The sequence below is a fragment of the Dendropsophus ebraccatus genome, chromosome 11 (genome assembly GCF_027789765.1).
Source record: "Dendropsophus ebraccatus isolate aDenEbr1 chromosome 11, aDenEbr1.pat, whole genome shotgun sequence".
NCBI classification, from domain to species: Eukaryota; Metazoa; Chordata; class Amphibia; order Anura; family Hylidae; genus Dendropsophus; species Dendropsophus ebraccatus.
Window position 1 is genome coordinate 6,341,645 of NC_091464.1, and position 72,089 is coordinate 6,413,733.

General features: G+C 46.2%; 1 protein-coding gene across 2 annotated transcripts; it reads right to left on the reverse strand.

The window, feature by feature from the left end:
- Nucleotides 1-17,631: 17,631 nt before the first annotated feature.
- On the reverse strand, nucleotides 17,632-49,303 carry FRS3 (fibroblast growth factor receptor substrate 3). Of its 2 annotated transcripts, none has more exons than XM_069945164.1 (7): nucleotides 49,188-49,303; nucleotides 39,698-39,822; nucleotides 38,822-38,904; nucleotides 36,856-37,042; nucleotides 27,912-28,073; nucleotides 19,829-19,980; nucleotides 17,632-19,047 (listed from the first exon to the last, which is right to left on the reverse strand). In XM_069945164.1, exons 3-7 carry the CDS (start codon nucleotides 38,879-38,881, stop codon nucleotides 18,061-18,063), a joined length of 1,548 nt encoding a protein of 515 aa, XP_069801265.1. In that variant the 5' UTR covers nucleotides 38,882-38,904; nucleotides 39,698-39,822; nucleotides 49,188-49,303; the 3' UTR covers nucleotides 17,632-18,060. The 2 variants fall into 2 exon arrangements, with proteins under 2 accessions (XP_069801265.1, XP_069801264.1); XM_069945163.1 differs by having other exon boundaries at nucleotides 49,007-49,303.
- Nucleotides 49,304-72,089: the final 22,786 nt, after the last annotated feature.

Here is a 72,089-nt window from a genome sequence, read left to right on the forward strand (position 1 = left end):
ACCTATTCTAATAACAGATCGCTCTTTGGACTGCATGCAAACCCAGAGAGTCTCCAGCTCTTTATATGTATTTTGGATGATTGTCGATTTAAGACTATCCCTAACATAAATGGCTCCCCCGCCTCCCCTTCTCTCTGCTCTGTCTTTCCTGTACAAAATATATCCCGGTATAACTATGTCCCAATCATTAGACTCTTTGAACCAGGTCTCTGTTACAGCAACAAGGTCCAAATCATCTCTAGACATCATGGCCGTCAGCTCACAGATCTTGTTTCTTAAGCTGCGAGCATTCGTACACATTGCCCGAAGATTACTAAACTTCATAATACCTTTATTCCCAAATTCATCTACCGCACCAACAGCACCTTCCTTACCAACAATAACCGCACCAACCATTGCATCTACAGCACCAACAACTGCACCAACCACTTTGTCTACAGCACCAACCATTGCGCTTTCGCAAATCCGAATACACTTATTTGTCTTTACTGGCCGGGGACAGAAATCCTCCTCCTCTATTATACTTCTGTCCCCTGTTTGTATGAGTGTTGTCATGTACTACAATTAATGGTGAGACCTAGACATCACTATATTCTGGCTAATATATACATTTACAGTTTTGTTTTGTTTTTTTAGCTGCCATTGCAGTTTTTGTGCCGAAGCCAGAAGAGGATCCAACAGCAAAGACAAGTACAAATCCAGCATTATTTTTTCCGTCCCATTTGTTTTTTACTCCCCATCTGGTTATGGCACAAAAACTGCTGTGTGTGTTTCTAGCCTCATAGGCATTAAAGGAATGCTAGAGAATATATTCCAAACTGCTTAATGGCTGCTCAGCTATGCAAGCAATGAGACTCTCCATACTGTTACATGATAACCCTGAGGCCTTTGACTCTATGCAGCTGTCTTGTCCACAGTTCCCAATAGCGCGTATGGCTGCAGCCTCTTCTGATACACTACATGGAAGATCAGGCAGACTTCTAGCACACACCCTCCGAGATACTCAAACTATCAAACAGCCGACTGTCACAGATCAAAGCCACTCCCGACGCTAGACCCCAGACACCCTATCTGACCTAGAGTCACAATTCATCCCCTGTTCACATGGCCGATAGCAATGTATTTTGCTAAAGTACAAAAGATGCGATCAGTCGAGGATCAGACATTTTCCAGCTCCTTAGCTGATCACTGTCACTTTTACATAATAACATAGTTAATAAGGTTGACAGAAGACGAGAGTCCATCAGGTTCAACCTAGTGAAACCCTACAGTGTTGATCCAGGGAAAGGCAAAAACCCCTATAAGGCAGACGACATCATGTGGCAAAGAGTCCACAATCTCACTGCTCGTACAGTAAAGAATATAGAGAGCTCCATAGGGTCACTGCTCTTACAGTAAAGAATCCACGTCGATGTTAAGGGTGAAATCTTCTTTTCTCTAGACGTAGAGGATGCCCCCTTTTCATGGTTACAGACCTAGGAGTAAAGGCCCTATTCCACGGAACGATTATCGTCCGTATTCGGCCGATATCGGCCGCTACGAACGATAATCGTCCGGTGGAATAGAGTGCACTGATCAGCCTACATCGTTCATGTCGGCTGATCGTTGCAGTCGCTTTTTTTTCAACATGTTGAAAAACAAGTGAATGATATAGCAGCGATCTGCTGCCGTCGCTCCATTGAATAGGAGCGTCGGCAGCAGACGCTGCTATATCCTATGGGCTGCCCGGACAATCTAGCAATGTCCCGGGCAGCCCCCCCCCCACAGCTCCCCGCTGCCCCTCCCGCACTCACCCGCTCGCTGCTGCCGTGTTGAATAGCGTCGGCAGCGAGCGGGGAACGAGGAGCAAACGAGCGCTGAGAGCACTCATTTGCTCCTCTGACGACCCGTGGAATAGGGGCACAAGGAGATCACTACAAAGATCTCTGTACTGTCCATTCATATATTTGTACATTGTGATCAGATCGCCCGGCATCTTTTTTTTTTAGCGTAAATAACCCCAAGCTTGATAACCTGTCCTGGTACTGTAACCCACCCATTCCCTTAATGACCTTTGTGGCCCTCCTCTGCACCCGCTCCAGTTCAGCTGTGTCCTTCTTATATACTGGTGCTCAAAACTGTACACAGTATTTCATGTGTGGTCTGACTAGTGATTTATAAAGAGCCAAAACTATGTTCTTATCTTTAGCATCTCGGCCTCTTTTGATGCATTGGGATTAGCAGCCATGGAGCGGACCCAGCGCTTCTGGATATGAAGGACCCCGTATCGCATCAGGGGAACATTTTCCAGGTGACGTCCCGCACACTGGAAAACAGGAGACCCCAGAAGAAGTGCAGAGTGTGGCGTAACAGGGGGATCAGGAAGGACACCATTTTCCAGTGTGACACCTGTCCTGATCACCCCGGCGTCTGCATACAGGATCACTTCAAGGCGTACTACACATCATCGGAGTTCCACATTTTCTAAATTCTTCCCCTTAGTCCTATTTCAGGGGTCACGCCAATCCAGGGATTATTCTGATCACCATTTTGGAGTCCGGAATGATTTTTTTCCCTGTGATGAGGCTACTATGTTCTGCCTCACAAGGTTTTTTTTGCCTTCCTCTGGATCAACACAGGTTGAATTTGCTGGATTCCTTTTCAACCTTATAAACTAATAATTAGCATAATACCCACAAATAAATAAAAAATTGTCCCTTTTCCCCAGCTAACTAGATATGGCTTGCTTTTCCATTAGAGGCTTGCAATGTTGCATTTACAAAGCTCCTGTACTGCCAGTACAGTGGAAACCCCAAACAATTTACCGGATTCTGGAAACTACACCCTATAAGGAATCTAACAAGGGGTGCAGCGGGGAGATGGGCACATTTGTGCCGTAAAAATGAAAAAAAAAAAGGTATTTTTTATTTTCACAGCACATGTTCTACATATGTGAGCGTCACCAGTGGGGTCCATATCCTCACGAAACCCCTTTTTAGATTTCTTGAGGGGTGTAGTTTCCAGAATGGGGTCACTTGTGTGTGTGGGGGGGTTGTTTGGAATGGATTTTGAGGACCACGTTGCATTTAAAAGGCCTATGTGTTGCCAAGTTGATACTCCCCACAAGTGGCCCCATTATGGAAACTACACCCCTCAAGGAATGTAAAAAGGGGTACAGTGAGCATATGGACCCCACTGGGGATGGGCACAAATGTGGAACAATGTGGCGTGAAAATGAAATATTACATTTTTTACACTGTAATGTTGGTCTAGCCTTGAATTTTTCATTTTCAAAAGGGGTTAAGAGAGAAAAAAACACACAAAATGTTTAGCACAGATTCCGCAAAGTCCGTAAATATCCCACATGTGGACATAAAGAGCCATGTGGGTGCAGGGCAAGTCTCCTAAGGGAAGGAGCGCCATTTGGATTTTGGAGGCTGGATTTGGCTAGAATTTATGATGAATGCCCTTGTGCTGCCAAAACAGTGTAAACCCCCCACAAGTTACCATATTCTGGAAACTACACCCTCAAGGAATCTAACAAGGGGTGCAATGAGGATATGGACCCCTGGATGACGGGCACCTTTGTGCCGTGAAAGTGAAAAAATGAAATTTTTCACTTTTACTTCACATTGTTCCACATTTGTGCCCGTCACCAGTGGGGTCCATATGCTCACTGCCCCCCTTGTTAGATTCCTTGAGGGGTGTAGTTTCCAGAATGGGGTCACTTGTGGAAAGTTTCCACTGTCTTGGCAGTATGGAGGCTTTGTAAATGTGACATAGCTCTTGAAATCCATTTCGGTGAAATCCACCTTCCAAACACCAATTGGCGCTCCGTCCCTTTGGAGACTCGTCCTGCGCCCAATTGGTACTTTATTTGGGGTGTTTCCGTACTCGGGAGAAGCTGCGCTACACGTTGTGTTTTTTTTTTAATTTTATCCCTTTTAAAAAATAAAAAATTGAAAGCTAGAAAAACGTAAAAAATTTTATTTTTCCTTTTTCACGCCACATTGTAGGGGTCCAGATGCAAACCGCACCCCTTGTTACATTCCTCAAGGGGTGTAGTTTTCTAAATGGTGTCCCTTTAGGGGTGTTTTTATGTTTTGGCACCCCAGAGCCTCTGCCGAACTGAAGTGGTACAGTCAGAAATTACCAAATATAACGGAGGCGTTGACATTCACTAGGCGCTCCTTTGTATCTGAGGCTTGTGGTTGCATCAAATTGCGCAATAAAGCCACATATGGGGTATTTCTATAAACTGCAGAAACGGGGCAATAAATATTGGGGTGCATTTCTCTGGTATTAGGTTTATAATTATGAAAAATATTGGATTACAATAAAATCTCTGCACAGAAAATTAAAATTTTCAATTTTCTTACACACTTAGCTTTTATTTCAGTTTGGGGGGGTGCAGTTTCTGAAATGGGGTGCTTTGTGGGGCTTTCTAACATACAGTCCCCTCAAATACACTTTAAACCTGAACAGGTCCCTAAAAAAAAAAAATCTGATTTTGAAATTTTAGTGAAAATATGGAAAATTGCTGCTAAAGTTTTAAGCTTCCTAATGTCTAAATTAAATTGAAAGAAAGTTTAATATATGCTGCCAACATAAATTAGACATATTGCTAATGCTATTTAATATATAATTTATGTGGCAAAACCATTTTCTGTACGAGAAGAAAAGTTTCAAAGTTAGGAAAAATGCTATGTTTTAAGTTATTTGTTTTTTTTTTCCATAAAGATTCGTTATGAGTATTGACTCCAATTTACCAGAAATGTAAAGTACAATATGTCACGAGAAAACAATCTCAGAATCAGCCGGATAGGTAAAAGCATCCCGAAGTTATTAATGGATAAAGGGACACAGGTCATATTCATAAAATTTGCCTCGGTCCTTAAGGCCATTTCAGGCCCGGTCCTTAAGGGGTTAATGGGTTAAAAATATATATTCTAATAAGTGCTAGAGATAAACCGTCCGAATATACGTAAACCATTACTTATTGATAACAAAAAAAAATAAATCAACCAAAGCAAATAATTACCAAGTAACCACAATATAAAATATTATCTGACAATGACATTTCCATCGCCAATGACCATGACCCAACACCACAAGCTGCCAAGCATAACAAATAAGAGATGACCAAAGAAATATGACCTTGTAGAAAAATATATTTCTGCCAAATAATCATATATTGTATGGAAATGGTATTGTCATTGCTGAGAACAGAGGATGGTGGCGGATGAATGATTAAATGAGAAAGTATAAGCTCAAAGTAAAGGCAAATAAAAAATATCACAGGTCCTAAAAAACCGCTTACATGGATACATAAGACTATGGTTGCAATGACCTAAAAAATTGTTTTTGTCACATCAAAAAAGTGCAGATTTATAAAGGCTGCAGCAGATGTAGATCCAACTAGTGGCAATGTTTTTGTGCAAACGTGTTTGCATAAAGGTTTGGAGACTTTTTGCCACATTTGTGTCCCCCTGTGGGTAGGCAGGGGGTCACGGCATGGCCTCTACCAGTGCCAACTACATATAGTTAAAATATACACCAGCTTAGAGAAGGGTGCAACACTCTCAAGAAATCCAGCATGGGACAGAGAGGTGCACTTCAATAAGAACTGAAACTTTGCAAGTTTCTTTTATTCGCTTGTACTATTGATCCATACAGAGCACAAATGCTGTATACGTATACAAGATATAAAACAGTCAGATATAGTGCTCCTTCTCATGTACACGCACAGGTGAGCTTATGCCAACACTGGTGGAGTGACTACCAGCCATTTGGATGTGATCGCTCTTTGGACTTCTTAGAAACACAGTTCTTAGAAACACAGAAGATTGTCAGCAAGATCACTTGGTCCATCTAGTCTGTCCTTTTAGTGTTTCCCTTCTTGAGCTTTTCTCTCCACACTATACTTACTTTCCTCGTTCCTGACCTCCTTCCATGGATGAACATGTGGGATCAGAACAATACAGTGATAGGTGGGGCAGCTGACAGATTCCCTAAGGTGCTGACAGTGTGCCGTAGCTGGCAGTCCCCTGGTGAGCATGGTGCCTTTTGGCAAGTTGTCTGTGTGCGTAATCCACTCCAATCTCGCGCTTCCTACTGTAATGAGGAGTCAAAGAGGAGTTGTGGCTCAGCATTTGTGCCGTGCACTGGGACACCTCGCCACTGCTTCATCCTCCCTCTTCTTCATGGATAATCTCAGATGCCCGGCCTCCTGCTCTCTCACACTGTGAAACAGTGACTGAGTGTTTACCTTATAAACTGCCTACAGAGGACTGATCTGCAACCAGATATGGTTGAATCTCCTACATGAACGGTTCTGGAGCTGTGGTCTATCAGTAAATCACTTACCTAGAAGACAATAATTTGGTTTAGGTTCAATTCTCCTGATGGAAATGAAATAGAATCATTTTATTTTTCTCATTATGGTTTAAAAAAGCTGAATTTTAAAATTAATCAGCACCTGATTGGGAAAGATGCCAAAAACAAAAATGCCATGTGGGTGTGAGGGGTGGGTATAGTTGGCGGATGTGAGGGGTATGAATGTGGGTATGACATCGCATATTACTCGAGTTGACTCCCAGCTAATTTATAGCCACAGGGTTTTCGGCCAAAAAATACAGTAATGTTTTAAAACCAGAAGAAACATTAAAGTCATTTGTACAGTACATAGAACAGGGGTGTCAAACTCAAACACACAGTGGGCCAAAATTAAAACAATTTGACAAAGTCGCAGGCCAACCTTGATATTTAATAAAAAAAAAAAGTGAATGTGGCATTCCTGGCACTGCCTATCCTAAAGTAATTGTCCCCACATGGTAGTTACCCATTATATCCCTCAATGGTAATTCCATAATTGTGCCCCATATAGTAGCCCCCCCCTATAGTGCCCTACATCCTAGCCAGGCTTATTAGAGCCCCACATAGTAGCCAGCCCTCCCAATAGTGACCCATATAGTAGTCAGCACACCTATTAGTGCCCAATGTAGTAACCAGCCCCCGATATAGTAGCCCTCCTCCCAATAGTGTCTTACATAGTAGCCCCCTCCCAAGTGTCTTATATAGTAGCCAGCCCTCCCAATAGTGTCTTACATAGTAGCGAGCCCTCCCAGTTGTGCCTTATATAGTATCCAGTCCTCCCAATAGTGTCTTATATAGTAGCCAGCCCTCCCAATAGTGTCTTACATAGTAGCCAGCCCTCTCCCAATAGTGCCTTATATAGTTGCCAGCCCTCCAAATAGTGTTTTATAGTAGCTAGCCCTCCCCCATAGTATCTTATGTAGTAGCCAGCCCTCTCCCACAGTCTCTTATATAGTAGCCAGCCCTCCAATAGTTTTATATAGAGGCCAGTGCTCTCCAATAGTCTTATGAAGTAGCCAGCCCTCCCCAATAGTGTCTTATAGAAACCAGTCCCTAAAATAGTCTCATATATAGTAGCCAGCCCTCTCCAATAGTTTTATATAGTGACCAGCACTCTCCAATAGTCTTATGAAGTAGCCAACCCTCCCCAATAGAGACTTATATAGTAGCCAGTCCCTAAAAGAGTCTTATATAGTAGCTTATTGCCTACGAGATTATAATATGGGCGGTTTAAGCAGCTATCCGAACCACCCATATTATAATCTTCTGCAACGTCCGGAGGGCCAGATTTAACACAGCAATGGAAAAGCATGGCGGGCCAAATATAATGGCACCACGGGCCAGAGTTTGTCATGACTTACATAGAACATAAAATGATAATTTTGCAGGGTTCAGTGTGATGCTATGGGCTTGTTGTACAAGTGATCGCATTCACAAAAAGAACTACTAAAGAAATGTCATCATTTTACCCCAATAATATCTCATCCAAGCAGCCAGCACTGAAGGCTCCGAGTGTAATAGAGAAGATCGGAGCCGATCTTCTGAACCAGTCTTTTAAAGAAACTAGATCATAGTGATGAAATCCAAAATTGTGTAACATGATTGTGTAAAAAAGTTTTTGTTAAATGACTAGAAAAAATGCTTTTATACAATTTTGGATTTAATTAATAAAAACAATTAGTTTTCAATGTGTGCCTATTATTTGTAAAAACTTTCGACGTATCAGAGACATGTAAAAAGTTTTGATCGATCGGGGTCTGAGTGTTCACACCAGTACCGATCAGGAGAATGAGCCTGGAGAAGAACATTCCAAGTGCGATCCTCTCCCCGCGTGATCAGTCGGGCATTGTAAGTCTATGTAAGTTTAGGGTGCCTGACTTAACAGCGCTTAGCAAGGTCTTCTCCCGATCAGTATGGGTCTGAACACTCAGACCTGGACCGATCAAAACTTTTTACGTCTCTGACTAAAAAGTTTCTACAGATGACAGGTACACTATTAGGTGATGTTCACACAGCATCTTGCTCAGTATTTCAACCAAAACCAAGAGTGGATGGGAAAAAGAAAGGCTGTGTTCACATACTGTTGAAATTGAGTGGATGGCCGCCATTGAATGGCAAAACAATGGCCTTTGTTTTGAAATAACAGCCATTTTTTGCCATTAAATGTCAATCCACTCAATTTCAACAGTATGAACACAGACTTTGTTTACAATCCACTCCTGGTTTTGGTTGAAAAATACTGAGCAAGATGCGGTGTGTGACATCACCTAATGACTAAAGTGCTGGAAGACGTTTCTATATTTGGCCATCTGCCCCCAGGTGAGCTCCTTGTACGTTTCAGTGTTTCAAATCTACATGAAGGTAAAGTGACCAAACTTGTTGCATTATGGGCGTGAATGAGGCCTAAAAGTACATTCATAAAGTGCAGTTATAATGCAGTTTCATATGACAATCTTTTAAGAAATTGTGACAATAACCACAATCTGACTGTGTACATGTATATTCCCTATATTCATTAATCTGTCACATGACGCTGATAGGGAGCAGCTTCAGACCGCGGATCCAGAAAGCAGAGACCACGTACCCACATTTGCAGTCATCGACTGTGGCCAAAACCAACCTCCCATGTGTACACCAATACCCGTGCAACATCACACTGCTATTGGTGGGCAAAATGGGGATGTGGTTTCAGCCACACATGTTCTTTTACATCTGGGGGCGTAGCCTGATTGTGAGGGGTAGGCCTTTCATTGTAAATCCAGTTTTAGGCTATGTTCACACAGGGAATAGACAACGGCCGTTCTGGACATAAAAAATATGCTTTGTGAACATACGTGAAAGTGCATTTTGTTGTATTAAAGGGGTACTCTAAAGATTACATAATTCATGTTTAAAACACTAAAGAACAACAGTTACATCACTTTGTAATATAACTTTATTAATTTGTTTTTATTTACATATACTATTCCATTTAGTGACAGCAGTAAGGGGCGATGCAGCCCCCTCTGCTGCCACCAATGTTTGTGTCAGGAACTGCGGGGCTCGGAGCTCAGATCCCCTTGGTCTATTTTAGCACTGTTCAGTACATGGATGGGAGGCTCACTCTGCTTCGAGTTCTAAGCCTATTCAAACCACCGCTCGCTGTGCAATGTCCGCCCCTCCCCTCCCAACATTGTACTGTATATAAGAATATATAGTGCTCAGGAAGAATTGGACCCTGCTCTGAATATCGCTGTTCAGCGGTGCTAAAACTAAGCAGGGGATCGGGACCTGCAGGACTTTTTTGTTTATAGCAAGACAAAATACATTTCAGCTGAGATAGCAGGAAAGAGCGGGACTGTAATAAAAGCCAATGTACATGCAGCCACCTAATACTCCACGTGCAATATAAGACACTCATTCTTAGCAGCTTGGATTCACTTGTCAATTTTATTTGCATTAATAATTTCATAAATGGAATATAAAGAGGTATGGAATGAGAAAAAGAAAAGAAATTAAGTGTTCCATATTGAGCCAAAAATGGAATCGAAACAGGAAGAGCGAGAAGATATTTCTCCACCTGTAAAATACTTAATATTTAGAACACACAACCACGTAAGTACAACAGAGTCACAGAAGGGTTTCTTTTTTTTCTGGAAATGACCAGCTGGCCAATAATACACACACCTGACTTATTAGAATAGAAAAAAAAGAAAAAAAAAAGATCTACAATTCAGAGAAGGTGAATGTACAATATTGCATGAACGCAACAAATTCTTTAATTCAAATTCACAAGCCACAAACCGAAACGATTGGTGTTGGTGCACTGTCCTTGTGCTTGGTCGTCTGTTTCCCACAATTAGTCTGACAGCTATCCTTACATTTTCCAGTTGGCTAGGATCCCCCCCCCCTCCCTTAAAAAGCACAAATACTCCCAAGTTCCTGCAATATTTCTTCAGATTACAAACTGTCTGAAAACACTGGCTTTACAATCCCCCGGGAGTCAGGATTCTTACGCATGTGCTTGTGTAAAGGAAGGCTTCAAAAACACATTCAACATGGATGCACAGTACTTGGGTTGGCCTAAAAGCAGTTCTTTACCATGGTTTGTCTCTTACCTACCTCCTCGGTGCCGTTAGCAGTGAAATCCTAAGTCTGGAGAACCTTTAGAAGCACTGGTATTCACTCCATTGAATATCCTTAGAAGGAGCAGGCTAGAGCGGCACAATGGTTGCAGGACAGAGCTCCAGACCAAGAGTTACAGTGCTAACAGCATCGGAACCCCACAGAGGAGGGAGGTAACAGGCATACCTCCATCCTCGGCACCCCATGCGCAATAGCGGGATATCAGCAGGTTAGATTCATTTAACCTGCTGGTAGTTCCCCTTTAAAACCCTAACTATCCAGTTACCAAGTAAATGATTTTCTAAAAATAAATAAAGAAAATTATCTCCTTTTATTTGAAGACTTGACAAGCAAAAAACAATTGTACCATTTTTAATCAAATGATTTCTGCATTTAAAGAGTTACAAGCAACATCTACAGAACTGTATTCTATCCACCCTGCGTTCATAGAGGCCATCATAATCTGGGGTATGCAACCTTTGGCTGCTTAGTTAATAGCCCGATGGCCACAACTTGCCTGCCCCGAGCTTTACCGCGTTTGAAAGGCTCGGGCGGGCCGGCTGTAAAGTGCACAAGAAACCTCTGGCCTCTTTCCTCCTGCAGTGGAAACAATTACAATATGGAGGTTAATAACAGCTCACAGCACATAGTAAATGTTATGCCACAATAATGGAATGACATTATTAACTTTAATATTTATAAGAAACTTGCCAGACGAGTTCTTTACATACTCTGCCTTCCCTGGGTTCCAGCTCCAGTTAAAGTGCGCTAAATTTCCATGACGTCAGCAGAATCAATGGATTAACTTTATAATGGTAAATGAAAGTATTGTACATCAGGAAAATGACTATTTATAGATGATCACATTACTTTCGCTTGCACAATGAACCCGTTAAAGTATATATTATATCAAACAAACTGATGACTTAAAAGGGGTACTCCGTCAAAAATCTTTTTCTTTCAAATTAACTGGTTTCAGAAAGTTATATATATTTGTAATTTATTTTTTATTTCAAAATGTCCAGTATTCCAGTACTTATCAGCTACTGTATGTCCTGCCGGAAGTGGTGTATTCTCTTTAGTGTGACACAGTGCTCTCTGCTGCCACCTCTGTCCTTGTCAGGAACTGTCCAGAGCAGGAGAGGTTTTCTATAGGGATTTGCTGCTGCTCTAGACAGTTCCTGACATGGACAGAGGTGGCAGCAGGGAGCACAGTGTCAGACTGGAAAAATTACACCACTTCCAGAAGGACATACAGCAGCTGATAAGTACTGGGAAACTGGACATTTTTAAACAGAAATGAATTACAAATCTATAAAACTTTCTGAAACCAGTTGATTTTAAAGAAAGATTTTAGCTGTAGTTCCCCTTTAATAGAACAAAAAGGCTGTATGGAAATACGAGTACAGTAAAATGTAAGTGTAACAAGATAAAAATAGTCTTTTGACATCAGTGTAAACAGTCAGAAACCGACCATTGTATAGAACAAGTAAACAAAATGGTGATCTATTGCGATATGTGTGAGATAAGGCAGCACGACGAAACAGTCACAGACCACAGACATGATCGGGACAAACAAAGAAACATAGCAGCGATTGCTGGAACATTGCTGGATGCTACATATCTGAGCAAAAAGGGAACCGAAACAAAGCAGTACCAAGAAGACGCACGCAAAGAATAATGAACGCCCGGGCCTAGAGAAGTGTAAAATAGAAGCCGGTGTAAACTGCCCACAGCGGCCAATCACAGCTCAGTTTTCATGTTACTAGCTCTGAAAGCCGAGCTGCGACTGGTTGCAGTGAGCAGTTTGACACATATGGGCTTTAATTTAAAAAAATAGTAATAAATAATAATAATAATAATAATAATAATGCTGGGTTCTGCGTTTAACAGATCCTTTTTTTTTAAAGGGAAAACTTATACATAAAAAAGGGATCAAAAATTTTTGAAAAAAATGCATGCATTTTTATTCTGCTATTAAAAAACTGATTCAGTCAATACGTTTTCATCAGTTTTTTCTTTTTACATTAAAAACGGATACGTTTTTGGTTAGTATGTAGAATTTTAAGAGTGTTTGATCATTTAAACCCACAGAGTTTAATTTGCATATCAAATCAAATTATACCTCATCTATTAAAATAGGATAATTAAACCTGTATGACGTCCGTTTGGAGTTTCTGGCGCCTCTTTGGCTGTCTACAGCGTCTGTCGGGGGCCTCATTAAAGGTTACACCAGCTTTAATTTGGTGTCCGTTAACGGATGTAGAACAGGTGGCAATCTGTCACAATCCATTTCTCATAGACAGCAATGATATATAAAAAAAAAAAAAAATGTATCTCAGTGCATCAAAAATGTGGTCGACCACGTTTTTTATTTGGTGAAAAAACGGATTGCTGAGAAGCATTTGCAACTGAATGCAATATGTTGGTATCCGTTTCTCTATACTGTATAATGTAATCGTTATTATACGTTTTCCCTATAAAAAAAAAAAAAGGGGATGAGTTAAACGGATAGGAAAACGTAATGTGAACCCAGCCTTATAATGTGAGTCAAAATACAGCAAACCATCCTTCTTTATTGATCTTTTCTGTCTGTCCGCTTAGATAAATGGTGATGTCGGAGGAAGCTGTGCAAATAATCCAGGGTTCAGTGATTCTGTATTTATAGTGAGGTCTCTACGAATTAACCTGCATCTTATGGGACACCACCAAGTATAGGGCCCCCATGACCTGATGGGGAGATACACGCATACAATTCACTTTCTTTAAATTTGGCTCACAATAGTCGTAATTGCAGAAAGCGGCATGGTAAGAGCATGTCCAAGATCCGCAGCCAATGGAAGCGAAGCCTACAGGAATAGCTACAATCATTCTCACATATCTATAGAAAGTTATCTTGAGCCTCTAAACAGGGAAATTATTTTCCATTTTCCCCTTAAATGGTGCCTATCATTTAAACTTTCATGGGTCACCGATACGCAGGTTAAAACTTGATCCTGCATCACTAAGTGGTTAACTAGTATACGGTTTCAGCTAAATCCTGAGCAGAACCACATTTTCCCATATGGATTTCCTGATACAACCCAGATTCTAAAAAGAGATATGAAATGATTTCCAAATACATCTACATTTGCCAACTTCCTGATTTAAAGGCAGAAAGATATATGTTATTGGTCAATGGGGATATTTTGTTGGCAATAAATCGTGTGGCCATTGCTTACTGTACGGCACGGGGGGGCCATAACCCTTAAAGTGTACCTGTCATGAACTGCATCAAATACCTAAGTAATTCTTGCCTTGTGTATGCTGTCACTTTTTTTTTAAAATTTTGCAGCTCCAGTGGTCTGTTTAGTGCCCCATTTTGCTGCTTCTGTATTTTTCTCTGAGCCCTTAGTCATTTACTTTTCTCAGCTGGTGCAGTGCACAAGGGAGAGTGTACAGGGGTGTGCAAAGCCACTGGCCAACCAGCATTTAGCTTCCCTTCAGGGGGGCAGTCTGTGGTGAGTAGAGGGATAACTGACATCACTTCCTGCATTTATGCTCTTTTCTGCTTTTACTAAAGACCAAATGGCCTTAGTGATGGAGCCTCAACTGCAGTTTTCCAGCAAGTGAGACACCTAGTAGCCAATTTTATCTCATTGTTTTCCATAGAGAAAACAAGCTTAAAGAAAAAATTAAGTAGATTGTAAAGATGCAGTATATCAGCCCCTGTATATTTAACTATATTTATTGGTAACAAGAAAATTAAAAAAACTAGAACTTTTGATATGTTGGACTCCAATCGACACTTTTTATGTTTAAGTGTTTAGACTACAACTGATCGGGAGGCCAAGCTGGGAGAAGTCTGTTCTCTGCTGGCTCTGTGCCATGAGACCGAAGAAGCCGCATAATATCCATAGGACTGTCTCACTCACAGAAAGAGCGGGAAGAGAGGCATGCGGCAGAACACATGCCACCCCCCCCCCCCCCCCCCACTCACTCTCTCGATTGATTGCGGTCTGGAGATGCCTACTAATAAAAACAACTTTTGACATGTCTGTTTGGATGACAGGTGTGCTTTAAGGGCCGTCCACCTAATGGGGACACATTTTTTATACTACTATAATTTGTTCCAATACACATATACAAGTAAAAACATGTGCACGTCGTACGAGTAGAAGGCCAATCTGTAGACAGCTGTAGCTGTAAATGAGAACTGGGAACAAGAACACACCTAATGGCAGCAATATGAAGGCAATATTCTTACTGGTACGGAGCCTAACATCGGCCTATGCTGCTGGTATCTCAGAGACAGAAATAAAAGGCACGCTTGTAACAATCTGTAACACTGGTGCAGGAAGTCCGCAAGCCTTTTGCTAGATAACGGAATTAGATAATTCATCCAAGTTTAAACAGGTAAGCCTTTTCCTATAGATTTCCCAGCAAAATCCACCGCTTTGGTGTAAATGAGCTAAACAGATAAACAGTTTTTTTTTTTTTAGTAGTGTGAGAGCAGCCTAAAGGGGAACTATCAGCAGGTTAGACAAAACTAACCTGCTGATATGTCCCTATTGCGCATAGGGCGCCAAGGGGGAAGGAATGTCTGTTGCCTTCCTCCACTGCGCCGTTCCGATGCAGTTAGCAGTGTAATTCTCAGACTGGAGCACTGATCTGGCCCGCCCAGCCCGTTGATTATCAAGGCGCGGGCTGTGCTCCTAATGGTGCTCCGGACCGAGGATTACACTCCTAACAGCACAGGAGCAGAGGCGAGGAGGAAGGTGAGAGATATAACTTCCCCCTCTGTAAGGGTGGGTTCACACTGAGGAATTGTAGAGAAAAGTTTTCTGCTTGAAATTCCTCGCCTATTTAGCTCTGGCAGAATAGGAGCTGAATGCAAGCGAAATTCAAGCAGAATTTAAGCCCCTCATTGACTTCTATAGGATTCCTCTAGCAGAATCCGCCTAAAGAATTGACATGTCAATTCTTTCGGCAGAAAGCAGATCAGAGGCAGAAAATTCTTCTCAGAAATTCTGCAGTGTGAACAACAGAGCAGAACTCCCATTAAACACAATAGGACATTGCTCTGTACATATTTTACGGGAGAAATTTTAAGCGGAAATAAGAGCAGATTCCTCTTCAGTTCCTCGACTAATTCCTCACCTATTCCTCAGTGTGAACCCACCCTATCTCCGGTGCAATAGGGACATATCGAAAGGTTAGAGTTGTCTAACCTACTGATAGTTTCCCTTTAAAGATTTCTCAATGTCACCAACTTTCATGTTGCTTTGGTACGAAGGAATAACCAAACTATTCATGGCCTCTTTATTCTTACTTCTTTCCTGATGAAACGTTTGAACATTTTATAGCAGATTCACGCGATACCCATGGTTCTATTCAGCAGGTAGAATTTCATAGTTCCTCTACTACATCACCGCGTAAAACTAAAACATTGTACGTTAAACAATAGCTATTAGGAGTATTCTCAGATCCATATCCATTATGGATATTAAAGACCAAACCACGACTCCAGTGTGAACAGGGCCTTTTCTCTTTCTTCTCCTAGTAACAGTGATCTAGGAGCGTCGGACTTGCGTATTCCCTTTACCTTTAGTTTAGCTGAACAGAATAAACAAAACAAAAATCTAAATGTTAAAAAAAAAAGCCACCAAGATAGAAACCCTCACCATTCATATTCTTCCCCTTTGTCAATTATGGATCAATAATTAAATCTGGACTGTGTTTCCATTTATGAAACTTGATATATACAGAATGATTTGCTAAGAGTTTGCTTTTTGGTACCCAATACCTAAACCAAAGTGATCTTTCCTGTCACACAGAGACGTAATATTATCTACATTATTAGCCTGGAGAAGTCTGGTGTGGGGCAAAAAAAATTATTCTGGGCTGGGAGTGGGGGAGCATAAAGTTATAGTCACCTGTCCCAATGCCGTGCTGCACTGCGTCCCGCTCCTGGACCCCACAGTCTGTCTTTTTAGCCCCCTCCGGCTGCGTCATGACCCGACTGATGGATACACCGCTCAGCCAGTCAGTGACAGGGGCGGGACCCCACTGCAGTCACTGAATGGATGAGTGGGCTAAATCCCACCCGCTTGTGACATTCAACCCCAGTCGTGACGTACCCAGAAACCGGGAGAAGAGGACACCCAGCGGGATATGGGAGCCTGGTAATGCTGTGCAGCGCAGCCACAGGGAGGGGTAAGCATATTGTCTTTTTAGTTGCCCCTCACCCCCTGCCCATAATGATTTTTGTCACCCCCCCCCCACACACACACACACACACACACACACACACACACACACCTGTCGGACTTCTCCTTTAAAGTGAACCTGTCAGCTGTCAGTCAGGTAACTAAGGGGTGACGCTATTAGGTACCATGTTTGCCTTTGGCCTTACCACCATTTAGCATATATCCATTTGTGCCTCCAGGATGTAGAAAGATGCTTTTATTCTCCTGTGCTTCTGAAGTGTTGAGATCTCCTCACTGACTGTCAATCAAGCAGGGATTCAGGGATGGAGAAGCAATAAGGTGTTAGGAGGGAAAGCAATGAGGTATTCCAGCCCTCTACACTTCAGAACCTTGGAAAAAGACTCCGGAGTGGACTCTGCACTGGAGAATCAAAGCATTTTTCTATATCCTGGAAGCATAAATACATATATGAAAGGTACTAAGTGTCTCTATGTTCTAATAGCATCTAACAGTGTCAGCAGCTCAGAGCAAACTTGTTTCATACAAGGGTGCCGGATTAAAGGAAAGCGTGTGTTTTTGTATCTTCATTATGGCACAGGTAGAAACATTTGGCACTTTTCATTCAAGTAAATTCTTAAGATTTTGGGCTTTTTCATATTCCCTGTAAGTATCCTTCAGTCCCTTATATCTCTCTATAAATGTAATGTCTGTCTATATTAATATATTTCTATACATATTTTTCCATAAAGGCCCATCGTATCTCAAGGTTAGCACCTACACAGCTAGAATCTGCCAAAAAAAAAAAAAAATGCAATAGAGTGATATATACATTTTCTATTCTGTAACATGCTAAAGTTCTGGCATATCAGAAGAGGTATAAAGTTCAAAACCAATAATGCACATTGGTCAAAAAAGTGACCGTAAGTATCTGCTCCGAAGCAGGACTATAGAATTCCTTAGGGCACAATAAGGCATGGAATGTTTATAAAAATAAATAGAAAAAATAAGTTAAATAAATTAATTTGCAATGAAAAAATGTTATCTACAAAAGCAACAGTGATAAAAAAAAAAAAAAAAAATCACCGGAGAGCATTATCATCAAGATGTCAGCCCAGGCTCTGTGGTCGGTCATGTGGTAACCAAGCCAAAAAAAAAAAAACAGAAAGAAAAAAAACAAACAAAAAAAAAAACACAGTATTCTCTGTGGCAGCCACTAATGTTTTCTATCCCCTTTTGGAAAGCTACCTTTCACATTCTATGGAGTTAAGGAAGTTTGCCGTGCAGAGGGCAAAGAAGTTTAGGAGGAATAGATTACAAAGAGTCATCTAAGGTGGAAACCAAATAAAAGCCAAGGTGATCGCAGTGGAGATGGCTTTTAGAAAAGATCAGAAGATTGGGTCAGAATGAGCAGCTCTTACAGAGGAAGGTCCGTGCTGTTGTGTCGGGTTTTTCTAGAGGTGCCATCATCTCGAGGCATAGCTCTCTGTAGGCTGGACATGGCGGCTGTCTTTTTAAGGTCAATGACAGCGTAAGAGTCTGCACGGCGTGTTGGGTGATTCGGAGCGGGTGTACAGGTGATCTGAGGAATCGGCCTCCCTTTTCCTTCATTCTTCCCCTCCAGCTCCACCTGGATATAGTTGAGTTGCCTCTGCTCAGCATGGGGCCTTCTGAAGTCAAAGTTGAACACATTAGGCGGACAGCTCCTCCGTGGCTGGCAGTCTAGTCGATGATGATGATGCCCCCCACAAGCACTGATGCCCTCAGCATTCATGTAGTTTTGTACAGGGTCATCGTGGTAGCCATTAAGAGATGGTGTCATGGCATCGGTGGAGTCATCATCTTCATCCTCTTCCTCATCTTCGTCATGTTGTAGGGACTGACACTCCCAAACAGGAGGAAGGGGGGGTAGATTCTCGTAGTGTAACATTGCCGTCCTGCGGTGTGAACAATTGCCGTATGGCAGCCCCTCCGATGACAATTTGAGGTTTCTGCTCGCAGTACCCCGTCGCAGGGCAATACTTCCAGATGGCACCAAGCCATTGATATTTTCATAGGCACACTTGTGTGAACCCCACTGGTCCTTGCACTCATTATTGTTGTTATGGGGAGGCAAGTGCTCTCTTTCTCCAGCGCAGACATGCCCTTGACAGTCTCTATGGTGTCGGCAGAAGCTGTCTCCTCTCAGAGGCATTCGTCTGTAGGTCGGTGCTGGACCGAGTACAAATTTCACTTCGCTAGGCTGCAGATAGACTTGCGGATTCCGCTCTTCCATGGAACAGCCAGGGCCTAGCATATGCCTTGGTGGATCATGGTATGGGGCATGCACTTCAGGCAAGGAGTGCATGCAGTGCCGACCACCCATTTCTTCTTCCCCACTGTTCGTATTCACATAAGTATGAGACTGAAGAAAGACAAAAATGAAAAGGTTTAAGGAGAAGATTTGTAAAAGCTTATTTTCGTGTGTGTTCGTCTTTACGCTGTTCGCCCTGTGGTAAAACTGAAATGCTACATGCTGGTCCTCAAACCAGTAAATGTACAACAATATGCAATTTATAGAATGGCTGAGAGAAGCCAGGAGTGGAACGGTACAGAGGGGGGGGGGGGGGAAATCACATTGGGAGCCCTCTCCGTAACCCCCCCCTTAAGTGGCACCACGATGTACATGGACATCATTGGTGGTGAAAGGGTTAAGCGAGCATTGTCTATGTACCTTTATCTTCATTGTCTGATCCAGCGTGTTTGTTAAAAAAAAATAAAATGAAATAAAAAGTAAAATAAATAACCTTCATTATGTGGCGACACAGTTAGCATCCCCTGGCTAATCTTTGGCTGCAGGGGATAACAACATGGCCGAAGATGAGCCAGCTGTCATCAGTCTTAAAAGAGGCGGGAGCAGCCGTTGTCCAAGAGTGAGGCGACCACAAACTGTGTTATAGGTCCGTTTTTTTTACAAAACCGCTGGATCACACAATAAAGGCAAAAAAAAAATTTCTGATTAAAACCCAATTCTAACATGTTTTTACGTTTTTTTTTTTTTTTTTTGTGGAACCTATCACATGGTATAAATTACACGGTGACCTAAGTCACGTCAATACCAGACACATTGTTTTTGTTATGGAGAATTGACATTTCATCAATTTTTGGTAATTAATGAGATTTAATATATCGTGTGTAAAATATACCTGATCTTCAGGAGTTATCAGGCCGTGAGTAGAATCCTCTCCAATAGACTGGTGCCTCAGATTTCCTACTGATGGGTGACGTGCTGAGGGGTAGGAAGGGCCGTCACGTGGAAAATTGTGGAATCCATTGGGAAAACCAGTGTATCCTAGAGCTAAGCAAGAGGCATAAAAAAATATATGTAAACTACATACAAAGCTATTAACCCCTTGAGGACAAAGCCCAAAGTGACTAAGTGGACCAGGCCAAATTTTATGAATTTGACATGTTTCACTTTATTCATGAATAACTTTGGGACGGTTTTACATATCCTAATGATTCTGAGATTTATACTCTACTTTATATTACTGGTAAATTTGAGTGGACACATAGCGAATCTTTATGAAAAAAAAAACACAAAATAATGTGATAAATTGCATTTTTCTAACTTTGAAATTTTCTACGTGTAAGGAAAATAGTTATACCACATAAATTAGATACTAAATAACATTAGCAATATATCTACCTTAGGTTGGCAGCACTTTTTAAACTTGCTTTCAATTTTTTAAGACAATAGAAAGCTTAAAGTGACTCTGAACCCCCCAAACCACTTGTACCTTCGGATAGCTGCTTTTAATCCAAGATCTGTCCTGGGGTCCGTTCAACAGGTGATGCCGTTATTATCCTAAAAAACAACTTTTAAACTTGCAGCTCTGTGCCTAACGGCCGAGGCTTAGTGTATCTGTGCCCTAACTTTGCACCACCCCTCGGTCCCTTCTCCCCATCCTCTTCACCATTTGGAATGCCACTGGAACATTTTCTCCTGTCTGAACATTGCACAGGTGCCTTAACGATCCAGCCCATGTTCAGTATTCACACAGCTGACGAATAAGAGACAATCAGCCTGGAGCATTCCTAATGATGAGGGCGGGGAGAAGGGACAGAGAGGGTGTGCCAGCCTAATGCATAGACATCCTAAACCCTGGCCGTTCGGCACCCGGCTGAAAGTTTTAAAAGTTTTTTAGGACAATAACTGCCGAACGGATCCAAGGACAGATCTTGGATTAAAAGCAGCTATCCGAAAGTAAAAGCGGTTTGGGGGGGGGGGGGGGGGGGCAGATTGTGGGTACAGAGTAGCTTTAAAAGTTTCCAAAATTTTCATAAAAATTTCAAAATCAGATTTGTTTTAGAGACCAGTTCAGGTTTGAAGTGAATTTAAGGGGACTGTATGTTAGAGACCCCCACAAAATCACCCCATTTCAGAAACTGCACCCCCCCCCAAACTGTTCAAAATCACTTCCAAAAAGTTGTGGGGTTTTTACCCTTTAGGTAAGTCACAGAAACAAAAGCTAGGTAAGAAAACAGAAATTTTCAATTTTCTGTGCACAAATTATAATGTAATCCAATTTCTCTCATAACAGAAAACCTATTACCAGAGAAATGCACCACAATATTTATTCAGTTTCTGCGGTTTATAAAAATATCCCATACGTGGCTCTGAAGTGCCAAGCAGGCACAAGGAAAGCCTCCAAAAGTGAAGGAGCGCCATTCGGCTTTTGGAAGCTGAATTTGGCAAGAAAGGAGGACGGAGGCCATGTTGAATTTACAAAGCCCCTGTGCTGTCAAAACAGTGGAAACAGTGGCCCCATTATGGAAACTACACCCCTCAAGCAATGTAACAAGGAGTATTATTGAGCATATGGACATCACTAGTGACAGGTACAAATGTGGAACAATGTGCTGTGAAAATGAAAAATTAAATTTTTTTGATTAAAATGTTGGTCTAACCTTATAACTTTTTATTTCCACAAGGTGTTAAAAAAGAAAAATCAACTTGTAGAGAAATTTCCCCCCAGTACGGAAATACCCTACATGTGGACATAAAGTGCCAACTGGGCGCAAAGAAAGCTTCCAAAGGGAAGGAGCGCCATTTGGCTTTTGGTAGCTGAATTTGGCTAGAAAGGAGGACGAAACCTTGTTGAGTTTACAAAGCCGCCGTGCCATAAAACATTGGAAACCCCCTACTGTGACCCCATTAAGTAACAAGGGGTATAGTGAGCATACGGATCCCACTGGTGACAGGCTCAATGTGCTGTGAAAAGGAAAAATTACATTTTTTAGACTAAAAAGTTATGCTAGCTTAGAATTTTTCCTTTTCACAAGGGGTTAACAAAGAAACAAAAAACACTAACCACATAAAGCAATTCCCCACGAGTACAGAAATGCCCCACATGTGGACTTTAAGTGCCAATCAGGCACAAGGAAAGCCTCCAAAGGGAAGGAGCACCATTTGGATTTTGGAAGCTGGATTTGGCCAGATTGGAAGACGGAGGCCATGTCATTTTTACAAAGCCCCTGTGCTGCCAAAACTGTGGAAACCCCCCTCAAAAGTGACCCCATTATGGAAACTACACCCCTCGAAGAATTTAACAAGGGGTGTGAGCATATGGACCCCACTAATGGCAGGTACATAGGTGTAACAGTGTGCTGGGAAAATGAAAAATTTTATTTTTCTAGACTAAAAGATTGGTCCAGCTGTCAGGCCAGTATGACCTTCCACGTCCGTATTTCATGCCAACATGGAAAGTTTGCCCTCCACTAAGGGTGCATTCACACTAAGCAAAATCGGTGGAATTCTGCAGCAGAGCCCAGTCTGCCTCAGTGTAAATCAGTGTGTCTATAAGAGGGCTCGCGCCCCTCCACTTAAATTTAAGTCAATTCTTTGAGCGGAGAGCCATGAAGAGCAGAGGTGCGCAAAGCCTTCCCATGGACCCACTGTTTGACACTGAGGCAGGTAAAATTCCACCGATTTTGCTCAGTGTGAATATGTAAGTCCCCTCAAGAGAAAAAAATCTAAATGTGGCCCAATCGTAAGCCTGGAAATACAATGGGGCTTGGAAGGCAGAGTGAGCGGCATGTGTGTTTGAGATCTAAATTAGCAGATATGCATAGCATTGGCCGGCAGCTGCAGACATTCTCAGGAAAATAGAGAGATGCCCAAAAAAACACCCCATTACAGAAACTACACCACCCAAGAAATGTATTTAGGGGTGTAGCTTGAGCACTTCAAAAATTACTTTTCCTGGACTGAATATGCTGCAGTGGGTGAAAAGTAGAAATGGCGATTTTCACAGTACTCAACTGTCAGGCCAGTATGACTTTACACATCAGTATGTGATGCTGACATGGAAAGTCTGCCCTCCACTAATTATGTCCCCCATACAAAAAACCCTCGACATGTCTTTCCCCAATAGTGACCCAATTTGGAAACCACAAATTTGGAAATTCGTAAATTTGGCACTCCATCCACATATGGTATGCCTTGAAGCAGTCTGATACATAGGCCTGGTTTATTTGGAGAGGTATCGCAATGATAACATGTGTCATTTATAAACCCCCTTTTGTAGCACAGCCTGCACCTTTACCGGGTTCTCCCCTTCTTGCCAGTGTGAGGAACTTCACCTGGGAAGTGTTGCCCTGGCACGATACAGGGACCTCCAGTAGCAGACGTACTTGGCCCTTTTTCGATACTCAAAATTGAGGCCTTGACAACTGCCTCCTGGAACTGAAGGTATTTCCCAGGGTGGCCAGGACATAGGTAAAGTACAAAAGCATTGTACATTGCCGTTTGGACCATGTGCACAGCCAGCTTTTTGTACCACAGGTTGGTCTTTCGCAGAGCACTGTATGGCTCGAAGACTTGATCAGACAGATCAACTCCTCCCATGTACCGATTGTAGTCCACAATACAATCGGGTTTCAGTGCAACTGAGGTGGTATCGCGGACAGGGACAGGGGTGGTGCCAGCACTGTAGATTGTAGTCAAAAAAAGGACATTGCGTTTGTGCCTATACTTGACTAACAACAGATTCTGACTACAAAGGGCCCTGCTGTCACCCCGTGGCAGTAGTTGTGCCATAGGATCTCTCGGGAGAACTCTTTTTTCTCACAGTGCCACAAGCTACAGTTATCCATGTAGAAGTGGTAACCTTCATCCAGTTGTGGGAATACCAATTCCCAGAAAACTTCCCAGTAACTCCCAGGGTGAGGGGGGGCATTCTGGGGGTTGAATGTGGGTGTCTCTCCCTTCATAAACTTTGAACCTGTGAGTTTACCCTGAGGTACTCTCACAGAGTTTGTAGAGTTTGATGTCGTACCTTGCCCTCTTAGTGGGCAGGTACTGCCGAAATTGGACTCTCCCTTTGAGGCTAATCAGGAATTCGTCAATAGAGATATATTTCTCTGGGATTCATACCTCCGAAAATTTGATGGCAGGATGATCGATGACCGGCTTTAAAGATTTAAAGATGGCCTCAAAGCGAGGCCCTGTCATAGCCATCCAGTAAATTGGAGTGTTGTATAAAACATCAACACTCCAATACTGTTTGTTTTTTACTAGCCCCATGTGCAGGAAAAGGCCCTAAAACGTGGTCATTTCTGCTGCATCAACTGGGGTGCAGCTCTGGGATCCAGTTAAGAAAAAAAAAAAAAGAAAGAGGAAAAGGGGTTTTGGTCCAGAAACTGCCCAAAATCCAAATTAGTTTGCAAGACCATGAAGTTTACCAGTTCTTTTTTTTTTTTTTTTTTTTTTGGGGGGGGGGGGGGGATGAAGTCCAGATGGTCTCACTTGTATGGGGGTCTGGGGTGGAGATGGGGTCACTAGAGGAGGCAGCTGCCTGAGGCGTTTGTCTTGGACGCCTACTGCGCCTTGTTGGAGTCTCTTCATCGCTGGATGATGAGGAGGAATGGGAGGGAGAAACGAGAAATGTGGGATCTTCCTCTTCTCCATCACTGGCTCTTTCGGTGTCAGAGGCAAGAAGAGCATATGCCTCTTCAACCGAAAAATGCTATGGGCCATTTTGATTTATTTATTTATCGGGATTATGTAAGTGTAAAAACTTTATTAATTAATGTTTGTAATGTAGTCTAAGTGTAGTGTGTTTTTTCACTTAAAAAAATAAAATCTGGCCCAAAAAATGAGCACTTGCTGATCAGTGGTGTGTGTCAGTGATCAGCGGTGGCACAGATCCTCCCACCGAAAAAAAAAAAAAAAAAAAGTAAAACTTTTTTCTAAAAAAAAAAAAAAAAAAAAGCCAGACAAAGGGACCAAAGATAGGCTAGCCTGACAGCAAAACGCTGCTGCTGGCCGTATAGATCCCGTAATAGGCAAACTACACCTAGGGCTAGGGCTGGGTGATAATGGCCTAAATCAATATCGCGGTTTATCGTACATGTAGCCGCGGTAACGATAAATTGAACGATAATTATGACACACCCCTTTTAAAAGCCACGTCCCTTTTAAAAACCCCATTTTCCGATGGTAATACAAACGTGAATTTATTCCATTTAACAATATGCAGCAAACTTCACAAATAACACACAATGTCTTGGCGTCTCCTATGCCATTTTCACTGTATGTGCGGGAGAGGGGGGCAGGGCTCACCGTGCAGCTTCCAGAGCAGCTAGTAGAAGTGAGTGAGCAGCCCGGCAGCAGCAGCAGCGCTGAGCTCACACTGGAGGGGACACTGCCGTCTGTGTGCAGCCTGTCACATCTCCAGCCTTCCTCTTCAGCCCCAGCAGCAGGATCTTCCATCCCTTGCCCTGCACCAGTATTTGTGCGCCCTGGCTTGGGAGGTAAATCGGAAGATCAGCTTTCCAGCCCCCACCTCTCCACCCGGCCACTGTGGTATGCGGGTGAGGCCAGCGCTGTGCTGCTGCTGCACTGTCAGCGTGCACCCAGGCCCCCTGCGTAGTGATAGCAGCCTGGGGGTCCATGGGTGCAGTAGCGTTTGATGCCGGTGGTATGCGGGTGAGGGGGCGGGGCCATGCAGGGTCGGCCGGCGCTGTACTGTACACTATCGATCTGGATGTAACAGCCTGTTACCCCGACACACCGGGGGCCTGGGTGCACGCTGACAGTGCAGCAGTAGCTTCCATCCAGAACGATAGTGTACAGTACAGCGCCGGCCGGCTCTGCCTCCTCACCCGCATACCACCGGCAGTCCGGCACCAAACGCTACTGCACCCATGGACCCCCAGGCTGTTATCACTACACAGGGGCCGGGCCTGGGTGAGAAGCGGCTGCCATCTTACCTCCTGTGGCGCAGGAAAGTGCAGAGAGGACTTTGTGGCGCACATCCAACTGCCAGCCCGCGTGACCACAAGAAAGCCCGCCCGCACGCAGCCAATAAAAAGGAGGGCTGCAGAGGTGGTATGTGGGCGACGCAATACGGGTGTAGGGGGGATTGGCTGGCATATAAATTAGTGACTGCTTCCAGGTCCCCCCTCCCCCAGCAGCAGAATAGATTATTCTAAATGCCTTCTGCATGGTCCAGACAGCAATTAGGCGGCGCCAGGAAGATGGGGAATACAGAAAATACCGCACATACCGTCCTGGCCAACCGTTAACCGACGCCAGTGATGGTATCGGTATTTTCACGGTATACCGCCAAGCCCTACCTAGGGCACACACAAAAAAAGGGAGAACAAAATATATATTTTTTACAAAAAAACACAAATGTGCCCACTTTTCACTGATCAGAACGAGAGGCAAGCAGCAGCTGCTGCTGCAGAGGGTCAGACCTCACAGGAGATCCAGCCAGGCACCACACAAAGGGCACTGCTGGCTGGATCACCCTGCACCAACGAGGATAACACAGATGTGGGGGTAAGAGGGCGCAGGGATGAGAGGAAGGAGGGGAGGATGACAGAGGGGGACTGGTGTCTCCCCTAACACTGTGCCACCACTGTGCTATGGACATGGACAGGTATAGGGGAAGAGACAAACAGAGGCAATGCGGAGGGTGCTACTAGCAGGATCTCCCTGCACACACTACACCACCAACGACGGGGGCAGCATGGGCGGCACAGGGGGACTAGTGTCTCTCTAACTGTGCCACCAACGGAGAGGTGGCGGGGGAGGGATGAACAGGTGCAGAGGAAGGGACAATCCTGACAGGAAGGAGGCGAGCAGAGAGGGGTCACTATTTTAGATTGCCCGCAATTCAGGCGATCAGGTGCTGTCTCAGACAGTATCAATCACGGTTTAATTCCGGAATCCCATCCCAGAATCCCCCTAGAACGGTTCCTCTGTGGAGTGAAGGTAAAAGATGGCTGTTATAAGAAACAGCAGCCATCTAAATTAAAACAGTATTTTTTAACCCCTACAGCCGCAAAAAGCCCTGGAAGTACCTGTACGTCCAGGGTTGTCTAGGGGTTAACGCAGATAGAAATATTTTTAACTTCTGCCTTAAAGGAGATGCGTCACCAGAAAATGACATTGTTTTTAGTTAACATATTTGAGAATTTTTGATGACATTTTTCCTAATTTTCTATATTCATTCTCACCACTGAGGCTAAAACTAAGCTGAGACTCACTGTTGTGTCTGTGGTGATAAGAGGAGGCCGCTGTAAAGTGATCAGTACAGCATTGCAGCATCCTGTGACACCAGTAGATAGAGGAGACAGTAGCAGCTCCCTGTTGAATGACCTCTTAACAGGTCACAGTGCGCACTCAGTAATGTCTCACATTCATCTCAAGGGGACAGAGCCTGTCTATTGTCGTCAATGTCAATAACTTTTGCTGTAAAGCGTGTCACTAAATGCTGTTAGAAACAGCTCAGACAAGGTGGCTGCTCCAATAACAATGTAGATAATGTGAAATAGAAACAGGTTAGAATAAAAGAGCACGTTTTAGTATCTCCAGTCACACTCCGGCCACTGCTGTAACTTCAGGCCCCGCCTTCTCCAGAATGATTGACAGTCAGAGGAGGTGGGGCCTGAAGATACAGCTGGTGGACTGGAGAGCAGGAGGCTGGATCACTGATAGCACAGATATATACGTCCGTTTCCAGGGCTGTACGAACAATACAAGGATTGACTGTGCAGCCCGGACCGCCAGATTTGTTGTGCCGTGTAAAGGCACTGCAAACAAACCCCTATCTAATCGTTTTATGTAAAGGATCCTTACTACATGCTGCACACAGTGAAAGATCAGAAAACGAAAGCAGCGAAACTGAATAAAAACATTCACATCTATACTATTCAATATGCTACAGGACTATCCCTATTGTGCATTGTGCTGCTGACATATGTGTTTCTATGCACCTCCAGGGGTCTGAGGGGTTCGAGGCATTTCCATCTCAGCTGGATGGCCGGTCCTTGTGATCATGACAGGTTCTTCCACAACACTGATGCTGTTACGCTGCATTAGTTCCTGCAACAGGTTGAAAATTTCTTCTGCCCGAGAGCATTTAAATGCAAATATCCCTAAGGAAAAAACAAGAAAGAAAACTGTCAGCAGCAGAAGCAAAACACACAATAATACTATACTATAACACACTATAAAAGTATACCATACTATAACATAGTATAATACTATAATACTACACTATAATGAGAGGACCTTGGGGACAAAGACTGGAAAAATATGCTCACAAGAAAAATTGGACATTTTTAAGAGCATAATGGGTAGATCTTTTGACCGTGTAGTGAAAATAGGAGAAAACCAATGTGGTTAAAGAAGTCCGGCGAAAATTATTTTTTTATATGTTATTACTGATGGAAAGTTATACAATTTTCTAATGTACATTAATTATGGGAAATGCTCCTATACTGCTATTTCCTTTAATTTAGTGTACCAGGAAGTGTTAGAAATCTCTCAGAAGCAGTGACGTCACAACAAAAGGTGTAATTCCTATGGAGTGTCCAGCAGGGGGCGCACTATATATAGAAGTCAATGAGTACCATTGACTTCTATATATAGTGCGCCCCTGCTGGACACTCCATTGGAATTACAATGGATGTGTATGTAATGTAATATACAGTGTTTTTGATTGAATACATTTATGAAATACTTTGGGGAGCAAGTGTCCTTGCTCCCCAAAGTATTCCATAAATGTAAGCAATCAGTACATCACAGTAAGCCCGCCACCCGCCGCTACCGAACGCCCGCCGCTGCCGCCACTGCCGCCGCTACCGAACGCCCGCCGCTGTGGACTACTCTCAACTACTACTCTCCCCACCTGCTCATAGCATGTGCAGGTGATGGGAGTAGTAGTAGCCGGGTTATATGGCTGAGATCGCCGCCGTGATGCCGCGCAGGGGGAGCCGCTCATCACTGCAGCTATCATCCCCCTCCGCTCCCCCCTCCTCCTGCTTCTTTACTCTATGTGATAGCTGACTTCCTGCCCGACCGCCGGCACGTGTGAACGGAGAGCGGCGGCCCGGCAGGAAGTCAGCTATCACATAGAGTAAGGAAGCAGCAGGAGGGGGAAGCGGAGGGGGGAGGATAGCTGCAGTGATGAGCGGCTCCCCCTGCACGGCATCGCGGCGGCGATCTCAGCCATATAACCCGGCTACTACACTCCCATCACCTGCACATGCTATGAGCAGGTGGGGAGAGTAGTAGTTGAGAGTAGTCCACAGCGGCGGGCGTTCGGTAGCGGCGGCAGCGGCAGGCGGCGGGCTTACTGTGATGTACTGATTGCTTACATTTATGTAATACTTTGGGGAGCAAGGACACTTGCTCCCCAAAGTATTTCATAAATGTATTCAGTCAAAAACACTGTATATTACATTACATACACATCCATTGTAATTCCAATGGAGTGTCCAGCAGGGGCGCACTATATATAGAAGTCAATGAGTACCATTGACTTCTATATATAGTGCGCCCCCTGCTGGACACTCCATAGGAATTACACCTTTCGTCGTGACGTCACTGCTTCTGGGAGAATTCTAACACTTCCTGGTACACTAAATTAAGGGAAATAGCAGTATAGGAGCATTTCCCATAATTAATGTACATTAGAAAATTGTATAACTTTCCATCAGTAATAACATATAAAAAAATAATTTTCGCCGGACTTCTCCTTTAACTACAGCGTTGGGTCCACTTTTTAATATGTTTATTAATGATCTTGTAGAAGCTGAAGCTGACACTAAACTGGGTAATCACAACAGAGGAGGATATTATAATATTACAGAGGGATTTGGATAAGCTGGAGGCTTGGGCAAATAAATGTTTAATGTTGATAAACGTAAGGTTATGCAATTGGGTCGTAGTAATAAGCACAGTTTTGGCTAAATAATAAAACACTGCGTAAAAAACTGCCTCAAAAAGGCCCTTGGGCCTTTAGTGATCAGTGCCAGGCAGCAGCTGCCAAGGCTAATAAAATAATGGGATGCATCAAAAGAGGTTGAGATGCTAAAGATGAGAATATAGTTTTACCCCTTCATAAATCCCTGGTCAAATCACATCTGAAAAACTCTGTACAGCACCGGGCACCTGTATATAAGAAGGACATGGCTCATCTGGAGCGGGTGCAGAGGAGGCGACCATGGTCATTAACCCCTTAGCGTCCCATGACGTATGTGATACATTATTGTGACGCGGGGGGGAGGGGTTCAGAGAGGGGTCCAGCCCCTGAACGGCAACGCTCCCGGCTGTGATCTGCAGCCGGTGAGCGCCTCTATTAGCCGACGCAGGTCCTGTTGGCGCGCCGGCTAATTAGGCATTTCAATACAGCTGTCAAACCTGACAGCTGCATTGAAATGCTTTATCACTCACGTCCCTGGTGTCTAGTGGGACGGATCGCGGGGGTGGGGAGATCCGTTCTTCTGCCCATGCCGGGCCTCAGTGTCACAATGACTCAGCAATGGCTCAGTAATAGAGATCAGTGCTGTGTATATACAAGTCCCCCAGGGGGACTTCTAAATCATGTAAAAAGAAAAGTAAAAAAGTGTTTTTATTAATAAATAGTCCCTCCCCTAATAAAAGTCCAAATCACCTGCATTTTATAAATATAAATAAACAAACAAAATGTTTGCTATCACCACGTGCGTAATTGCCCCAACTATTTAATCACATTCCTGATCTCGCACGGTAAACGGCGTAAGCGCCAAAAAATTCTAAAGCGCAAAAATTGCGCATTTTTGGTTGCATCAAATACAGAAAAAATGTAATAAAAAGCGATAAAAAAAAGTTGCATATGCACAGGGTAACGATTGAAAGTACAGACCATGGCGCAAAAAATGACACCTCACACAGCCCCATAGACAAAAGGATAAAAACGTTATAAGCCGGGGAATAGAGCGATTTTAAGGAACATATATTTGTAAAAAATGGTTTGAATTTTTTAAAAGCCATCAAATGAAATAAAGTTATACATGTTACATATTGTTGTAATCGTACTGAGAAATCGTACTGAGGAATCGTACTGAGGAACATAGATAACATATTAGTTTTTACCATACAGCGAACGGCGTAAATGCGTAACTCCCCGAAATCAAGACAAATTCCTTCTTTTTTTTTTCAATGACAGCGCAAATTATTTTTTCCCGGAAAAATAATGCCTGTCATTGCAAAGTACAATTGGTTTCGCAAAAAATAAGGGCTCATATGGGTCTATAGGTGAAAAATTGTAAGTGCTATGGCCAAAGTGGAAAAAGCAAAAGTGCAAAAACGAAAATTGGCTTTGACCTTAAGGGGTTAGGGGAATAGGTGGGTTACAGCACCAAGACAGGTTATCAGGATTGGGGCTTTTTAGTTTAGAGAAAAAAAAAGACATTTTAGGGGCGATCTGATCCCAATGTACACTACAGTTCAAAAGTTTGGGGGTCACATTGAAATGTCCTTATCTTTGAAGGAAAAGCAAATTTCAATGAAGATAACTTTAAACTAGTCCTAACTTTAAAGAAATCCACTCTATACATTGCTAATGTGGAAAATGACTATTCTAGCTGCAAATGTCTGGTTTGGTGCAATATCTACATAGGTGTATAGAGGCCCATTTCCAGCAACTATCACTCCAGTGTTCTAATGGTACAATGTGTTTGCTCATTGGCTCAGAAGGCTAATTGATGATTAGAAAACCCTTGTGCAATCATGTTCACACATCTGAAAACAGTCTAGCTCGTTACAGAAGCTACAAAACTGACCTTCCTTTGAGCAGATTGTGTTTCTGGAGCATCACATTTGTGGGGTCAATTAAACGCTCATAATGGCCAGAAAAAGAGAACTTTCATCTGAAACTCGACAGTCTATTCTTGTTCTTAGAAATGAAGGCTATTCCATGCGAGATATTGCTAAGAAATTGAAGATTTCCTACAACGGTGTGTACTACTCCCTTCAGAGGACAGCACAAACAGGCTCTAACCAGAGTAGAAAAAGAAGTGGGAGGCTGCGTTGCACAACTAAGCAAGAAGATAAGCACATTAGAGTCTCTAGTTTGAGAAACAGACGCCTCACAGGTCCCCAACTGGCATCTTCATTAAATAGTACCCGCAAAACACCAGTGTCACCATCTACAGTGAAGAGGCGGCTGCGGGATTTTGGGCTTCAGGGCAGAGTGGCAAAGAAAAAGCCATATCTGAGACTGGCCAATAAAAGAAAACAATTAAGATGGGCAAAAGAACACAGACATTGGACAGAGGAAGACTGGAAAAACGTGTTGTGGACGGATGAATCCAAGTTTGAGGTGTTTGGATCACAAAGAAGAACGTTTGTGAGATGCAGAAGAAATGAAAAGATGCTGGAAGAATGCCTGACGCCATCTGTTATACATGGTGGAGGTCATGTGATGGTCTGGGGTTGGTGCTGGTAAGGTGGGAGATTTGTACAGGGTAAAAGGGATTGTGAATAAGGAAGGCCATCACTCTGCACCGCCATGCCATACCCAGTGGGCAGCGCTTGGTTGGAGCCAATTTCATCCTACAACAGGACAATGACCCTAAACACACCTCTAAATTGTGCAAAAACTATTTCCAGCAGAAGCAGCAGCTGGTATTCTATCATAGGTAATGGAGTGGCCAGCGCAGTCACCAGATCACCACCCCATTGAGCTGTTGTGGGAGCAGCTTGACCATATGGTACGCCAGAAGCGTGGGGGGCAATTTCTCCAGCTTACCTCAACAGATTAATAGCTAGAATGCCAAAGGTGTGCAATGCTGGAATTGCTGCAAAAGGTGGAGTCTTTGACGAAAGCAAAGGTTGATGTTATTTCAAATACAAATCATTATTTCTAACCTTGTCAATGTCTTGACTCTATTTTCTATTCATTTCACAACGTGTGGTGGTGGATAAGTGTGACTTTTCATGGAACACACAAAATTGTTTGGGTGACCCCAAACTTTTGAACGGTAGTGTACAAATATACGAATGGACAGTAAAGAGATCTTTGTAGTGGTCTTTTTACTCCTAGGTCTGCAACCATCACAAGGGGTCATCCTCTACGTCTAGAGGAAAGAAAGTTTCACCACCAGCACAGATGCCGATTCTTTGCTGTAAGAGCAGTGAGACTGTGGAACTCTCTGCCACATGGTGTTGTCATGGCTGATTCATTATATAAGTTCAAGAAAGGCCTGGATGCTTTTCTAGATAAATAAATATTATATTACAATATAATATTAAAGTTATGGGCATTAGATTTCTGGTGATACGCTGATCCTGGGATTATTCTGATCTCAACTGGAGTCGGGAAGGAATTTTTCTCCCTGTGATGGGACAATTGTCATCTGTCTGATAAGGGTTTTTGCCTTCTTCTGGGTTAGCACAGTAAGGTTTCTGTAGGTTGAACTTGATGGACTCTTGTCTTCTTTCAACCTTATTAACTATGTAACTACAATACTATACTTTAACCCAGGGGTGGGGAACCTCCGGCCTGCGGGCCGCATCCGGCCCATGACACCTCCGGATGCGGCTCGCGGCACCCCTATGACATGCGCTGCTCTGGAGGAGAAGGAGCCGGCATTCACAGCTTCCTCCTGTGTCTGTGACAGTTACCAGACACAGGAGGACGCTGTGTATGCCGGCTCCTTCTCCTCCAGAGCGGCACACGTCTTCTGCGGTTTGCTGCTCTCCTGTCATGTGCGCCGCGGTGGTGAGGCAGGAGCCGGCATACACAGCATCTTCCTGTGTCTGTGCCGGCTCCTTCCCCAACAGAGCGGCGCACGTCTTGTGACTCCTGCGGGCCGCGCGCGATGACGTCATTTCACCGCGCGCTGCCTGCAGGAGGAAAGGTGAGTGGGATGTTTATTTTATTTTTTTTATTTGGGGCAGGCACTGGGGATTAACTAGGCCACCAGGGACATGACTGGGGGGGATGGGGGGTTAAGAAGGCCACCAGGGACCTGACTGGGAGGTTAAGAAGGCCACCAGGGACCTGACTGGGAGGTTAAGAAGGCCACCAGGGACCTGACTGGGGGGTTAACTAGGCCACCAGGGACCTGACTGGGGGGTTAACTAGGCCACCAGGGACATGACTTGAGGGGGTTAAGAAGGCCACCAGGGACATGACTTGAGGGGGGTTAAGAAGGCCACCAGGGACATGACTGGGGGGTTAACTAGGCCACCAGGGACATGACTGAGGGGGTTAAGAAGGCCACCAGGGACATGACTGAGGGGGTTAAGAAGGCCACCAGGGACATGACTGAGGGGGTTAAGAAGGCCACCAGGGACATGACTGAGGGGCTTAACTAGGCTAGCAGGGACATGACTGAGGGGGGTTAAGAAGGCCACCAGGGACATGACTGAGGGGCTTAACTAGGCTACCAGGGACATGACTGAGGGGGTTAAGAAGGCCACCAGGGACATGACTGAGGGGGTTAAGAAGGCCACCAGGGACATGACTGAGGGGCTTAACTAGGCTACCAGGGACATGACTGGGGGGTTAACTAGGCTACCAGGGACATGACTGGGGGGTTAACTAGGCTACCAGGGACATGACTGGGGGGTTAACTAGGCTACCAGGGACATGACTGGGGGGTTAACTAGGCTACCAGGGACATGACTGGGGGGTTAACTAGGCTACCAGGGACATGACTGGGGGGTTAACTAGGCTACCAGGGACATGACTGGGGGGTTAACTAGGCTACCAGGGACATGACTGGGGGGTTAACTAGGCTACCAGGGACATGACTGGGGGGTTATCTAGGCTACGAGGGACATGACTGAGGGGCTAAACTAGGCTACCACGGACATCACAGAGGGGCTTAACTAGGCTACCAGGGACATGACTGGGGGTATTAACTAGGCTAGCAGGGACATAACTGGGGGGGATTAACTAGGCTAGCAGGGACATGACTGGGGGGGATTAACTAGGCCTACCAGAGGCATCATTGGGTGTGGGGGGGGGGTAATTAGGCTACCAGGGACATGACTGGGGGGTTAACGCAGGCTACAGGGTATCACTAAGGATTCACATCAGGTACAAGGGGCATCACAGAGGGTTAACTACAATAGCAGGGGCATTAGGGGAACAATACTTTGCCTTGCCCCGGGTGCTGCAAACCCACGCTACCCTGCTGCGCACGGTATGCGGCCCTCGAATGATTTTATAAATGCCCGACCCGCCCTCGACATGGAAAAAGTTTCCCACCCCTGCTTTAACCCCTAGACAACCAAGGGCGTAAATGTACCTCCTGGCGCCGCTAGGGGAGTTCAGAGGGGGGCTCTGAACTGCCTCGTTCCTGGCTGCTATGTAGAGCCCGGGACCGCGGCAGTTAGCGGGTACGGTCCAAACAAAGTTGACAGCTGCATTTAAATGCCTCACCATCCCCCACCCCCCATACCTTGTGGTGGGATCACTCCTGGGAGGCGATCGCGGGAAGAGCGGTCCCTGCTTCCTGCCGGGCTCTGCACCGCAATGGCGCTGATCCCGATTCAGCGATCTATTGTTCTCGGCTGCAACAGGCAAGAGCAATAGCTCACCGATTTCATTGATCAATGCAGTATTTATGTACTGCATAGATCTCAATGAGAGATCAGTGTAGTTATACTAGAGTTATACTACCCAGGGGACTTCTAGTTAGTGTGTAGAAAAAAAAAAAAAAGTTTTGTTTTTTTTTTATTAATCAAAAGTCCCATCCCCTAATAAAAGTCTGAATCCCCACCCCTTTTCCATTTTATAAATAAAAAAAAACACAACATGTTTGGTATCGCCGTGAGTGTAATCGCCTGAACTATTAAGTTATCTCATTCCTGATCTCGCACAGTAAACAGCGTAAGCGCACAAAAATTTCAAAGTGCAAAACTGCGCATTTTTGGTTACATCAAACCCAGTAAAATTGTGATAAAAGTGATCAACAAGTCACAAATACGCAAACAAGATACCGATAGAAAGTAGAGATCATGGCGCAAAAGATGACACCTTACACAGCCTCATAGACCAAAGGATAAAAGCATTAGAAGCATCATGTATTTTTTTAAAAGGTTTTAAGTTTTTAAAAGCTGTCAAATAAAATAAATGTTATACAGGTTACATATCGATGTAATTGTACTGACTTGAGGAACACATAACATGTCAGTTTTACCCTAGGGCAAATGGCATAAACACAATTCCCCCCCCCCCCCCCACACACACACACACACGCAAAAAAAAAAAAAAAGTGTTTTGTTTTCAATTTCACCACACACAATTTTGTTTTCTGGTTTTACAGCGTATTTTATGTAAATTAAGTATGTCATTGCAAAGTACAATTAATAGTGCAACAAATAAGGGCTCATGTGGGTCTGTAGGTGGAAAAACGCAAGCACTATGGCCTTTGTAGTCCGTCTATTGCAGAGGGCCCTCTGTCCAGTCCCCCTTTAGTAGATGCCCCCCATGTGGCCACCTGTGCAGCTCCCCTTATTAGATAACCCCCCCAACACACATGATGGCAATAAAATGAAAAAACAAAAAACAAATCACTTCCCACACACTCCCCCATTGCTGCAGCTGTAATGGAGTGCGATGCCCTCTTCTGTTACAGACATTGCCTGCGCCGGGAATCCCATCCGCCTGACAGTGCTCCGTCAATTGCACATCGCCGAGAGGCGGGACTTTCAGCGCAGGCAACATCCATAACATTGTCTGTGCCGGAAGACAGAAGATGGCATCACACACCATGGCAGCTGCAGCAATGGAGGAGTGAGTGGGAGGTGAGTTTTATTGTTTGTTTTTTTTACCCCATCCTTTGATGCGGACAGTTCAGATGGCCATGTGCTCCCCAGGAGCCTCTGCCACCGCAGAGTTTCCTTCTTGAAGGTAGTGCAGAAAAGTTAGAAACATACCTTGCCCAGTTTGACAACGTCGTCCACTTTCAAAGGAGAAGAGGTTAGAGTCATATCCATAGCGCCGCAGACAGAGGTAGGGCCATCTTACAGCATCTCGTTTCCTAGTGTGTAAAACCAACTCAGTCTGTGTTAGCTCCATAATCCCAGAGCCCAGCTCTGTTCCCTCATCATCCACGTTGGTGACCTAAAAGAAATTAATATATACATATACTATTTGTTTTTCAGAGCTTCTTTTGGAAGGTTTTTGTGTTTCTAAACCTCTACTTCTTCATACTGCTGCCCACTACTCTCTGGGAATGTCATTGGATAATGCACCTGACTGCAGTATGAGGCCGAACCACAGAGACAGAAAAACCACAGGCACCAAAAAGAACAGATTTTAAATGATATAGTTCCATATGATTGTACTGTACCTTTACATGGTGGTGTTCCATTCTGTCTACCTTTTAGAGGTTTTCTACAGAAAATAGCCTGCTTTATCCCTTCAGAAAAAATGATGGGGATTTTTTTTTTCAAATCAACTGGAGGCAGAAATGTTTATAGATTGGTAAATAACTTCTATTTAAAAAATCCAGTCTGGCCAAACTTACCAACTGTTGTATGTCCTGCAGGAAGTGGTGTATTCTCTTCAGTCTGACACAGTGCTCTCTGCTACCATCAGGAACTGTCCAGAGCAGTAGCAAATCCCCATAGAAACCCTCTCCTGCTCTGGACAGTTCCTGACATGGACAGAGGTGGCAGCAGAGAGCAGTGTGTCAGACTGGAGAGAATACACCACTTCCTGCAGGACATACAGCAGCTGATAAGTACTGGAAGACTAGCAATTTTTAAATAGATTTTTACAAATCTAGACAACTTTGACACCAGGTGAATAAAAAAAAAAAAAAACGACATGAGAACAAACAAGATTTTTGGTGAAGACATATCCAGAAATATTTGAAAAAAAGTTGCATATGTGCAAGCAAGCTCGCGATAGAAAGTACAGATCATGGCCTCAGCCAAAAAATAAAAGCTCTGTGAGGATCAGAATAAAGCAAATTTTAAACACAATGTATTGATCAACAGACGTTGTTTGGCTACAACTATCAAAATAATAATCATGTCATTTACTTCCGGCTGTTGTCCATAGACTTCAATGCAATTTTTCTTTTAAAACAATGGCTGTTGTTTATACGTAGTGGGAACATAGCCTTACAGAGTATTTCAGGAAAAAGTAGGAGTCTGCGGGGGGTCTGACCTCTGTATCCTACCCCCCCCCCCCTCCCAGGACGATCTCCATACCGGGCCCTGCAGGTATGGCACATCACCCGCAGATCTGTTCACTCCTATGAAGTACAGCGCTCTTCCAGCTTACTCATCTCTTTCTTTCACTCCATAGGAATGAATAGAGCTGTGGTCATGTTCCATACCTGCAAGGTCCAAAATGCAGATTGTGAAGGGTACAGAGGTCGGACCCCCTGGAATCTCCTACTTTAGAGAAACATAGATAACTTGTCAGTTTAACCACAGGGCAAATAGCGTAAAGACAAATGAACCCCCAAAATTAAAAAAAAAAAAAAATATATATATATATATAATAAAATAAAACAAATAAATTATATATATATATATATATATATTTCATAGTGCAAATACTTTTTTTTTATTTTTTTTAGTCTAAGCAAATTTTATGGCAAAATGTCCCCACAAAGTAATATTGGTGTACCAAAAAATAAGAGCTCATAAGGGCTTATCGGTGTGGCAGATAACAGTAAATGTTAACGGCAGCACAAATATAGCAATTTTTTGTACCTTGTAAAGGCACTGTTCTCACTGCCCATACACACCTGCACTCGGCCCCATATTGAGCCATGTAACAGGACCCTTAGATAACACGTCCAAAAAGCCTCAGTTTTTTATTTTACCCACAAACACAAGTCTCTACTGCACGGCCTTTAATTGCTGGAGTTACAAAATACTTTACTTTGAACTTGGTTGGATGATTATCTGGGAGTCCGTCTCGACAGCTGCAGCAGCTTCCCATGTTATCAGCACATCAGGTTTCCTCTGAAAAAGTAGAAATAGTTCAGATTAGATCCAGATTCTAGAAGGGCTGCATCACACTGTAAGCCAGTACTGTGTTTGTATCTATATATGTTGGTTTTTAATGTAGTTAATAGGCTTTCGTATCAACCATGGGTGCGATGTGCAGCCATTTATGTCCTCCAGGCTTGTGCATTTTATGTTTCCCGTCCCTTTTTTCTTTGTAAGACCGATGTGATCCAGAAAAGCGAGAGGTGGCTGCAGTATGTGGGGAATATAGGAACAAGGCAGCCGGACACAGGGAGCCTGGACAGGTAAGTATCTTTTTTTTCCCCCCCCTTTACCCTTGCATCAGCCATTGTCCGCCCATTACTGTCACACGCAGCCATATGGCTGTAATGAGACCACACTGGTTTGCCCATTATACATTGGTCACTGGCTCACTTTTTTACATGCCTTACGGTTGGACACTTACTAATGTCCCGGAAAAGGGGCAGATTTGCCCATCTCTGTGGTGTAAGCCAGCCGTATCCTCCCATGCCAGTCATGATAAGTGTCTCACAATTGGAGACCTGGACTGATCAAAATATGGACATGTAAAACGTTTTTTTTAAAACGACAGTGACACTTTATTTGTGTAGGTACAATATAAAGGGAATGTTTATTGTGTTTGAATGAAATGAGTTTTGCGCCCTTGTTTGGTGTTACCTAGTGACACATCGGCCTTCACCAGACGCTAGCAGCCCTGGATCCTGGTGAAGGCTCCGTCCTAACACTCCCATTGTTTATTTTACATACTGAGAAAAGCCTTTTGTACCTTCTTGAGGCCATGGGTGGAGAATAGTTTTAGTGTTCAGGACCCACAGGAGCCACTCCGCTGCACCATCTCTCGTCTCATGGGACCAGCGAGGACTACATGACCACCTTCAATCCATGTATCATCTGCTGAGGAGAAGAGGAGATACAAAAGACCCTTAGTGAGAAAACCAGCGTCCACTCTCTGAGCACTGAGGGAGTTTCCACTGCAGCCACTATGAGTTAGGGACAGATAACATGGATACATTTAGGGGCCACTGCACCCCAAACACATAAAGCACTACTGTAAAAGCCTATCAGCTCACTGTCCTGGCCGCATGAAGAAAAACACTGCTGTGCACAGCATTACGGTTAAAGGGCAACTCCGATCTCATGTGACATCCTTAGACTTGTAGGACTCATCAAATTATACATTTTTGCATATACAATCATTTGCCAAATTTGTCTGTTTCTCCTGATGTTTCTATGTTTATGGCCATTTTTGACAGCTCATTATCTAGGTAATCAACCACAGCTCTACTCTAAAAGCAGTGGTCTGACTGGTGTATACATAGCTATATTGTAAATATTCGGTATATATACAGTACACACACTAAAAGGCTGAGCGATTATGGCCTAAATCAATACCACGGTTAATTGTATATGTAGCTGCGGTAACAATAAACAATAATTATGACACGCCCCTTTTGCAAGCCACACCCCTTTGTCACTCCTAACAGCCCCTCCCTTCTCCATAGACACATAATGGAGACAGAAATCCTGCTTCTTCTGAGGTGAGGGGGGAGGCTGGGAGATTGCTTTTTCAGTCCAGAAGGAAACTCTTTTGGTTTATAAAACCTATTACAGAGTTTCTTAACCCTTTAAGGACAGAGCAAATTTCGATTTTTGCGTTTTCGGTTTTTCCTCCTTGTGCATAAAAGGCCATAGCACTTGCATTTTCCACCTAGAGACCCACATGAGCCCTTATTTTTTGCGTCACTAATTGTACTTTGCAATGACAGGCTGAATTTTTGCATAAAGTACACTGCGAAACCAGAAAAAAAATTCAAAGTGTGGTGAAATTGAAAAAAAAACGCATTTTGTTTATTTGGGTGAAATGTGTTTTTACGCCATTCGCCCTGGGGTAAAACTGACTTGTTATATATGTTCCTCAAGTCGTTACGATTACAACGATATATAACATGTATAACTTATATTGTATCGGATGGCCTGTAAAAAATTTAAACCATTGTCAACAAATATACGACACTTAAAGGACAAGTGCCATGAAAAACTTTTTCCCAGTAATTGAAGCACATTACAAAGTTATATAACTCTGTAATGTGCTTCAATCACCTATCTGCCTCCCTTCCCTGTCTTTTCCCCCCTCCACCCCCCACCAGGAAGTGTCCTGACTCACACAGACCTGATTACTGCCGTCACCGTCACCAGGCAGCTCCTTCTTGTGAGGATGAGTCATCAGCAGGAGGGCTGCTCTAGGTCCTGTTACACCGGCCTCCCCCTCCCCCTCCTTGTCAGGTGACTCTGCTTGCTCAGCTTATCTTCTCTAGTGACATGACTCCTTCACTGAGTCCACAGCAGCAGGAGAGAGGGTATGAGGGGAGGGGGGAGCTGCCTATGTGCCGGAGTCAGTCAGAGGGAAGATAAGCAAGTGAGATGTGACAAGTGATGGCTTGCAGTTGTTCAGCCAATGGGAGTTGAGCAAGCCTGTCACCTGACAAGGCAGGGGAGGGGGGAGGCTGGTGTAACAGGAGAAGGAGCTGAGAGAAGAGCTTGGTGACGGTGACGACAGTAATCAGGTCTGTGTGAGTTAGGACACTTCCTGGTGGGGGGTGGAGGGGGGATAAGACAGGGAAGGGAGGCAGATAGGTGATTGAAGCATATTACACAGTTATATAACTTTGTAATGTGCTTCAATTACTGGGAAAAAGTTTTTCATGGCACTTGTCCTTTAAAACCGCTCCATTCCCAGGCTTATAGCGCTTTTATCCTTTGGTCTATGGGGCTGTGTCAGGTGTCATTTTTTGCGCTATGATGTGTTCTTTCTATCGGTACCTTGATTGCGCATATACGACTTTTTTGATCGCTTTTTATTACAATTTTTCTGGATTTGATGCGACCAAAAATGCGCAATTTTGCACTTTGGGATTTTTTTGCGCTGACGCCATTTACCGTGCGAGATCAGGAATGTGATTAATAGTTCGGGCGATTACGCACGCGGCGATAGCAAACATGTTTATTTATTTATTTACTTTCATTTATAACCTGGGAAAAGGGGGGTGATTCAGACTTTTATTAGGGGAGGGGGATTTTTACTAATAATGACTTTTTTTTTTAACTTTTACACTTATACTAGAAGCCCCCCTGGGGGACTTCTAGTGTAAGTGCTCTGATCTCTCATTGAGATCTCTGCAGCATAGATATGCTGCAGAGATCCATGAGATCGGCACTCGTTTGCTTTCGGCTGCTGCAGCCGGAAGTAAACGAGTGCCGAGCCGGGGACGGCGCCATCTTGGAGCGGTCCCCGGCCGGCTTCAGAAACGGAGATCGCTCCTCCGGGATAACATCCCGGAGGAGCGATCTCCCCACTAGACACCAGGGATGACGCTGCGTCCGGTAATCGGATGCAGCTGTCATGTTTGACAGCTGCATCTGATTACTGTATTAGCGGGCACGGCGATCGGACCGTGCCCGCTAATACCTACGGTCCCGGGCTACAAGCGGCACCCGGGACCGGCGCGGTTCAGAGCGGGGCCGCGCGGCCCCGCTCTGAACTCCCTTACTGGCATCAGGGCGTAAATTTACGCCCGATGTCGTTAAGGGGTTAAAATCGCTTGAATTGTTGATATTTAATGTTTTCAAAAAATGGCCCTGAAATGACAGTTACGCTTTAAGTATGGTGAATATTTAGTTAGAAACATAGAAGATTGTCAGCAGGAAAAGACCACCTGCTCCATCTAGTCTAGTTGTGAGTTGTTCAGGACATGGAGGCTGGAGACTGGCTGCATCCACTGCACACACAGGAGAAGCTGCTTTATATGTTTCCTTATTCCCTCAGAAGACGCCCCAGGATCATGTAGGACATTAGGGAGAAGCTGCTGAGCCAGTGTGATAGATAACTCCCCTGGTATATGACCGGCCATTTATGAAGGAGCAGGAGGCGGAGTCAGAGTCGGAGTTGGTCCTGATAAAATTCAGAAGTCGGAGTTGGAGCTACTGCTTACCGACTCCACAGACCTGGGGATAGGGGTGTATAACTATACAGGAGGGGCACATAGGGACAGGGGTTTATGACTACTCAGGGGGAGGCCCATAGGGATAGGGCTGTATTACTATACAGGGGTGTATGACTACACAGGGGGGGTACATAGGCATAGGGGCGCTACAGGTGCAGACACAATGCATGCTGACACCTGATAACCAAGTCATGTACCTGGAGTCCAGCTCTAGAATGCTCCGGCGGTGAGTGAACCCTCTGACCGTCCTCTGGCTATACAGCAGATACAGTCCTGCCAATTCTATGAGGTCGGTTAACCAACGCCAGAGACGGTATCGGTATATCGCCCAGCCCTAATACACTATAGGGGAGATTTATCACTGGGTGTAAAAAATACCCTGGTGTAAACTGCCCACAGCAACCAATCACAGCTCAGCTTTCATTTTACCAGAGCGGAGATTGGTTGCTATGGGCAGTTTACACCAGGGTATATTTTACACCCAGTGACTAATTTCCCCCATAATACAGTGAAATTATAGAATCCAGGGATTTGATCAAATCACTAACCCTTTTCAGGGACATGATGGAATGAACGATCAAGGAGTAGCCCGGCTCGGTGTTTGGCGGCAGAGGCGGACGGGGGAGCAGAGCGGCACACCTCCCTGGCAGGCATATGGCGGCGGGGGCGGACGGGGAGCACAGCGGAACACCTCCCGGCAGGCATTAGGCGGACGGGAACTCCCAGCAGGCACGGCAGCGGAGGCGGACGGGGGAGCAGAGCGGCACACCTCCCGGAAGGCATATGGCGTTGGGGCGGACAGGGAGCAGAGCGGCACACCCCCCCGGCAGGCTTATGGTGTTGGGGCGGACGGGGAGGAGAGCAGCACACCTCCCCAGCAGGCATATGGCATTGGGGCGGACGGGGAGGAGAGCAGCACCCCCCCCCCAGCAGGCATATGGCATTGGGGCGGACGGGGAGGAGAGCAGCAGACCTCCCGGCAGGCATATGGCGTTGGGACGGACAGGGAGCAGAGTGGACGGGCTGGGGGAGCAGGAGGCATGTTGCAGGGCGGAGCGGATGGGACCGGAGGTGGATGGGGAGCAGATGGGAAAGGAGGCGGACCTGGAACAGAGCGGCACACCTCCCGGCAGGCAGACTGGGAGCTGATCGGACAGGCCAGGGGAGCAGGAAGCGCGTAGCAGGGGAAACTAGCGGAACGGGGAGCATTTACCGGGATTTGATCAAATCCCTGATACTATCATTTCACTGCAACATATATCTATATCCTAAAAATGAAAGTCTGTCTGTCCCATATAGACTTCCAAACATCTTAACCATTTGACCCCAAATTTGGCACACAGATACATTGGGTGCCCGGCAAGGTTATAGCGAAGGTCCCGTCCTTGCCAGATGTACAGAAGGGGGAAGAGCTCCCCATAGAAATGAATGGGAAAATCTCCACACTGCCCACCCAGGTGATATATTTAGCACTGCAGCTGCCCAGCAAAAGTGGCTGTTGGAAGCCTTAGCAACCAATAGGATTACTACTTTCATTTTCAAAGGAAGCTGGAATCTTATTGGTTGCTAGGGAAGCTGCCTCAACATCCACAGAAATAAATGGTAGACCCCCTACTCCAACTATACCGTACAGGTATACAGGACTCCAAAACTATACACTACAGGTATACAGGACCTCCAACTATATACTGCAGGGATACAGGACCTCAATCAACTTTATACTACAGGTACACAGGACCTCCACCAACTATATACAACAGGTAAACAGGTCCCCAAAATTATGCACTACAGGTATACAGGACCCCAAAACTATACACAACAGGTATACAGGACCTCCACCAACTATATAACAACGCCAATGTTGTACATAACCAGGCTGTGTATTTAACACTGCCAATGTTGTATATAACCAGGCTGTATATAACACTGCCAATGTTGTATATAACCAGGCTGTGCATATAACACTGCCAATGTTGTATATAACAAAGCTCTGTATACAGTCTGATCACATGACATCAGTTTGGCTATTAGGTATTTAGGATGTTTAAAGCTTTTAGTTTATTTCTAATGTGCATAAGCTACAATTTACATAAACAGTGCATGACTGTCTGGTATGAAGGGCTACTGGCGATTTCCCGTTAAACAAAAAAACAAGGGTATAGATTGGCCTCCTGGGCACTCTTGGAACAAATCTAATTAACACACTGACACTTTATACCCAAGCAGCAAAGGGTAGATTTTCTAGTACAGAATATAGTGGTGGTTGGTAATTTAAGCAACAAGCTGTCAACAACTGATATATATATATATATATATATATATATATATATATATATATATATATATATATATATATATAGTTAGCCAAGTTGGGAATACCCCAACTACCATTCCCGCTACTGTAAGATTGAATGTAATTACACACTCGTATGTGAATGCCGGCCCCCTTAACCCCCCACTGCCCAGAGCATGCCTTACCTGGTCCGCGCTCTGGCTGCATCTGAGGCTCCCGTAAGACCCGCACAGCCCCGCCGCCGTCACTGATTGGCTATGGGAGCTGGGAGCCTCAGATGCAGCCGGAGCGTGGACCACGTTAAGTGTGCTCCGGGTGGCAGGGGGTTAAGGGGGCCGGCGTTTACATACACACAGCAGAATATGTAATTCCATTCAAACTCACAGTACAGGGAATCACAGCAGATTTTGCTGCAGAACTCGCAGCGTGAAGTCTGCAGCGATTCGCTACGTGTGGCGCTGCTCTTATGGCATGTTCATACAGGGGAACAGCACCTCAACATCAGTGCGGATACTGTTACTATACAATTGTGGTTTTTCATTGCGAAACCTCCTGACCAAGACCACGGACGTGTGAGGGCCTCAAGTCTCTCTCTCTCCCACATTCTCAGAAATGTTTTTGCACTAGAAATGTGTTTAAGGGTATAAACCCACACACCGTATAAGCAGCGTATAAGCATTCATTCCATGAATACGGTCCGTGCAGGGAGGATGTGCTATTACGATGCAGGGAGCTCCAATGTTTGCGCTACTGTACTGACTGTCACAGCACTTATATGTAAGTAATACAAGTGTCCTGTGTGCAGTTTACTTGCAGACAGGAATGGAGTTTGCAGGATGGTAACCAGGGAAGACATGCCATATAGAAGGGATAGAATGGCTAGATATAATCCTGCTCCTCATATACACACACAGGACATAGCCGCTCCTCATGTACACACACAGGACATACACACACAGGACATAGCCGCTCCTCATGTACACACACAGGACATACACACACAGGACATAGCCGCTCCTCATGTACACACACAGGACATACACACATAGGACAGTGCCGCTCCTGCTATACACATAGACAGGACAGTGCCGCTCCTGCTATACACATAGACAGGACAGTGCCGCTCCTGCTATACACATAGACAGGACAGTGCCGCTCCTGCTATACACATAGACAGGACAGTGCCGCTCCTGCTATACACATAGACAGGACAGTGCCGCTCCTGCTATACACATAGACAGGACAGTGCCGCTCCTGCTATACACATAGACAGGACAGTGCCGCTCCTGCTATACACATAGACAGGACAGTGCCGCTCCTGCTATACACATAGACAGGACAGTGCCGCTCCTGCTATACACATAGACAGGACAGTGCTGCTCTAATAATAATAATAATAATAATAATAAATAATAATAATAATTTTATTTGTATAGCGCACACAGATTCCGCAGCACTTTAGCCAGTTATTGCTCCCTGTCCCATTAGGGCTCACAATCTAAATCCACCTATCTGTATGTTTTGGGTGTGGGAGGAAACCCACGCAAACACGGAGAGAACATACAACTCTTTGAACCCAGGACCCCAGCGCTGCAAGGCTGCAGTGCTAACCACTGAGCCACCTACACACAGACAGGACAGTGCCGCTCCTGCTATACACAGACAGGACAGTGCCGCTCCTGCTATACACAGACAGGACAGTGCCGCTCCTGCTATACACAGACAGGACAGTGCCGCTCCTGCTATACACAGGACAGTGCCGCTCCTGCTATACACAGGACAGTGCCGCTCCTGCTATACACAGACAGGACAGTGCCGCTCCTGCTATACACAGGACAGTGCCGCTCCTGCTATACACAGGACAGTGCCGCTCCTGCTATACACAGGACAGTGCCGCTCCTGCTATACACATAGACAGGACAGTGCCGCTCCTCCTATACACACAGACAGGACAGTGGAGCTCCCTTCTGTACACATAGGACAGTGCCGGTCCTCCTATACACAGACAGGACAGTGCCGCTCCTGCTATACACAGGACAGTGCCGCTCCTGCTATACACATAGACAGGACATTGCCGCTCCTGCTATACACATAGACAGGACATTGCCGCTCCTCCTATACACACAGACAGGACAGTGGAGCTCCCTTCTATACACATAGGACAGTGCCGGTCCTCCTATACACAGACAGGACAGTGCCGCTCCTGCTATACACAGATTATACACAGGATTTGAGCCCAGGACCCCAGCGCTGCAAGGCTACAGTGCTAACCACTGAGCCACCTACACATACACACCTACACACAGACAGGACAGTGCCGCTCCTCCTATACACACACACACAGGACAGTGCAGCTCCCTTCTATACACATAGGACAGTGCCGCTCCTCCTATACACACACACAGGACAGTGCCGCTCCTCCAATCACACACACAGGACAGTGCCGCTCCTCCAATCACACAGACAGTGCCGCTCCTCCAATCACACAGACAGTGCCGCTCCTCCAATCACACAGACAGTGCCGCTCCTCCAATCACACAGACAGTGCCGCTCCTCCAATCACACAGACAGTGCCGCTCCTCCAATCACACAGACAGTGCCGCTCCTCCAATCACACAGACAGTGCCGCTCCTCCAATCACACAGACAGTGCCGCTCCTCCAATCACACAGACAGTGCCGCTCCTCCTATACACACACAGGACAGTGCAGCTCCCTTCTGTACACAGACAGGACAGTGCCGCTCCTCCTATACACACACAGGACAATACGTCCAAAGTCACCTGACATGAGTCACACTGAGCTTGTGGCCAGAAAGTAAGTTGCCCTATTTCAGAATTGTTTTATATTATAGATAGAAAGTTACAAAAAAATATCTCCTTTGTTCCTCTGCTGGGCCTGCTCCGCACCCCGAAGATACGCAGGGCGCGCTCCGCACCCCGAAGATACGCAGGGCGCGCTCCGCACCCCGAAGATACGCAGGGCGCGCTCCGCACCCCGAAGATACGCAGGGCGCGCTCCGCACCCCGAAGATACGCAGGGCGCGCTCCGCACCCCGAAGATACGCAGGGCGCGCTCCGCACCCTGAAGATACGCAGGGCGCGCTCCGCACCCCAACTACACCCTGAAGATACGCAGAGCGCGCTCCGCACCCTGAAGATACGCAGGGCACACTCCGCACCCCAACTACACCCTGAAGATACACAGAGCGCACTCCGCACCCTGAAACCACCCGCACAGCTGAGAGGGAAAGCAGAAAAACAGAATCCAAAAGTGACAACAATACCAGGTCTTCTCCCGCCGTCACCTACTGAAATGGCATCAGAACAGACGACCTGGTAAGATGTCCGGCTGCCAGGAAAACATGGACACCGCCACAGATCGTATCCACCAGGCATCCCTAGGGCGACATCACACTTAGTGTTTAACTCCAATATAGACAACTGGGTGTGGCATTGCATGTGGGCGTGGTTTCAGAGTGTCCCACCCCTTTCAGCCTGGGGGAGGGGCTCGAGCACTGGGGACCCTTACTGTAATTTTAACCACATAAAAATGTAAATTCAAAATATAACATTGCAGAATTGATTTTTTTTGTCCATTTCGTCCAAGAAATTCACTAACTCCCTGACTCCATCCTCCAGAAGAGAACATGGCTGCTTAAAGGGTTAAAGTGTGTGCGCTCTCCAGTCCCGGTGACCATCACACAGTCTGCACCCGATCCCCGACAATTGTGCAGGAACCGCAGGCTCTGAACAGGGCTCAGGCTGAGGCCTGTGTGTTTACCTGTCAGCGCCGCCGCAGTACACGGCTCACAGTGAGGACGGCCGCCCGCGTTACCGGTCCACCGGGTCACACCGAGTACAGACAGCAACCTCTATGATGCTTGCGATCACCACATCACTCGTCCCCATTCAGATCAATAGACCGCTACGCGGCAGGCGTAGCATCGTCCGGCCGTACGTACATGTGCCGTCACTCCGATCAGCCGCTCCGCCGCGGCTCCATCCCCGTCACACACCGCTCTCCGGGAGCCGCTTCATCCGATATTCACATCACAAGCCCGGAGAACGCACCCCCGCCGCCCCGAGCGCAGGGAAGATGCTAAATCTCAGAGAGCTGAAGGACCTTCCGTGACGTCATGACCATGTGACAGTCACATGGGGAGGTGGGGGAGGAGTCAGTGTGGGAGGTGGGAGGAGTTCTGTGTGGTGAACATGTCCTCATGAGCGGGTGACGGAGATGTGAGGGCTGCCTGAGCCTCTGTAACCAGTCCAGTGGCTGGCATACACCGAGCCTAGCCTGTCACCGACATACACCGAGCCTAGCCTGTCACCGACATACACCGAGCCTAGCCTGTCACCGACATACACCGAGCCTAGCCTGTCACCGACATACACCGAGCCTAGCCTGTCACCGACATACACCGAGCCTAGCCTGTCACCGACATACACCGAGCCTAGCCTGTCACAGACATACACGGAGCCGAGCCTAGCCTGTCACCTAGCCTGTCACAGACATACACCGGGCCTAGCCTGCCACTGACATACACCGAGCCTAGCCTGTCACCGACATACACCGAGCCTAGCCTGTCCCTGACATACACCGAGCCTAGCCTGTCCCTGACATACACCGGGCCTAGCCTGTCACTGACATACACCGAGCCTAGCCTGTCACTGACATACACCGAGCCTAGCCTGTCACTGACATACACCGAGCCTAGCCTGTCACTGACATACACCGAGCCTAGCCTGTCACCTAGCCTGTCACAGACATACACCGGGCCTAGCCTGTCACCGACATACACCGAGCCTAGCCTGTCACCGACATACACCGAGCCTAGCCTGTCACAGACATACACCGAGCCTAGCCTGTCACAGACATACACCGAGCCTAGCCTGTCACAGACATACACCAAGCCTAGCCTGTCACTGACATACACCGAGCCTAGCCTGTCACTGAGATACACCGAGCCTAGCCTGTCACTGACATACACCGAGCCTAGCCTGTCACTGACATACACCGAGCCTAGCCTGTCACTGACATACACCGAGCCTAGCCTGTCACTGACATACACCGAGCCTAGCCTGTCACTGACATACACCGAGCCTAGCCTAGCCTGTCACTGACATACACCGAGCCGAGCCTAGCCTGTCACCTAGCCTGTCACAGACATACACCGGGCCTAGCCTGCCACTGACATACACCGAACCTAGCCTGTCACTGACATACACCGAGCCTAGCCTGTCACTGACATACACCGAGCCTAGCCTGTCACTGACATACACCGAGCCTAGCCTGTCACTGACATACACCGAGCCTAGCCTGTCACTGACATACACCGAGCCTAGCCTGTCACTGACATACACCGAGCCTAGCCTGTCACAGACATACACGGAGCCGAGCCTAGCCTGTCACCTAGCCTGCCACTGACATACACCGGGCCTAGCCTGCCACTGACATACACCGAGCCTAGCCTGTCACTGACATACACCGAGCCTAGCCTGTCACTGACATATACTGAGCCTGTCACTGACATACACCGAGCCTAGCCTGTCACTGACATACACCGAGCCTAGCCTGTCACTGACATATACTGAGCCTGTCACTGACATACACCGAGCCTAGCCTGTCACTGACATACACCGAGCCTAGCCTGTCACTGACATACACCGAGCCTAGCCTGTCACTGACATACACCGAGCCTAGCCTGTCACTGACATATACTGAGCCTAGCCTGTCACTGACATATACTGAGCCTAGCCTGTCACTGACATACACCGAGCCTAGCCTGTCACTGACATATACTGAGCCTAGCCTGTCACTCATATCACTGGCTGCAGTCCATCAGGCAAAGCTTCAGAGGAGAACACAGCTTGTCGGCCATCATCCTGCTCTCACCAGAATGAGAAGGTGGAAACAGAATTACAGAAAGTTTTGCAAATTTTCTTCAAAGTAAAAAGTAGAGTCTTTTTTAATAGGGATTTGCTGCTGCTCTGGAAAGTTCCTGACATGGACAGAGGTGGCAGCAGAGAGCACTGTGTCAGATGAGAGAATACACCACTTCCTGCAGAACACACAGCAGCTGATAAGTACTGGAAGACTGGAGAGTTTTACATAGAAGTAAATTGGAAATATATAAAACTTTCTGACACCAGTTTATCTGAAAGCAATACATTGTAGCTGGAGTACCCCTTTAGCTAGGAAGCCTAATGAAGACAACAAACCTCGCTCACATTCCCTATTAGGCTGCGTTCACACTACGTATATTTCAGTCAGTATTGCAACCAAAACCAGGAGTGGATTAAAACACAGAAAGGCTCTGTTCACACAATGTTGAAATTGAGTGGATGGCCGCCATATAACAGTAAATAACGGCCTTTATTTCAATATAACAGCCGTTGTTCTAAAATAACAGCAAATATTTGCCATTAAATGGCGGCCATCCACTCCTGTTTTGGTTGCAATACTGACTGAAATATACATAGTGTGAACGCAGCCTAAAGGGGTATTCTGACATCAGGTAAAAAATAATAAATCTGCTGCAGAAGCATTTGGCGTTGCTGACCTGTCTGCTTATTCCTCTAACCACCAAAAATCTATCCGGTGGTTCGGTAGATTGCCGCTACGTTATAAAGACGAGGAGCTGATTATCAGCTGATCATTGTTTAAAAATCATCAGTCACTGACCGCAGATCAGTACATGTAATAGCTGATGACTGACTGGTGGCTGATGACAGTGTAAGGGTGCCTTTACACACAAAGATTATCTGCCAAAGAAATCTTAGGCTTTCCTTTATGACCTGATCTGTTTATAGTCTGTTTCTGGCTTTGGCTTCAAATCTTTGGCAGATAATCTGTCAGATAGTCTTTCTGTGTAAATGGACCCTTAGGAAAATAAGTTTATACTCACCTGTCCACTCTCTCCCGGTGTGCCGGAGCCTTTTTTCCCGCAGTCGCCTCTGACACTTTGACGTCTCTTTACTGACAGACTGCTCAGCCAATCACTGACTGTCTCGTTCAGGGATTGGCCGAGCGGCCTGTGTCAGAGGCGGCTGTGGGGAGCAGGAAACGTGGTGGCACCGGGATACCAGGGAGCCTGGACACATAAGTATAAACTATTATTTTCTATGTGAAGGCAAGGGCTGCGCAGACATTGCTAACTATATACAGTGGTACCTCGGTTCTCAAACTGCTTGGAATTCAAGCTGCTTTGGTTCTCAAACTCTTGCTCGGTTCTCAAAACACACAGTTTTGAAGTGCTCAGTATCTGAACGTTTTTGCGAGCGTGGTGCATGGTGGGTTGTACCTGGTAAGTTTAGCACTGGTGAGGCTTTACATACAGTGCTGTACTATATAAGACTATATATATAAGTCAGTGCACCAGCATCTCCCATCTATTACAGTGCTGGCATGGGGGGGAGGGACTTTATACAGTAAAGCAGGGGTCCTCAACTGGTGGACACCAGCTGTCCGGACCCCTGCTGCCTCTCAGTATACCTGTATACTGAGCTGCGCTCTGCACAGTAATTATGAGCGCTCGTAACGAGCCGTAGAGCAGCACTGACAGAGAGGGAGCCATCGGTTATCCAGAAAGTGACATCACCATGTTATCCAGGAAGTGTCATCACCATTTTATTCAGGAAGTGACATCACCATGTTATCCAGGAAGTGACATCACCATGTTATCCAGGAAGTGACATGACCATGTTATTCAGGAAGTGACATCACCACGTTATTCAGGAAGTGACATCACCATTTTATTCAGGAAGTGACATCACCATTTTATCCAGGAAGTGACATGACCATGTTATTCAGGAAGTGACATCACCACGTTATTCAGGAAGTGACATCACCATGTTATCCAGGAAGTGAAGCCTTGATGCAGTAGTAAGTGCAGGGAAAAAAGCACTTTATAAGCATTTCCCGTAATAAATGTGTATTGGGGGTTTGTATAACTTTTGGGGGGCAATATAATACTTTGATAAAAAATTTTGCTGAACCTTTCCTATAACCCTTTGAAGACCAGGTCAACTTTCGTTTTTTCCTCCTTGTTTTTAAAAGGCTATAGCGCTTGCATTTTTTCACCTACAGACCCACATGAGCCTTCATTTTTTGGGACACCTATTGTACTTTGTAATGATAGACTTAAAATATGCTGCAAAACCTGGAAAAAATTATTTGTGTAATGGAACCAGAGCTGTGGAGTCAGTAAGCCGCAGCTCCAACTCCTGATTTTATCAGGGACCGACTCCCGACTCCGACTCCTGCTCCTTCATAAATGGCCAGTCATTCACCAGGGGCAGTAGCGAAATTAGGGGGGGGGGGGCAGGGGGGCTGTCACTCCCGGGCCCACTCAGGGCAGGGGCCCACTGAGGTCTCAGACGTTAAAGCTGTCTGCAAAAGCTATTGCTTTTGCAGACAACCTTAGCACATGTGTGTAGTGGCCCCCAAGATGGCAACAGCACATGGCAATAGCGGGCCCCCTCAGTCCTCAGATACTGTACCCGGCCAGGGCTGGATCTTCTCCTTGCTCTCTTCCTCCTACACGCTGCTGCTGGCCCCTCCCCCTCCTCTCCCTCACTGTCGAGGAGGAGGGAGGACAGCAGCTGGAGGGATCCTGCCGTCTATGGCTGCCAGAGAGGGACTGTAAAGACGTCCTGCAGCAGCTCTCACAGTGAGTGAGGCCGCTAATGTGCTGAGGTATTCAGGTACAGAGTGAGGGAGAGAGAACTGTGTGAGAGGAGGGAACACCCCCCCCCCACACACACACACACACACACACATATACACACCACTGACCAGACACAGAAGCCAAGTGACCAGGAGGAGCCGTGTGTGTGTGTGTCCTGCTGTTCACTTGGTCACTGCTGTATATACATATGTGGCTCCTGCCGGTCACTTTGTAATTGCTTCATATATACGGTATATATCTCCTGCCGGTCACTTGGTCACTGCTGTATATACGGTATATATCTCCTGCCGGTCACTTGGTCACTGCTGTATATATACGGTATATATATATCTATATCCATACCTCCCAACTTTTGCAAAGAGGGACATGTGCGCCGCGGTCCCCATAGCCACGCCCCCATAGCAACCCTCCATAGCCACGCTCCCATAGCAACCCTCCATAGCCACTCCCCTACAGTCACCACATGCTGCTGACTGAATAGTGCCTTATACAGTATCCAATCCCCCAAAAATGCCCTATATAGTATCCAATCCCCCATTATAGTGCCCCACATAGTATCCAATCCCCACATAGTGCCCCACATAGTATCCAATCCCCCACATAGTATCCAATGCCCCCATATAGTGCCCCACATAGTATCCAATGCCCCATATAGTGCCCCACATAGTAGCCAATGCCCCCATATAGTGCCCCACATAGTAGCCTATGCCCCCATATAGTGCCCCACATAGTATCCAATGCCCCATATAGTGCCCCACATAGTAGCCAATGCCCCCATATAGTGCCCCACATAGTAGCCTATGCCCCCATATATGCCCCACATAGTAGCCAATGCCCCATATAGTGCCCCACATAGTATCCAATGCCCCCATATAGTGCCCCACATAGTATCCAATGCCCCATATAGTGCCCCACATAGTAGCCTATGCCCCCATATATGCCCCACATAGTAGCCAATGCCCCATATAGTGCCCCACATAGTATCCAATGCCCCATATAGTGCCCCACATAGTAGCCAATGCCCCCATATAGTGCCCCACATAGTATCCAATGCCCCATATAGTGCCCCACATAGTATCCAATGCCCCATATAGTGCCCCACATAGTAGCCAATGCCCCCATATAGTGCCCCACATAGTAGCCTATGCCCCCATATATGCCCCACATAGTAGCCAATGCCCCATATAGTGCCCCACATAGTATCCAATGCCCCATATAGTGCCCCACATAGTAGCCAATGCCCCCATATAGTGCCCCACATAGTATCCAATGCCCCATATAGTGCCCCACATAGTATCCAATGCCCCATATAGTGCCCCACATAGTAGCCAATGCCCCCATATAGTGCCCCACATAGTAGCCTATGCCCCCATATAGTGCCCCACATAGTAGCCAATGCCCCATATAGTGCCCCACATAGTAGCCAATGCCCCCATATAGTGCCCCACATAGTAGCCAATGCCCCCATATAGTGCCCCACATAGTAGCCAATCCCCCCCCATATATTCCCCACATAGTAGCCTATGCCCCCATATAGTGCCCCACATAGTAGCCAATCCCCATATAGTACCCCACATAGTAGCCAATCCCCCCATATAGTGCCCCACATAGTAGCCAATCCCTCCATATAGTGCCCCACAGAGTAGCCAATCCCCCCATTAGTGTGGCCCCAGCGAAAAAAACAATAAACCAGTAACTCACCTGTCCGCCAGTCCCAGACGCTCCTCTCCCGGCAGAGCGCGCACTCCCGTCATCCTCCGGGGCGGGCAGCGGGGTATACAGACACTGACTGTGCCGGAAGTGATTCATGATGGAGGCTGCAGGTCACTTCCGGCACATTCAGTGTCTGTATACCCCGCTGCCCGCCCCGGAGGATGACGGGAGTGCGCGCTCTGCCGGGAGAGGAGCTGCTGGGACCGGCGGACAGGTGAGTTACTGGTTTATTGTTTTTTTCGCTGGGGCCACATGTAATGCGGGACACAGGGGGGACCGCGGGACAGCACCCCGAAAACGGGACTGTCCCGCGGAATCCAGGACAGTTGGGAGGTATGATATATCTCCTGCCAGTCACTTGGTCACTGCTGTATATACAGTATATATCTCCTGCCGGTCACTTGATAACTGCTGTATATATCTCCTGCCGGTCACTTGGTCACTGCTGTATATATACATATCTCCTGCTGTTCACTCGGACACTGCTGTGTGTGTATGTATATATATATATATATATATATATATATATATATATATACAGCAGTGACCGGCAGGAGATATATATATATATATATATATATATATATCGTATATATACAGCAGTGACCAAGTGACCGGCAGGAGATATATATATATATATATATATACACACAGCTCTGACTTGCAACAGCTGGAGGGTCTAAGTGTGACATCCTTGCTGTAGTCAGTGTGTAATGGAGGTCACCCAGCTTTCCCACTATCCTGTCGTCAGTGCCATGGAGGTCATCCAGCTTTCCCAGTATCTTGTATAGTAGTCAGTATAATGGGGGTCACCCAGCTTTCCCACCGTCTTGTAGTCAGTATGATGGAGGTCACCCAGCTTTCCTAGCATCTTGTATTCAGTATGATGGAGGTCACCCAGCTTTCCCAGCATCCTGTAGTCAACAGCGCCACCCCTGCTCTTAGGTTGTTTGTGGTATCACAACTTGGCTCCATTCATTTTAGTCGAATACCACACACAAGAATGGTTCCGTCTGTGGAAGAAGGCAGCTATATTTTTCTAATGTTAAGCCCTTTTACTTTTTTCGTGGTTTGTTTATTCAGAAATCCGTGTCACCTGCTGAGGTTACTTATGGGTAACAATGGTTGGGGGCCCACTCAGACTCACTCGCCCCCCCCCCCCCCCCTAGGCTGAACCCCTAGCTACGCCCCTGACTAGGGGAGTTATTTATCACACTGGCTCAGCAGCTTCTCCCTAATGTCCTACATGATCCTGGGGTGAATAAAGGAATACTGTATATACAGCAGCTTCTCCTGTGTGTGCAGTGGATGCAGCCAGTCTCCAGCCTCCATGTCCTGAACAACTCAGAACTAGACTAGATGGAGCAGGTGGTCTTTCCTGCTGACAATCTTCTATGTTTCTATTATTCACCATACACACAGAAACACTGCTAACACTGCCAGATAGCTGTGATATAGAGGTCAGCCATAGTGATATAGAGGGGTCAGTCATAGTGATATAGAGGTCAGCCATAGTGATATAGAAGGTGTCACGTACACACTTACTAGCACGTGACGGGGATGCCACTGCAAGGGGTTAATCTTTTTCCTCTCACTCAATCTTGCACTCACCTTCTACTCAGGTGGCATATTGAGCATAAATCACACCCCAACACAGTCCCAGCACCCCAACACACACGCTGCCACCACCTTTCAAATTAAGTGTGAAAGGACACTGTCAACCCACACCACCACTCACTGGCACTCACAGGGTTAAAACACTACATCCAAAGGCTATGGATTCTTAGAGCATTCAATGACCAAACTTTAATAGACAAAAGGTACAGTGCTTACAAAAATATAGGTAAATAAGATGACATACATACATGCAATAACAGTATAAAATAAAAGGGAGAAATAAGCATAAATTATTTGACACTTACAATAGTTGTTGCCTTCCCAATCATGGATCGCAGCTCAGTCAGACTGACCCCCTACACTGCCACCAGGTTTTGCTGTTGCCGCCATATTTTATACAGTCAAAACTCAGCTCAGATTTCTGAGCCGCCCATCAGGTGATTAGGATAATGAGTTGTCCCTAATTGGCTGATCAGGCGATAATGGGGAAGGACCAGGGACACCTCATTGCATATGTCCTGTAATTGAACCATTGTCCTATGGTTGGGGGGTGTTGTGCTTGAGTGGGTCTATCCATTCTTTGAAGTAGATAAGAACTCCAGGTTTACTGAGACCCTCAATGAACCAAGCCTGGTGTTTCCTGACCAGAGACCCTCAATAACCTGCCCAGAGTTTATGATGTTTGGACAAGCTAAGGTATAGTGCAGGGGTCCTCAACTGGCGGACCGCGGCGGCCAGCTGTCCGGACCCCGGCTGCGGCACTGCTCCCTGCACAGTAAGTATCTATGAGCGCTCGTAACGAGCGCTCATAGATACCGAGCGGCAGCTGCAGCGCTGACAGAGAGGAAGCCATATATACAGGGGGAGAGCGCACAGGGGGGCTATATACAGGGGGAGAGCGCACAGGGGGGTATATACAGGGAGAGAGCGCACAGGGCGGCTATATACAGGGGGAGAGCGCACAGGGGGGCTATATACAGGGGGAGAGAGCAACAGGGGGCTATATACAGGGGGATAGAGCACAGGGGGGCTATATACAGGGGGAGAGAGCACAGGGAGGCTATATTCAGGGGAGAGAGCACAGGGGGGCTATATACAGGGGGAGAGAGCACAGGGAGGCTATATACAGGGGGAGAGAGCACAGGGAGGCTATATACAGGGGAGGGAGCACAGGGGGGCTATATACTGGGGAAAAGCACACAGAGGGGCTATATACTGGGGGAGAGAGCACAGGGGAGCTATATACTACAGGGGGAGAGCGCACAAGGGGGCTATATACTACTGGAGGAGAGCACACAGGGGGGCTATATACTACAGGGGGAGAGGACACAGGGGGGCTATATACTACAGGGGGAGAGCGCACAAGGGGGCTATATACTACAGGGGGAGAGCACACAGAGGGGCTATATACTGGGGAAGAGAGCACAGGGGAGCTATATACTACAGGGGGAGAGCGCACAGGGGCTTTATACTACAGGGGGAGAGGACACAGAGGGGCTATATACTACAGGGGGAGAGCACACAGGGGGGCTATATACTACAGGGGGAGAGCACACAGGGGGGCTATATACTACAGGGGCAGCTATATACTACTAATGCAGTCACCCCCTGTGTACCTAATTTTAGAGGGCTGGTGAGAGAGAGAAAATGCCAGTTTTCCCACTAATAAGCAGCAATTCTGTATGTAAATAGTTCAACACTCTTTGTGAAAAGTAACAAAACATGTTCCCTACTGATGTTCAGCTCGGACCTTCACCTGACAAAAGACCCCGGTAAGTGGCCCCTCACTAAAAGTTGTTGAGTACCCCTGGTATAGTGAGTGGAATACACATAACAGTCTGTAGTGTTTCACCTTCATAACCACATATAATATAACTACAAGCTCATGAATTAGGGACAGGGCTGTCCATATTCATCACAGAGGGGTTAGTCATAGTGATAGAGAGAGGTCAGACACAGTCCCTGATTTATCAGCTCTCAGTGTCCGCGCTCCTGAATCATTGCGGCCCTACCGGAACTACCCGCTTAGCCAGTCAGTGACTTCAGCTGTGTTTCGCTTCACTGATTGACTGAGTGAGCATTTCAGAGTGGGGCCATGACCTCACAGGATAGGCAGTGAGGGGAACAGGAGCAGTGACGCAGCACTGCGGGGGAATGGGGACGGGTAAATAGGACTTCTTTTTTATGATCCCACCACCTCCTGTCCCCCCTGGATTTTTTACTGTTGCCCAGAATACCCCTTTAATTTCTGCCTCTCTCCCTGACACACACACACACACACACACACACAGTCTGCTGCAGCCATAGCACACACACACAGCCTACTGCAGTCATAGCGCAAACACACAGCCTGCTGCAGCCATAGCATACACACACAGCCTACTGCAGCCATAGCGCACACACACAGCCTGCTGCAGCCATAGCACACACACACACACACACACACACACACAGCCTGCTGCAGCCATAGCACACACACACACAACCTGCTGCAGTCATAGCACACACACACACACAGCCTGCTGCAGCCATAGCACACACACACACACAGCCTGCTGCAGCCATAGTACATACACATACACACACGTACACAGCCTGCTGCATCCTTAGCACACACACACAGCCTGCTGCAGCTATAGCACACTGAAGAAAAACACAATCCCAGAGAGAAAAAAACACATTGACTGCAGTAGTTTACTGCTACACTACATATGGCTTCTCCTCCTTCTATATATTACAGAAAATATCTTCATACTACACTGTTGCCCATATACAATCATTCAGCATCCAGGAAGAGAACAGCACAGATCTCCCCACACACAATGGACTCTTTCAGCTCAGAAAAAAAGCTGCCAAATAGTGGCTGCATGTAAATGGCTAACTGCTGTGGTCTTTGGCTGCTGAAAGTGGCGAAACCCCCCTCTGAACTCCCCTACCCGACCCAGAATGTACGGGTACGTCCTGGGTCATCTAGGGGTTAACATATTACAATATTGTTCCCGCACAGTGAACGTCGCAAATGAAAAGAGGAAAAAAAAAACACCAGGATTGCTGCTTTTTTAAAAAAAATGACCCCAACCAGCCCCATAGGTGGAATAATAAAACCGTTATAAGAGGGCATCATTTTTTTTTGTAAAGAAAGAAAAAGTTTAAGGGCCACATGTATCATCCTGCGAACGGATGATTTTCGGCGGAAAGTGCCGATTTGCGTATTATTTTATACGCAAATGGCCGATTTGCAAATAAAATATTTGCAAATCGGCACTTTCCGGCGAGTACGCCAGGGGGGCGGAAAGGGGGCGTGTAGTGGGCGGAACGGAGGGCGCGGACTCAGAGTCCGCGCGATTTACCATTCGTTCCGCCCAAATATACGCCGAAAACCTACTCCAGTCCTCAGCTGGCGTAGGTTTTCGGCGGTGCGCACGGGATTTATGTAGAGGCAGTCCGCCTCTACATAAATCTCCGTAGCGCTGGAGCTGCGGGGGCATTTTTAAGTCCGGCGTAAAAAACGCCGGACTTAATAAATGCCCCCCTTAGTGTTTTCAAAAATAGTGAAGCATTAGAAAAGCTGTAACCATGGGTATCTCTGTATTCAGCCTGACGTGTACAATAAAGATATCACTATACCGTAAAGTTATACTGTAAGTTATACCTTAAAGTGCATTGTGTAAATTGCATTTTTCTCAATTTCACCTCATAAATAATTCTAGAGTATTGTCATACATTTTATGGTAGATTAAAAGGATTATAAAGTACACCTGTTCCTGAAAAAAACAAGTACCGTATTTTCTGGCGTATAAGATGACTTTTTAACACCGAAAAATCTTCTTAGAAGTCGGGGGTCGTCTTATATGCCGGGTATGGTCTGTATCCACACCGTATGGGACGACTACTATAAAAAACAAACAGTTAACTCACTTGGGACGTACACTACATACGCTGGAGAAGCTCGGGGAGAGCTTCGGGAGATGACAGAGGCGCTGGACGTTCCAGAAGCCTCTGTTATTCTCCCAAAGCTCTCCCGGCAGCCGAGCGTCTCCGGGCATCTCCCATGAGAAACTCGGCTGCTCGGGAGAGTTTTGAGGATCTCCAGCGCAGGCAGTGTACGTCTCACGGATGCCAGGAATTGGTCCAGGTAAGTTAACGTGTTTAGTTTTTTTATTTAGCTGCAGTTAACGGTCAGGCAGGGGTAAATACGGTAGATGGAGAAATAACAGAGCTATAGCTCTTAGAAGAAGAAGGAGGAAAAAACAAAACTGCAAAAATATAAATGATCTCTAGTCTCAAAGCCAAAATCAATTGTCCTCTTTAGGAGTTATCTACTGGAGTAACTACCTAATGGGGGCATTACCTAACTATTGGGGTACAACTATTTAATGTGTGGGGGGGGGTGACGTATACTGACAAGCAGAAGAGTAACAATGTTTTGAAATTTTGACTTTCAGGCTCCACATCTCACCGTCCACTACAGCATTAAATATGAGACTACCATAATTTTATATATAATCATCTTGACTGGCAAATATGGCAAAAATAATAAATTCTCGATTTTTCAAAAATTATTCTTCATTCACGATTTTATTCATTCACGATTGTTTTTTGCTACCCGTCCCGGGTCCTCACCTGCTCCTGGTGATGCCGTTCTGGGTCTCTCCTGCCTAGGAGCTCCTCAGTGCCCGGCTGCTGCTCCTCTTGCGTGCAGGCGTTGGAGATCTCCAGGGTACGGGAGGCAGGGGTTTCCTGGGTGAAGTCGCGGCAGCGCTGGATCCAGCAGGGGGTGCTCTGACCTGCAGGAGGAGCAGTTTTCCGCTCCAGGCCTGGTCACACTTTGTGCCCAACCTGGAGGCCGACAATGACCTCATGGCCTGGGCCCAGAGCACAACTGCTCCCCCTTGAGGTTAGAGCATCATTCTCGATTTAAATCTAGTTTTTGTTTTGCCAATGAAGATGGGTGTAGTTATAGTTAGTAGAGGCATTGTTGATGAGGGGTGTAGTAGTAGTAAATAAGGGGAGTAGCAGTAAAAGGAGTAGTAGCAATAGTAGTGGAAGTAGTAGCAGCAGTAGTGGCAGTAGTAGTATTAGGAGTGGAAATAGTAGTAGCAGTAGTGGCAGTAGTAGTATTAGGAGTGGAAGTAGTAGTAGCACTAGTAGTAGTATTAGGAGTTATTGTCGTCGTATTGTGGGAGTAGTAGTGGCAGTAGTAGTATTAGGAGTGGGACTAGTAGTAGCAGTAGTGAGAGTAGTAGTAGCAGTAGTAGTGGGAGTAGTAGTATTAGGAGTGATTGTAGTAGTATCTGGGGAGTAGTAGCAGTAACAGTAGTTAGAGTAGTTGAGGGAGTGGTAGTAGCAGCAGTATTGGGAGTATAAAGGCCCTATTACACAGATGGATTATCAGATGATTTCGTCCATATTCGGCTGATATTGGCCGTTAGGGATGATAATCGTCTTGTGTAAGAGAAGACAACAATCACCTGACATGCACGATGTCGGCTGATCGTTGTCTTTCAATATGTTGAAAAATCAGTAATCTAGATAGCAGCGATATGCTGCTATCACTCCATGTAATAGGTGTGCTATCTTCTATGGCTGCCCAAGCCATCTAGCGATCACCCGGGCAGCCCCCCCGAACGAGGAGCAAGCGAGCGCCTTGCTCCTCTGTATCACCCTGTAGGGCTTTAGTAGTATAGGGAGTCTGAGTAGTAGCAGCAGTAGTGGGAGTAGTAATAACAGGGGTGGGAGTAGTAGCAGCAGCGACAGTAGAGGAAGAAGTTGAGGGAGTGGTAGTGGTCACACTTCGTGTTCAACCTGGAAGCCGACAAAGACTGCAAGGCCATGCCTCGGAACGCCACTGACACTTGAGAGGGGGGAGACAGAGTGAATAGCTCTTATACAGTTTTCTGTAACAGTTTTCTGTAATGTCAGCACGCCTACGTTCCTGCTGTGCCGCTCATGCACAGTACAGCGAGTCCGGTCCGCGCCATACTGCGCAGGTGCAGAAAGCCTCAAACTCATTGCTGGAGATCCGGCAATGAGTTCGAGGCTATTTTGCACCTGTGCAGTACGGCGCAGACCGGACCTGCTGTATTGCGCATGAGCGGCATAGCAGGAACGTAGGCGTGCTGTTGTTAGGGACAGCGTGCCTCTCGGCGGCGGCGCCATAATTATGCAGTCTAATCACGCCCAGAGGGACATGAATACTGCTCCGAAAAGCCCAGGGGACCGTGACTACTTGCCGTAGCTCACCGCCCACCGGGCACTTTACATACAGGGTGCCAAGTTTGTAAAGTAAGTTTTCGGACCGTACATGTAGAAGCATGTTTGGGAAGTGTGCTGGGTTCTGCAACAGCACATTCCCATAGCGTTACAGGCGTTTTTTAACCCCTTCAAGACCAAGCCTATTTGCACCTAAAAGACCAGGCTCATTTTTCAAAATCTGACCTATCTCACTTTATGCGCTTATAGCTCAGTGATGCTTTAACATATGCTAGCGATTCTGAGACTGTTTTTTCGTCACATATGGCACTTTATATTAGTGGCAAAATTTGGTCACTACTTTGTGTGTTTTTTGTGAAAAACATCAAAATATCATGAAAAATTGAAAAAATTTGCATTTTATGAACTTTGAAATTCTCTGCTTCTAAAAAAAGAAAGTTGTATTACATAAATTAGTTACTAAGTCACATTACCAATATGTCCTCTTTATTCTGGCTTCATTTCATAAACATATTTTACTTTTTTAGGGTGTTACGGGGCTTAGAAATTTATCAGCAAATTACCACATTTTCGTGAAAGTTTCCAAAACTGATTTTTTTAGGGACCAGTTCTTATTTTAAGATGATTTAGGAGATTTGTATACTGGAAACCCCCATAAGTGACCCCATTTTGGAAACTAGACACCTTAAAGAATTAATCTAGGGGTATAATGAGCATTTTAACCCTACAGGGGCTGGAGGAAAGTATTCACCATTAGGCCGTAAAAAAATGAAAAATTAAAATTTTCCAATAATATATACATTTAGATTAAAGTTTCTCATTTACAAAAGGAACATGAGAGAAAAAGCACCCCAAAATTTGTAACACGGGTTCTCTTGAGTACTACGGTACCCCAAATGTGGGCCTAAACTACTGCATGGGCACACAGCGGGGCTCAGAAGGGAAGGAGCGCCAATTAGCTTTTCCATTGCAGATTTTGCTGAAGAAGTTTCCGAGCGCCAGGTGCATTTGCAGAGCCCCTGTAGTGTCAGCAGAGAGAAAAAAACCCATAAGTCACCCCATTTTGGAAAGTACACCCCTCAAAGAATTCATCTTCGGGTAGGATGAGCAATTTGACCCCACAGGTGTTAGAGGAAAGTATTCAAAATTAGACAGTAAAAATGAAAAACTAAACTTTTTTCCAATAATATGTTCGTTTAGTTTGAAATTTTTCAATTTCACGAGGAAAAAGAGAATAAAATTACCCCAAAATTTGTAACGCAGGTTCTCCTGAGTAAAAAGGTACCTCATATGTCGGCATAAACCACTGTATGGGCACACAGCAGGGCTCAGAAGGAAAGGAGCGCCAATTAGCTTTTTCAATGCAGATTTTGCTGAAGAAGTTTCTGAGCGCCAGGTGTGTTTGCAGAGCCCCTGTACTGCCAGCGGAGTAAAATCTCGCCATAAGTCACCTCATTTTGGAAAGTGCACCCCTCAAAGAATTCATTTTGGGGTGTGGTGAGCATTTTGACCCCACAGGTATTAGAGGAAAGTATTCAAAAGTAGACAGTAAAAATGAAAAACTCGAATTTTTCCAATAATATGTTCCTTTAGTTTGAAATTTCTCAATTTCACGAGGAACAAGAGAAAAAAAGTACCACAAAATTTGTAACGCAGGTTCTCCTGAGTAAAAAGGTACCTCATATGTCGGTATAAACCACTGTATGGGCACACAGCCGGGCTCAGAAGGGAAGGAGCGCCAATTAGCTTTTTCAATGCAGATTTTGCTGAAGAAGTTTCTGAGTGCCAGGTGGGTTTGCAGATCCCCTGTAGTGTCAGCGGAGTAAAATATCGCCATAAGTCACCCCATTTTGGAAAGTGCACCCTTCAAAGAATTCATCTTGGTGTGTGGTGAGCATTTTGACCCCACAGGTATTAGAGGAAAGTATTCAAAAGTAGACAGTAAAAATGAAAAACTCGAAGTTTTCCAATAATATGTTGCTTTAGTTTGAAATTTCTCAATTTCACGAGAAACAGGAGAGAAAATTCACCCCAAAACCTGTAACGCAGGTTCTCCTGAGTAGAACGGTACCCCATATGTGGGCATAAACCACTGTATGGGCACACAGCGGGGCTCAGAAGGAAAGGAGCGCCAATTAGCATTTTCCGTGCAGATTTTTCTGAAGAAGTTTCTGAGCGCCAGGTGCATTTGCAGCGCCCCTGTAATGTCTACAGAATAGAATCCCCCCAAAAGTCACCCCATTTCGGAAAGTACACCCCTCAAAGAATTCATCTTGGGGTAGGATGAGCATTTTGGCCCCACAGGTATTAGAGGAAAGTATTCAAAATTGGCCAGTAAAAATGAAAAACTTTAATTTTTCCAAAAATATGTTGGTTTAGTTTGAAATTTCTAAATTTCACAAGGAACAGGAGAAAAAATGTACCCCAAAATCTGTAACGCAGGTTCTCCTGAGTACAACGGTACCCCATATGTGGGCATAAACCACTGTATGGGCACACAGCAGGGCTCAGAAGGGAAGGAGCGCCAATTTGCTGGCGCAAAACCGCAGCTAGTAACAGTTATTAGAATAGCGCAGTTACTAAAATACAATAAAAAAAATTAGATTACAGGTAATGTGGGGTGGTTACGGACAGTCTGGGGTGGTTCCGGGTAATCTAGAGGTGGTTACGGGCAGTCTGAGGTGGTTACGGGCAGTCTGGGGTGGTTACGGGTAATCTGGGGTGGTTATGGGCAGTCTGAGGTGGTTACGGGTAATCTGGGGTGGATACGGTCAACATGGGGTGGTCACAGGCAACCTGCTGTGGTTACGACAACCTGGGGTGGTTACAGGCAACCTGGTGTGGTTAGAGGCAACCTGGGGTGGTTAGAGGCAACCTGGGGTGGTTACGGGCAACGTGGCGTGAATACGGACAACCTGCTGTGGTTACAGACAATCTGGTATGGTTACAGGCAACCTGCTGTGGTTACGGCAATCTGGGGTGGTTGCGGACAATCTGGGGTGGTTGCGGGCAATCTGGGGTGGTTGCGGACAATCTGGGGTGGTTACGGACAACGTGGGGTGGTTACGGACAATCTGGGGTGGTTACGGACAATCTGGGGTGGTTACGGACAATCTGGGGTGGTTACGGACAATCTGGGGTGGTTACAGACAATCTGGGGTGGTTACAGGCAACCTGCTGTGGTTACGGATAAACTGAAGTGCTAATAGGTAATCAGAGGTGGGTACCTGTAATCTGGCGTGGTTACGGGCAATCTGGAGGGGGTCACTGGCAATTTGGGGTGGTTAGAGGCAAGGTGCAGTGTTCAGAGGCAAGGTGCGGTGGTCAGATGCAAGGTGCGGTGGTCATAGGCGACGTGCGGTGGTCATAGGCGACGTGCGGTGGTCAGAGGCGACGTGCGGTGGTCAGAGGCGACGTGCGGTGGTCAGAGGCGACGTGCGGTGGTCAGAGGCGACGTGCGGTGGTTGCGTGCAATCTGAGGGGTTACATGTAATCTGGCATGATTACGGGCAACCTGGGGTGGTTACGGGCAACCTGGGGGGGTTACAGACAATCTAGAATTGTTACGGATAGAGTGAAGTGCTTATAGCTAATCTGGGGTGGTTACATGTAATTTGGGGTGGTTACAGGCAATCTGGGGTGATTACGGACAATCTGGAGGGGGTCACTGGCAACGTGCGGTGGTTACTGGCAACGTGCGGTGGTTACTGGCAACGTGCGGTGGTTACGGGCAACGTGCGGTGGTTACGGGCAACGTGCGGTGGTTATGGGCAATGTGCGGTGGTTACGGGTAATCTGGGGGGTTACGTGCAATCTGACGTGATTATGGACAACCTGGGGTGGTTATGGGCAACGTGCGGTGGTTACGGGCAACCTGCGGTGGTTACGGGTAATCTGGGGGGGGTTAGGGGTAATTTGGGAGTAAACTGCAATTATTACTATAATAAAAAGTGTGTGTTTTATTTTTTTGTATGTTTGTCACTTTTTGTACTTTATACATTCATGTTCACTGTATTACTATGATTACTGTGATATTTTCTATCACAGTAATCATAGTTCAGTGACAGAGACCAAATTGGTCTCTGTCACTTTAAATTTTCAGAGCTTGGCTGGTTGTGGAGCGCATGCGCACTTCATAACCAGTCAGGACACGGAAGAGGAAGGAGCTCCAGGAGCAGGTGAGTATATGGGGAAGGGGGGGGTGACTGGGGGACGGGGGTGACAGGGGGGGTGGGGGGCGACTTGGGGGGTGGGAGGACATCACTTTTTATCCCCTGTCACCAATCATTCATGGTGACAGGGGATAAAAAGTGCCGGCGGCACATGGCACAAGCGATCAGCGGTATATAGTATATACCGCTGATCGCTTGTACCGGGACCCCACAGGGGGGGTCCCGATGACTGCCCCATGCTCTCCGCTACCTCCGGTGGCGGAGAGCATGGGGCTTTCATTCATTTTTCTTTTTTGATCACTGTGAACAGACATTAGTCTGTTCACAGTGATCGCGGCGGCCATCTTGGATCCGATGGCCGCCGCGGGAGGGGGGGTTAGTGACTGGGGCACTAAGGGGCTGATCTGGGGTCTGATTTTTACTTATTTCATCTCCCCCCACCGTGGATTCACGGTGGGGGGAGATGAAATACAGCGGCGGCACCGGCCCATTAGTGACCGCCGTTTCGGTGGATACGGTCAACATGGGGTGGTCACAGGCAACCTGCTGTGGTTACGACAACCTGGGGTGGTTACAGGCAACCTGGTGTGGTTAGAGGCAACCTGGGGTGGTTAGAGGCAACCTGGGGTGGTTACGGGCAACGTGGCGTGAATACGGACAACCTGCTGTGGTTACAGACAATCTGGTATGGTTACAGGCAACCTGCTGTGGTTACGGCAATCTGGGGTGGTTGCGGACAATCTGGGGTGGTTGCGGGCAATCTGGGGTGGTTGCGGACAATCTGGGGTGGTTACGGACAACGTGGGGTGGTTACGGACAATCTGGGGTGGTTACGGACAATCTGGGGTGGTTACGGACAATCTGGGGTGGTTACAGACAATCTGGGGTGGTTACAGGCAACCTGCTGTGGTTACGGATAAACTGAAGTGCTAATAGGTAATCAGAGGTGGGTACCTGTAATCTGGCGTGGTTACGGGCAATCTGGAGGGGGTCACTGGCAATTTGGGGTGGTTAGAGGCAAGGTGCAGTGTTCAGAGGCAAGGTGCGGTGGTCAGATGCAAGGTGCGGTGGTCATAGGCGACGTGCGGTGGTCATAGGCGACGTGCGGTGGTCATAGGCGACGTGCGGTGGTCAGAGGCGACGTGCGGTGGTCAGAGGCGACGTGCGGTGGTCAGAGGCGACGTGCGGTGGTCAGAGGCGACGTGCGGTGGTTGCGTGCAATCTGAGGGGTTACATGTAATCTGGCATGATTACGGGCAACCTGGGGTGGTTACGGGCAACCTGGGGGGGTTACAGACAATCTAGAATTGTTACGGATAGAGTGAAGTGCTTATAGCTAATCTGGGGTGGTTACATGTAATTTGGGGTGGTTACAGGCAATCTGGGGTGATTACGGACAATCTGGAGGGGGTCACTGGCAATGTGCGGTGGTTAGTGGCAAGGTGCGGTGGTCACGGGCAACGTGCGGTGGTTACGGGCAACGTGCGGTGGTTATGGGCAATGTGCGGTGGTTACGGGTAATCTGGGGGGTTACGTGCAATCTGACGTGATTATGGACAACCTGGGGTGGTTATGGGCAACGTGCGGTGGTTACGGGCAACCTGCGGTGGTTACGGGTAATCTGGGGGGGGTTAGGGGTAATTTGGGAGTAAACTGCAATTATTACTATAATAAAAAGTGTGTGTTTTATTTTTTTGTATGTTTGTCACTTTTTGTACTTTATACATTCATGTTCACTGTATTACTATGATTACTGTGATATTTTCTATCACAGTAATCATAGTTCAGTGACAGAGACCAAATTGGTCTCTGTCACTTTAAATTTTCAGAGCTTGGCTGGTTGTGGAGCGCATGCGCACTTCATAACCAGTCAGGACACGGAAGAGGAAGGAGCTCCAGGAGCAGGTGAGTATATGGGGAAGGGGGGGGGGTGACTGGGGGACGGGGGTGACAGGGGGGGTGGGGGGCGACTTGGGGGGTGGGAGGACATCACTTTTTATCCCCTGTCACCAATCATTCATGGTGACAGGGGATAAAAAGTGCCGGCGGCACATGGCACAAGCGATCAGCGGTATATAGTATATACCGCTGATCGCTTGTACCGGGACCCCACAGGGGGGGTCCCGATGACTGCCCCATGCTCTCCGCTACCTCCGGTGGCGGAGAGCATGGGGCTTTCATTCATTTTTCTTTTTTGATCACTGTGAACAGACATTAGTCTGTTCACAGTGATCGCGGCGGCCATCTTGGATCCGATGGCCGCCGCGGGAGGGGGGGTTAGTGACTGGGGCACTAAGGGGCTGATCTGGGGTCTGATTTTTACTTATTTCATCTCCCCCCACCGTGGATTCACGGTGGGGGGAGATGAAATACAGCGGCGGCACCGGCCCATTAGTGACCGCCGTTTCGGCGGTCACTAAGGGGTTAATGGGGGGTCAGCTGCGGATTTGCAGCTGATCCTCATTATCTCCGGTGCTGTACACAGATGAGAGCGGGATCGCTGTCCCTGCAGCGATCCCGTTCTCATCACAAAGCCCCTGTCAGTCAGGAACGTATATGTACATTCCTACTGCACGGGGCATGTGCAATAGGAACGTATATATACAGATGGCTGACGTGAAGGGGTTAAGTGATTGTACCATCAGGCCCGGGCTGAAGCATTGGAGGCGGGCTGAGCCACAGCCAGTGTGAGGAACCCCCCGCCCTTTTATGATGCAGCTCCATTGATTCTAATCAGTTTGGAATAGACCATTGGACCATACATACAGCCACGGCGCAGGACTCACAAAATAACTGCAAGGACCTAACAGGTGTCCATCTTGGGCGTTTATTCACACTAGGCTTACAAATGAGCGACGCGTTTCGGTGTCGGACTGACACCTTTATCAAGCTCCTCCTCACTGCTAAACGCCGTGGCTGTATGTATGGTCCAATGGTCTATTCCAAACTGCATTTTCGTGCTTTGGCATCAGGACGGGTGCCGGGAGCAGAGAACCAGAGGCCAGGCAGCGGACTAACCCAACAAAAACGCTTACTAGTGTTGTGCCTATGATTTGCACAACACCACCAGGTTAGTTTGGTCATCTTACAAGTAATTTTCACACTGTTATTGTTTATGCTACACTATATTAGCGCCCCTCTTTGTCCATATATGTTGTTCGTCTGCCTTTCATTAATTCTAATCATAGAGGGGCCTCCAGTGCTTCAGCCCGGGCCTGATGGTACATTCACTTTAAGAGCATTTAGGGCGTTGCTCGGGGCCTGGGCCCCCTCCCATCCCGACCACTATGCATATTCATTACTGCGTAGTGGGCTCTATACACGCCGGCTGGGCAGGGAAGCAATCCTGTCAGACTGAATCCCCCGGGCCGCCGCCGAACCTCCCGGAGGTCTCTCAGGGCGTACGTATAAGATAGACTTATACTCACGTCCTGAGGGACCTCCGGGAGGATCGGTGGCGGCCTGGGGGATTCACGCATGCGCAGCCACTGTGTATAGAGCCCACCATGCAGTTATGAATGTACCTAGTGGGTGGGGCGGGAGGGAGCGGGCTGGGCGGGTGCGGCGATGCTCGCCGGCCCCGGGCAGTGCCCTAAATGATCTTAAGCAAGTAATTTGCATAAGAGCATTTAACGATTTTAGAAACAATGCGGAGGCTGAGAGGGGTGAAACGAATGGCAAAATACTACTGAGGGACACAGCTACTGCGGCATATCAGCAGGTTCTCTGGGAAGGACTGAGCCAATTATTGCCTTTTTTACTTTCGTTTTTTCTTCTATGTGTTTAAAAGGCCATAGCACTTGCATTTTTTCACTTACAGACCCACATGTGCCCTTATTCTTTGCAACAACAGTTGTACTTTGTAATAGCAGACTTAACCCTTTAAGGACAGAGCCCAAAATGGCCTTAAGGACCGAACCAATTTTCAGTTTTGCGTTTTTTCCTCCTCACTTTCTAAGGCCCCATTCACGTGTCAGTTTTTACTTACCTCAAATGTCATCAGGAAAGTATCAGGATTTCCTGACAGTAATCCGTTTTTACCATCAGGAAACCATCAGGAAAAACCTTCAGGATTTCCTGATGAGAAAAAAAAAAATAGTTCTTAATATGGTCTAGTATGCCAACATACATCACACGTACCCACACAGCCCCTAGTGTACCTGGATGGCCACAGGCTGCAGAACTACAACTCCCATCATGACCTGTCAGTAGGGCATGATGGGAGTTGTACTTCAGCAACCTGAATGGCCACAGGCTGCATAACTACAACTCCCATCATAGCCTGTCAGCAGAGGCATGATGGGAGATGTACTTCTGCAACCTGGATGGCCACAGGCTGCAGAATTACAACTCCCATCATAACCTGCGTGATGGGAGTCTTAGTTCTGTGGGGGGGGGGGGGGGGAGGCAGGATGTTTTATCTCACCTGTCGGCGGCGGCAGCTGGTGGTGAGCCCCGG

Bases quoted from the DNA above. Each gene is read 5' to 3' on its own strand.
- FRS3 (XM_069945164.1), bottom strand. From the start codon at position 38,881: ATGGGAAGCTGCTGCAGCTGTCGAGACGGACTCCCAGATAATCATCCA. The intron at 37,043-38,821 runs GTAAAGTATTTT...AATTTCTTTTAG, and splicing joins ATCATCCAACCAAGTTCAAA to GTCACCAACGTGGATGATGA. The intron at 28,074-36,855 runs GTATGTTTCTAA...TTTTTTCCTTAG, and splicing joins ACGTTGTCAAACTGGGCAAG to GGATATTTGCATTTAAATGC.